The 72,089-nt window shown below is 46.3% G+C and overlaps 1 protein-coding gene across 3 annotated transcripts; it reads left to right on the top strand.

Moving 5' to 3' along the window:
- The first annotated feature begins 13,049 nt into the window (after window positions 1-13,049).
- On the top strand, window positions 13,050-70,393 carry LOC127577372 (microtubule-associated tyrosine carboxypeptidase-like). Of its 3 annotated transcripts, none has more exons than XM_052028527.1 (7): window positions 13,050-13,910; window positions 34,377-34,991; window positions 42,951-43,094; window positions 59,145-59,277; window positions 62,452-62,757; window positions 64,671-64,768; window positions 66,726-70,393. In XM_052028527.1, the coding sequence occupies exons 2-7, from the start codon at window positions 34,434-34,436 to the stop codon at window positions 66,888-66,890; spliced, it is 1,404 nt and encodes a 467-aa protein (XP_051884487.1). In that variant the 5' UTR covers window positions 13,050-13,910; window positions 34,377-34,433; the 3' UTR covers window positions 66,891-70,393. The 3 variants fall into 3 exon arrangements, with proteins under 3 accessions (XP_051884487.1, XP_051884489.1, XP_051884488.1); XM_052028529.1 differs by lacking the exon at window positions 13,050-13,910 and adding an exon at window positions 14,139-14,209; XM_052028528.1 differs by lacking the exon at window positions 13,050-13,910 and adding an exon at window positions 14,193-14,201.
- The last annotated feature ends 1,696 nt before the right edge of the window (window positions 70,394-72,089 follow it).

Raw genomic sequence — 72,089 nt, 5'->3', positions numbered from 1 at the left:
AAGCCTGCAAAAGAAGGCTACAAGAAATTGCAATGGTCATCGCAAGAAATATACTGAATATCTCTCCATCTCCCTTTTTGTTCCCCCACCCCCACCTACTCCACACATCCATGTCCTCCTCATCCTCTTAAAACATTATGCTGTATGTGCAACTACGATGTCCTAGTCCCCTTTTGGTTAAGGGTGCTTCCAAGTTGTAATCTTGTGCAAGATTACAGGTCTCAACTCACACTGCCTTGCACATCTCCTTATTATATTCTGATGCCCTTACTCCCAGAGTGCCCATCAATGCCCCGTGGGATGTGATGCACGACTGCTTGGGGGTTAACTGCCAAAGATTCAGCCAAATGCAGCTCCATGCCAGGAGCTGGCTGCTACCATGGATGAAGGTCCTGCCATGGCTTAGAGTAGGTGGCACTTCTGCCTCTGAAAATCATGGGTTCAAGCCCCACTCCAGCCTTGAGCCCACAACCTAGCCTGGAACTCCAATCCTACTTTGGCTTTTAGATGAGACATTGAACTGAGAACTTATCTCAGGTACCCCCCCCCCCACCAAAGATTGCACAGTGATGCGTAAAGAACAGCAGGTTGGTTGTCCTCAGTGGTCCGATCAATGTTAATCTTCCCTCTGCCGATAGCATTAAAACAGATTTTTTTGCCATTTTCACGTTGACCATGATGAGGCTGTTTCCATCAGTGGGAGAGTCTAGGATCCGAGGGCACATCCTCAGAATAAAGGGACATCCCTTTAGAACTGAGATGAGGAGGAATTTCTTCAGCCAGAGAGTGGTGAATCTGTGGAATTTGTTGTCCCAGAGGGCTGTAGAGGCCTAATCATTGGGTGTATTTAAGGCAGAGATTGATAGGTTCTTGATTGGTAAGGGGGTTAAAGGATGGGGGGGGGGGGGCGCGGGAAGGCAGAAGAAAGGGGTTGAAAAAATATTTAGCCGTAATTGAATGGTGGAGCAGATTGCTGAATGGCCTAATTCTACTCCTATATCTTATGGTCTTATGGGCTGAGCTGTGAACAAATTTGCCATGGTGTTCCTTACACTGTAACAGTGATCACCCTTCAAGATAAGATATTTTTATTAGTCACATGTACATCAAAACACACAGTGAAATGTATCTTTTGCATAGGGTGTTCTGGGGGCAGCCCACAAGTGTCGCCACACTTCCGGCGCCAACATAGCATGCCCACAACTTCCTAACCCATACGTCTTTGGAAGTGGGAGGAAACCGGAGCACCCAGAGGAAACCCATGCAAACACAGTACCCACTTAACCATAAAGTGCTTTTCTGATGACCCGAGGTCACATTAGAAACATGAGTATTAGGAGCCCATTACCTGGTGTGGTCTGGCCTTCGGTGCCATCCAAAAATAACAAGTATAGTTTCTTGGGGGATGCTTCCCTACCACATGTTAGTGGGTGAAGGGTGAGGAGTGCAGTGGTTCAAAAGTCTTCCAGTCGACATCAGTCCGAGAGGTAAACACAGGAGTTTGGTGCTAAAGGTTCATCTAAAAAGAAATCAATTTCAAATATTTATCTTTTAACCTTCGTAGCAGTTGACTTGATTCTCTTTAGAGCAGGACAAAATTGAACCTTGTTGTGACTTAACAGAGCTGTGCAAAATTAACATGTCTTTTCAAAGAATAAATAACAGGAAACACTTCACCTGCAAGAGGATCAGTAACCAGTGAAAACAAACCTACATTAATTAGCAAAACAAATGAGGGAAATAAGAGAACTACTGCCTACATGGTGCATGATAATGATCTGGAATGCTTGACATTTGGAGAGATAATGGAGAAAGATCAGGAGATGGGACTAAATGGATCAGTCTGTCAGAGAGAGGCAGTGCTATTGAATTCAGTCAAAGATCTGCAGGCTGTGCCCTGTTGGGAACGCACAGTTCCTCACATACCTGGAAGCAGCTGTTGTGACATTCTAAACAAACAGTGGATTAGAAACTCTATTGTATTATGCACCTTGGGGTGGTATAGTGGTGCAACTTGTGGAGGTACCACCCCGCAGCTCCAATGACCCTGGTTCGGTCATGATCTCCGGTGCTATCTTTGTGGAGTTCGCACGTTCTCCTAGTGAATGTGTGGGCTTCCCCCAGTGCTCCAGTTTCCTTCCACATCCCAACGATGTGCAGATTGGTTGATTAATAGGCAAGTTTCTGCCATATATCTAGTAGAGGGTTCTCATTTCAGCCATGGTGCTCCACTAAAGTCAAGTGCTGGCGGATATGAAAAATATCAATCAGGTTGCTTTGCATTGGATGGCGATGAGGTCCTGAGTGTTATTCAAGCTGCACCCATCCAGGAAAGTGGTGACTATTTCATCACACTGCTGACATATCCTGCAGATGTAGAAAGGAGGTGAATTACTGGCTGCAGGATATCAAGGATCTGACCTATTCCTTTGGCCACAGTGTTATGTGGTTATTCTAGTGGAGTTTCTGGTCAATACTGGCCCACAGAATATTGGTGATGGAGGATTTGCCAACAGTAGTGCCATTGAATGACAAAATTAGTTGGTAAGACTCTCATTCAAAATTGTCATTACCTGGCACTTCTGTGGCACAAGGTGTCACTTGGTACTTTCAGTCAACGCCTGTATCTGCAGCACCTGTGGGAGGAAAGGAATTGTTGGCATTTTGGGCCGAAACCCTGCATCAATCGTGGATATTTCCTTTCCTCCCACAGATGCTGTTTGACCCGCTGAGTTCTTCCAGATGATTGTTGGTTGCTCCAGATTCCAGCATCTGCAACCTCTTGTGTCTCCAATGGTTCAGATGTACATGGTTCAGATCTTGCCACACATCTCTGAGTTGCTTCATCATCTGAAGCGTTGCACAGGGAACTGAACATTGTGCAAACGTTGATAAGCAACAACATTTCAGACTCTATGGAGGAAGGAAAGTCATTGTTTAATGTAGGTTAAGATGGTTGGCTCTAGGATACTGCCCTGAGGATCTCCAGGAGACCCAGCCTACAGTTTCTCAACCTCCAGATAGCACCATCTTCCTTTGTGTAAGATATGGTTCTAGCCAGCTTCCCACTTGATTCCCATTGATTTCAATTTACTGGGGCTCTGTCATGCTATACTTAATATATTTACATAAAATGGAAGGATTTGGAGAGTGCTATGCTTCAAATTTGTTGTTCTTTCTGAAGTTCCCTTGCAGCTGTTTGTGTGCTTCATTTTGCATGGCAGATTACTGACATAGTTGATGAAAGCCTGTGAACGCTGCTGAACTCACATTCCTCGCACGATCCACTCCACTACACCTGCCGCTGAACACACAGCTGCAAGAGTGATGCCCAGCTCTTGCTTTCCCAGCTTCTAAAGCTTCACTCAGACTTACAGCAGGTCACTCACGTAACGCCGAGGCTTGCCCACGTCCAAGGCTACTGACGACCCCCTCAGCAAGCCAGTTTAAATGAAAACACAAATAAAACGGAACCCTTAACCAACAAAATTAGACAGTTCAAAATCAATTTTAAATAAAAATCTCACACTGTACTGCTGCCACAAAACAACAAATTTCACGTCATTTAAGTCAGTGATAATAATTCTGATTCTGACATTGTCTCTTCTCTGCAGCAATCTTCTGTCTGATCTATGCAACATAATCTTTTGTAGCTTTAAAACAATTTTATAATATTTTATTCACATGCTCTCTTCTTTCTCCTCTATAAAATCCTCCACATTGCAGTGGCTGTATTGTCGAGGATTAATCTGACATTTGGCCAGGGAGAAGCAAAAATTTCTCTGGTTAAACACCAGAAAGATTGAATTCATGATTTTCACGATGGTGGCATCTTGTTAAATTTCTAGTTGTGCTTTTGGCCACATATTCTTCCCATCATAGATAGCCACCTCTGACATGTTGACCACTCTGCCCAATTGTTGTTGAAATACTCATCCAGATTACTTTACCTTCAGATTCACCTGTTCCAGTGCTCTCTTGGCCATCATCTCATCCTCAGATCATCATCATCTCAGATGGCAATCAAGAGGCGATAATTCGGCTGGTTGAGTGGTGTCGCAACAACAACCTCACACTCAACATCAGCAAGACCAAGGAATTGATTGTGGACTTCAGGAAGGGGAAGTCGGGAGAACACACACCAGTCCTCATTGAGAGGTCAGCGGTGGAAAGGGTGAGCAGCTTCAAGTTCCTGGGTGCCAACATCTCAGAGGATCTATCTTGGGTCCAACACATTGATGCAATCATGAAGAAGGCATGCCAGCAGCTCTACTTCATTAGGAGTTTGAGGAGATTTAGTACGTCACCAAAGACTCTTGCAAATTTCTACAGGTGTATGATGGAGAGCACTCTGACTGGTTGCATCACCACCTGGTATGGAGGCTCCAATGCGCAGGATTGAAAGAAGCTGCAGAGGGTTGTAGACTCAGCCAGCTCCATCACGGACACAACCCTCCCCTCCTTTGAAGACATCTTCAAGGGGCGGTGCCTCAAGAAGGCGGCACCCATCATTAAGAACCCTCACCACCTGGGACATGCCCTCTTCACGTTACTACCATCAGGAAGGAAGTACAGGAGCCTGAAGACCCACACTCAATGATTCAGGAACATCTTCTTCCCCTCTGCCATCAGATTTTTGAATGGTCCATGAACACTACCTCGTTATTCCTCTTTTGCACTATTTATTCATTTTCGTAACTTATAGTAACTTTTATGTCTTTATGTCCTGCATTGTACTGTTGCCACAAAACAATAAATTTCATGACAACTGTCAGTGATAATAAACCTGATTCTGATTCTGATCCCCCATCCTCCTTTCTTTCTTCGGACCAGTCGGCAATAACATGTTTTTTTTTAAGGACTTGCCTAAGGTAGGACCTGGCCAACACAGACATGACAACAAAGGACCTGTCCTATATTGGATTGGGCCAACATAGGACCTGGCCAAATAGGGTCCGTCCAATAGAGATACTTCCTGATATAAGACTCACCTGATTTATGACCTGTCTGATATGGAAACTGCCTGTAGTAGGATATGCCGATATAGGACCAGCCCATTGTAGGACTCATCCAATGTAAAATGTGCCCAACATAGGACATGTCCAATGTAGGACCTGCCTAATTATAGGACCAAAATGATATAAGACTCACCTGAAGTAGGATGTGCCTGATGTAGGATTCAACGGATACAGGCCTTGCCTAATATAGAATTCACCCAATATAGGACCCACCTATCAAAGTATCTGCCTCATATAAGAGAGACACAAGAAATTCTACAGATGCTGGAATCTGGAGCAATACACAAAAAGTGCTGGTGGAACTCAGCAGGTCAGGCAGCATCCGTGGAGGGAAATAAATAGTCGATGTTTCGGGCTGAGACCCTTCATCGGCTCAAAAAGTCATCTGTTTATTTCCCTCCATGGATGCTGCCTCACCTGCTGAGTTCCTCCAGCACTTTTTGTGTACTTGCCTCATATAAACACATTTGATTTAAGTACAGCCCATCATAGGGTTCATCCAATATAGGACCTGCCTGATACTGGACCTATTCAATATAGAACCACCTAATGAAGTACCTCGTTAATATAGGACCTACTAATGTAGGACCCATCTGATAAGGGACCACCTCAGTATTGGACCCACCCAATTCAGGAGCTGCCTACAGTAAGACTGGCTGATAAGAGATGGGTACAGCATAGGTTGCACCTCAGCTGAGTTTTGCTAATGTGTTGTTTTCAAATTACCTTGGCAGGGAAATAGGAACTTGAGGGTGGAATTTGAAAGGAGGAAATCTAAACCATTAATAGAATATAGAGGTTCAGGTGGAAGGCAAAGAGAAAGGAAATAGTACAGTGTAACAACAGGGATAATGAAAACCAGGATCCATCAGGAAGGGGCAGAGGGTACAAGCATAAGAGTTCACCAACAAACAGAGTCAGAGTAAGGACAAATGAAAAGATAAAATTAGTCTCTTTATCTGAATGTATGCAATGTTCAAGAGAGATGGATTGATGCCACAAATAGACAAATAGGAATGATCTGAAAGCCATCATATAGACACAATTGCAAGGTGACCAGGGCTGACAACTGAATATTCAGGGTATTTGAAATTTCAAAAGGATTGGCAGAATGAAAAATGAGACAGGGTAGGCCCGTTAATAAATGATGAGATCATTGCAGTGGTGAGGAGTGATATTGGCACAGAAGCTCAAGATGTGGAATCAGTTTAGTTGGAAATAAGAGATAAGGTAAGAAGTCACTGGTGGAAGCAATATATAGGTCACCTGATAGGAGCTGTTGTAATTGTTGTCCTAATTGTAGGACAATAATAGGTGAATGTAAAAAAGGGATTTCAGTGATCACGGGTGATTGTAATTATCACATAGATTGGATAAATCAAATTAACAAAGGTAGCCTCTAAAACAAGTTCATAGAGTGTATTTAGTTCATAGAGTATTTAGTTCATAGAGTGGGCTGGGGGCAGGTAAATGGGACTAGCAGAAGCATGTTTCAGCACAGACTAGAAGGGCCAAATGGCCTGTTTGCTGTAGTTTTCTATCGTTCTATTTGGGATACTTTCTTAGAACAAAGCATTAGGGAACCAACCAGAGAAAAGACTATTTTAGATCCGGTATTATGTAATGTTAATGGTCTCATAGCAAAGGATCCTCCACAAAGAGTGATCATTGTAAGGTAGTATTTAACATAAAGTGAGAGTGAGAAACTCTGAAACTTGAATAAATGCAATTACAATGGTATGAGGACAGAGTTGGCCAAGTTGGACCAGGAAAAATAGATTAAAGGATGAAGCAATAAATCAGCAGTGGCAGATCTTTAGGAGATATTTCATAAATCTCAGCAAAGCTACATTCCTGTATGAAAGAAAGACTCTAGGGAAGGATGCACCACCCTTAGGTAACTAAGGAAGTTAAGGACAGTCTCAACATGAAAGAAAAGAAACGTAGTGTTGTCAAGATTAGTGGGAGGCCAGAGATTGGGAAATCTTTAGAAACCAGCAAAAGATCACATAAAAAGAAATATAAAAAGGGAGAAGACAGAGTACAAGAGTAAGCCAGCAAATAATATCAAAACCAATAGTAAGAGCCTCTGCAGATATATAAAAATGAGGAGAGAAGGACAAGTAAACATTACTCTCTTTGAGGATAAGACTGGGGAATTAGAGATGGGAAATAGACAACTGACAGTGATTCTAAATAATTATTGTAGATTGGCCTATACAGTAGAAGGCATCAAAACACCCCAATAATAATCGATAATCAAGGTACTAAAAGAAGTAAGTTAAAAACAAAACTCTATCCCTAGAGGAAAAGGTACTGGACAAACTATGGGGCTGAAGGCTGATACATCCCCTGGACAATGGCCTGTGTCTTTGGACTTTGGAAGGAACAGCTGCAGATGTAGTGACTGGTTGTAATTAGCCTAAATTCCCTGGATTATGAGAATCCCAGCGGATTGGAAAACCACAAATGTAACACCATCTATTCAAGAAAGGAGAGAGACACAAACACCAAAGGCCAGTTAACCTAACGTCTGTCATTGGGAAAATGCTGCAATCCATGACTAAGGAGGTACATAGCAGGACACTGAGGACATCATAAGACAATAAAGCAGAGTCAACATTGTTTTGTGAAATGAATTGAGTTTGACAAACTTCTTAAAGTTCTTTGAGGCTCCAAACAGGGTGGATAAAGGGGAATTAGTGGATGAAGTATTCTTGGCTTTACAGAAGGCATTCAATAAGATGCCACATAGGAGATTACTGCACGAGATAAGAACACACAGAGTTGGTTAATACGAATATACATGGAAAGGGTATTGTCTAAGTAATGGAAAATAGAGTGTCAGGACAATTGGGTCATTTTCAGATCAGCAATCAGTAGTTAATAAGGTGACAAAGAGTTTATTACTGGGGTTGCAGCTACTTGCAATCCATATTGATGACTTGGATGAAGGGACCGAATATATTCTAGCCAAGTCTGTTGATACAAAAATAGGTGGTATGTGAAGGAGGGCACAAAGAGCCTGCAAGGAATACAGATAGGGTAAGTGAACAGGCAGGAAGTTGGTACATGAAATATTATGTGGGAAATGGAGGTGATCCACTTGGAAGGAAGAATGAAAGAGCAAACTATTAATTAAATGGAGTGAGACTATGAAAATGAGAAAATGAAATGTTGCCTATAAAGGAATCTGGGAGTCCATGAACATGAAACACAAAAGGTTCACATGCAAGTACAGCAAGCAATTAGGAAGACTAATTAAGTGTTGGCCTTCATTGCCAGGGATATGGAGTAATGAGGTTTTAACGCAACTTTACAGAGTGTTAGTGAGACTGCATCCAGGGTTACTATATACAGTTTTGGTCTCCATACTTAAGAAATTATATCCTTGCATTGGAGGCAGTGCAGAGAAGGTATATAAGATTCATTTCTGGGATGAAGGAACTGACGTAAGTGGAAAGGTTGAGCAAGTTGGGCTCTACTGATCGGAGTTTAGAAGAATGAGAGGTGGTCTTATGGAAACATAGAAGGTTCTGTGAGACATTGGCAGGGCGTCTGCTGAGATGTTTCCATTAGTAGAGGGTATACAAAACTAGAGAACATAGTTTCAGAGTCACCCATTTAAGATGGAGATGAGGGAAATTCTCCTCTCAGAGAGTCATGAACCTTAGGCAGGTCTCCCTACCCCAGAAAGTATCCTCCAAGAATATGTTATTGAACATATTCTTGGAGGATACTAACAGATGTTTGATCTACAAGGGAGTCAAGGAGTATGCGTAGATAGTGGGAAAGTAGTGTTGAGACCAAGAGTGGAAGAGCAATGAGCTTATTGAATGGTGGAGTCGTCTCAAGGGCCCGATTGGCCGACTCCTGCTCCTGTTTCTTGCATTCTTATGTCCTTATAAGATCTGCCCCACATGCTCCATCTGATGAAGGACCTCTCCCAACCAATTTCCAGTATGGATCGGCTCGATATCTCAGAAATTCAGGCCACCCTGTAATCAACTGGGAAATCTGCAAACCTAGACATAACTGTTCTGCATCCCTTCTGGGCACCAGATCTCAACTCCTACCCTCCGCCACCAGCAGATCACAACCCTGATCCCCCAGAAGCGATTCACTCCCAAAACCCCGACCCATTCTCATGATTTCTTTCCTCCCTCCACCCACTATGATGTTGTCACCCTCCCCTGCCACAGCCCACCCCTCTCCCAAAAATGGGGCCTTTCTCCATCAACGGTCCTTCCCCACAACATGGGATCGGCAATCTAACTGAGTTCCTTCACTCATTCCTGCATTGCAGAAGTTCTTTGTGCACTTAGCATATGCAAGGCTTTAGGCATTGTGGGCAATAGAGCTTTGCAGCAATGTACCAAATCTAAAATACATGTTAGCCTGAGCATTTGTACTGGTATTGGTTTATTATTTTCACAGGCACTGAGATAGCTTTTGTTTACATGCCATCCAGACAGATCATCGAGGTAGCAAAAAGGAAAACAGAATGCAGATTTCTGCTTGCTGGATTAATGACGCTTTAATGTGAATTTTTAGGCACAGAAGAATTTCTGGGCCACTAGTTATTGCGTCAGTTGGAAAATGAATACCACCTACCAGTGGCATCAACACCAATTTCAAAGCTTACTATTAGAGCATCCTGAGTGCTCTGTTTATTTGGGCGGTGGGGGGTGATATTGGTTAGAGAAGAGCAGGAGGCCAGTGTTTGACTGAAAGCCATGACTGAAGTCAGCACTGAAGATTGTGGGTGCTCCCAGTCTCTTCTGACCAGGCCCTTTCTTTTCTAATCACCCTGTTCACAAGCTTCATTAAGGTATTCCTTAAAGCAGATAGTTCAGTGTGATGACAACAGGGTGTGTTTTGCTTGCAGGAAAATCTGAGGCTTTCCAACACATTGCAAGACTCTGCAGCTGCCGAAGAACATGTATCAAAATGAAGAGCTTCGCCTCCCTGCTATATCTCCCTTCCGGGTAATATTGTTGCCAAGTCAGCTAAATGCCTAGTAAATGCTTTAGTACTTGTTTGGTTTGCGCAGATTAATGCAGGGTCCCAAGAGTTGCTGGGAAACGCATTTTGTTATATATACAACTCAATAAAAAAAAACAGCCTACTTACAAATGACCATTAGCAGAATCATTTTTTGAACTGTTTATGCAGTACCAGACATTGCAGCTGAAGGACAGATTGAGTCTGGCTAAGTCTGCCTGGGGTAGGCCATGGGAACCATACCATTATCACTATGAACAGCAAATCCATCTCTTTCATTTCCTTCATGGTACTGGATTTTTAACATAGTTTGACACCTTCAGACAGACTCTTGAAATGTTTGTTTTTTAATATTCACTGATATTCATTCTTGGTACGTAGAATGTAGGAAAATAATGTAATGACATGCATGTGCTGTGCTTGAGAAAATGTCTGTTGATCAAAAATGATTGAACGAGATGTTCTTTCATTGCCCTGTGGTATTTGAATCCTCTTATTCTTTTCCATTTCTTCCTTTACTGCTTCCTTCTAAGATACATAAGAAATAAATCTACACAGCAACCTTTTCCCACTCTATCCCCCATCCCTATATCCCTTGACTCCAAAAATGTTGTTCTTTCAATCCATTGATCTCAAGTCTTCAATATACTCTTGATCTTGAGTATCATTCAACAGTTTGGAGAAGAGAATTCCAAAGGTTCATAACTCCCTGAGTGAAGAAATTTCTCCCCTCCCCATCCCAAATATTAATGGAGATGAACCTGAGTTTCGTGAGGAAGGTCTGATAGTTCAGTGATAGTGAGGGAAAGGCCAGAGAGGGTAAAAGGTAAGACTGGAAGATAAGATGGGATCAGAGGGAAGAGAGGAGAAGGAGGATCCGGAGATGCATTGGTGTGTGAGAGCTTGCAATCCTTGACTCCTGACAAGAAGGGGGAAAAAGGGTCTTACTATAATATTGGAGGAGGACTGGAAAGAATTGGGAATGTGGACAGGGACTGCCATGAGATGAAGTTTACCAGTTTTGCTGAGTAGGGAGGCTGAGAGCATGTGGTTGATGTTGAATGGGGATCCCTGAATGTGGACAGAACAATGATTCTAAGCCCACTGAATATCTTGGACATATTTATAGTGGATGAAGGATGGAATTTCTGTTTAATTTCACATGGAATATGTCAAACTTAGAGAGGTTGTTTAGGAAAAAAATTCCTTGAAATGTGTGACCATTTTACCTGGATCTCCATTCAGTGTAAAAGTTTGCCGAAAGCACAAACATAGATGGCTTTGGCATAATTCATCTTTAAATTTGCCTAGTTTTTAGTTCTGGTTTGGACATTACTGTGCAAATTGTACTGAGGTTATTGGTAAACAAGTAGAAACTCTACCCCATGGTAATTGTAACATCAAGCTCAGTTGGAACTGACGCTTTTCAGACAGCAGAGTGGATAAAAAATGCTGGAGGAACTCAGCAGGTCAGGCAGCATCTATGGAGGGAAATAAACAGCGTTGGAAGATTAACTATTCACAACAGTAAAACTTTTAAAGATCCAGAGGATGAAGTCTGACTGTTTGTAACAAGAGTGGGAAACTGGGGGAAACAGACAGTTCTCCGGCAATTCCTCTTGTCTTTAAAAGACAAAACAACTTTCATTTCTGTGGTGCCTCTCACAATCTGAAAATGTCCCAAAGTGTTTGACAGTCAATGGAGTAGTGTTGTCATGGCAGTTTTTGTGAGAGACATTTCTGAGGAAACAAATCCATAATGCCAAATAAAAACAAAAAATGCTGGGGTTAAAAAAAAACTCAGCAGGTCAGGCAGCATCTGTGGAAAGAGAAACAGAGTTAACATTTGTCTAGGGCCCTTCATCAGAACTATTTGGTCAAAGACTAGATGGGAAAGAGAAACCACTGAAGGTGAACAAGGCAAAAGGGAGAGGAGAGGAGAACATCTTCAAGGTTGGCATTCTGGAAGAGAAGTGGCAGTGAATTCAACAGTAAATCCATGCCATAGAATTTCATATCCATAGCATTACTCTACTTGATCTTATCCCTAGAGGTACAGTGTTGGAAAATAACAGTCAGCCTAGATTCAGCAACTCCCTCCACATTCTGCTTTCGTGGTATTAGCTGAGGCATGGTTATTGGCCCAGACACTGCAAACAGCTTCCCTACTCATCTTCAAATAGGGTCACTGAAATTTTAGGCTGCTCTCAGAGGGCAGACGAGACGTTAATTTAACCACTAATGCAAACGACTAGATTACATATGGAAATGTGCATTGGAAATCAAACCACTGGCACCATGTGAAGTTCCTGATGGGTTCTTAGGCTTTGGTTTCTGCTGAAAGACTGTTATGTTTCACTGCAACAGAATCTTTGGCATCTTCGAACAGTCCATTGTAAGCATCACCCTGGCTGCTGCTTCTGTCTTATATTTCACACCGTTTAATTCAGCGCAAAGCGTTTTCTTGGAATCAAACACACAGACCCTGAGCCAACTCACAAGTGGCAAAAGCAACAATAGAACACAGTCTCAGAAACCAGGGGATGGTACTGAGCCAGAGTTTGAGTGAAAAGGGCGTAAAATAAGGACAAAGGTTGCAGATAGTTATAGAGAGAAATGGTGGTCTAACACTTTGTATCAGCATGCAGTGCCAGCATCTGTTTTATACCTGGACTGATGTTACATACTACCATATAGTGTAGAGTGAGATTGGGCAGTGTTACCAAAAGCAGGATCTGAGACCAACCCAGTCTTCTCTGAATGGTTTTCCTATCTCTTGTCTTTAAATGCACAAATTAAATTGAACCAATCTTAGTATAGACTAGATTTCCAGAATCTACAATACTTGTAATCTGGTTCTTGAATGGACGCTGCTCTGTAGCTCAGAACTGCCCGATAAACTGGGACGGGCTCAGTTTAGTCCTACCCAAACTGACGGGACGAGAAGTCTCTTCGGTACTGGTTACAAGGTTCCTCTGAGGTGGATTGAGCTGTCACCGCACAGTTCCTCGCCGAGGCTGAGATAACAGCACATAACTGCCTCGAATTCGGAACTAATTGCCCAGTGTGGGGACTGGATCAGGCCATTGTGGTGTCGTCCTGATGAAGTTAAGGCATGTTATTGGTGTAGTGGGCCCTTAACTCTCATTGACCAGTGCCCTGCCATACTTTGCCAACGCTTGCCATCTTGGCCGAGGTTGCTTGCACTGGGAGCTCCGGGGTTGATGGCTGCGGAGAGATAAACGGTGGAGTGGCGCATATCGTTCAGAAACGCGAAGAGGAGCGGAACTCCGGGCGTTTCTCTGTCCCGGTTGCAATTTGAAAAAAAGAATCATTCAACAATGACGAGAGTGTTAATGCGTAATTGTTATCCCGGCGGTTTCTGGTCGCTGGGACTGAACGAATAGGCCGGACTGAAATTGAACGCACCGTGTCAGTTTCACTGCTGGGCGGGGAAGCCGCTTCATCCACCAGCAGTCGCTTCCAGCTCACGCCGCCACGGTCGGGGGCTGCACTCTCTCCCTGTCTCTCTCTCTCTGGAGGGGGGAAATCGACAATTTCAGCGCCCGTATTTCCTCTTTTAAGTTCCGCTACTTCGGAAAGAAGCGATCGCCTGAGTTAATAATAGCCAGAAGCTGCGGCTGTCAGTCAGGGCAGCCCGCTGCTCCCCCCTTCATATCTCCCAATCCCTTCCCCGTTCTGCCTTCGACCAGCGTCTCCGCCGCTTTCACCAGCCAGGTTTCACTTCCCAGAAAGCCGCCGGCATTTGGGGTCCTCCACAACCCTTGGAAGAAATTAAGGATCGCGACGGAGGGCGTTCAAACCAAGCCCACTCCCATTGTCTTTGTGTTTAGTCTTTTGAGAGCCCACTTTTGTAGCGACTGTCATGTAAGTTGGACGATTTTATTTCTCCCCTACTTAACTGTCATCTGACCAAGCAGGCTACCCTTGATCAGAAAACATTTTGTTCAGGCAAGCGTTTCACTATGTGTGTGTGTGTGTGTGTGTGTGTGTGTGTGTGTGTGTGTGTGTGTGTGTGTGTGTGTGTGTGTTAAGATATATCTTAGCGCGATTACTGCTGGTTGCATCCATACTCGGGGAATTTCTGTAGCGGAGAGGGACGCGGTTTCAAGCAAGAGTGTTAAAATGGACCGAAGGAGAGTCATCGCCAATATTCAAGTGTGTGGGTGTGTGTGAGAGAAAGAGAGAGAGATGGGGGGGGGGGGGGGAAGGGGTGACTGCTTATTGTGGGAGCCAGTCCCGTTCTGAGGTTTCTGGACTGGCTTTGTCTCAGGATTAATAACATCGGCAGATGGGATATTGCGAAGGAGGCGCGTTTTATGCAAAGTTTTTATGCACGTGTGTGTATTTTTGAGTGTTATTTTGCCTCCTGAGGTCGTTATGATCATTTTTATATTGGCGTTTGTTGAGTAAGTCTTCAGATCTGAAATGATCTGATAAAGAAATAGCGTCGGAAGTGTTTTTCTTTGTTTTACTCATGGTATATGTTGTGTGCCGTCCTGTCACCTTTCAAACACCCCCGCTACCTCCCTCTCCCCACCTATCCATGCGCTGCGAGTATCCTATTGTGTCTGGAAGCGACACACCCACTGTCGGGAATCCGATCGGACGGTCTCGGCGGCTGCAATGCTGAATCTTAGTCTAACGGCAGGCAAGGGATGTGGTGAAATGGTTGAGGTTTTTAGGAGGTAAAATATTGTACATGTGAAGCCCCGTTAACCAAACAACAGTCCCAAACCGCAGCATTATGTCGCCTACTCAGTTTCGATGCAGCCTATTATACACTGGTTTTGCAAATATCAAAGATTTTTTTAAAAATCTGAAGAACAACCAGCGATGTACAGCGGCTGAATGCTTAGTGTGTTTGAAACTAGCAGAAAAGTGCCTTCAGAAGAACAACAACAGTATTTAGCCCACGATTCAAGCTCTTTGCAATTTTAATCCAAGACTCAGTATGTTATACACGCCTTTGCATTTAGAACATTCAATAATTGACGTTTTGGTATTCATCAGAGTTTATTACAAAACAACGTGAATAGTAAGCGCTATTTCTATGTTAAATGAAATGGAGAAACAGGTCTTCAAATCCTTCACCTCCCGTGAGAGCCCAGAATGCATGATGGGTACATCACCGTCCCTCACCAAGTCACACACCATACGGAGGGTGGAAACCTATTGTCTCTTCACCTTCAAAATGCAGGGACTCCATAGAGCGAGAATTTCTGATTAACATTTCCCTAGGTTCTCCTCTCAGTCTCCTCCATTCCAAGAGAAACAAACCCGGCCTATCTGGTCTCTCTTCATAAAACAAGCACTCCATCTCGGGCAACAGACTGATGAATCTCCTCTGGACTCTCTCCGGTGCAATCGTATCCTTACTATAGTGTGGTGAGGAAACCCGCACACAGTACTCTCGCTGTAGCCGAGGTGAGTTTTATATAGTTGTCCCATAACCTCCCTGCTCTTGTATTCTATGTCCCGCCCAACAAAGGCATCCTGAATGCCTTCTTCACTACCTTATCTACCTGTGCTGCCACCTCCAGGGATCCGTGAACATACACCAGGGTCTCCCTGTACCTTAATGCCCCCTAGGGTCCTACCATTCAATGTGTATGATCTACCCTTACTAATGCTCCCAAAGTGCATCGCCTCACACTTAACCAAGACTAAATTCCATTTGCTATTGTCCTCCCTATGTTACCAACAGACCAGTATCATCCTGTAGCCTACAATTGCCCTACTCACTATTAACACTGTCAATTCTTACATCATCTGCAAACTTACTAATCAGACCTCTTCCATTCATATCCAAATTGTGAATGTATGTAACAAATGCTAGGGATCCCAGCACCGCTCCCTGAGCTACACCGCTACACTTCCAATCACAAAACAACCCTTCGCCGTCACCCTCTGCCTCCTATTACCAAGCCAATTTTGGATCCAACTTGCCAACTCAACTTTATCTCAGCAAAATAAACAGATGGTGTTGCATGAAAATTTCCTGGAAATCCCATGGGCTCTAACCTTTTGGACCAGTCTCCCACGTGGGATGTTGCCAAAAGCCCTACTGTAGTTCATGTAGACTTCGGTAACTGCACTGCCCTCATCAAAGCATTTTGTTACCTCTTCAAAAAATTCAGTCACATTTTTCAGGCAGGATCTCCTCCTAACAAAGCCATGCTGACTAACTTTGATTAGTAGCTACCTTTCCAAGAGTAGATTAATCCTGTCCCTTAGGGTTTCCCCTAATAACTTCCCTGCCACTGACAAAAAAATACTATAGAGTCCTTCTGTTGCTTCCCTCCCTTCCCAATATTTATCCCTCAACCAACATCTGAAACAGATTGCATTATCTCAGCAAAAGAACTGATCCTGTTACATGCAATTTGCCTGGCATGTCACCTTTGTTTTAACCATGGCTATGTTTCAGAAGTTGCCTATTGGCTGTGAAGCAGTTAGGGATGGCGTTAGATCTTTTTGTTTCTTGATTGTCAAGCAACATGTTAAATGGAATAAAAGATCTACCGAGTGAATCTCAGAAATATTACTGGGAGATAGCATGTGCATTTATGTAATATTCTTCATGACCTCAGGACATCCCAAAGCACTTTACAACCATTAAGGTACTTCTTTTGAAATATGTTTACTATAGGAAAATAAAAAAGGTTTTGATTTTCTTTATGAGGCTGTTTTTGGGAGTTGTGATGTAAACTATTTAATAATCCACTGGTTCTAAACATTTTTCTTGTATAGTAGAAGTAATATGCAAATGGTTTACCGGGTAAATGAGTCAAATACGAAAAAATTGTCTCAGATTTAATGGCAGATCCCAGCTCAGCTAGATCTAATACTTTGGACACTATAAGTACCCTTGGTTCTTCCACAAAAGACAAGGCTGAAGATGTCTGCTGCTGCCTTCAGCCATAAACACTGAGTAGATGATCCCTCTTGGTTGCCTCCTGTGTTCCCCTCCATTACACTTACCCGTCTAAACCCAATGTGATTCAATCTGTGTAATTTCTAGAAAAGCCTGATTTCATGGATACAGAAGATGCTATGGGACCAGACAACATCCCAGCTGTAGTGTCGTGAATCTGTGTTCCAATGCTAGCTGCACCTCTAGCCAAACTGTTGTAGCGACAACACTGGTGCCTATTGCACAAAGTGAAAAATTGGCCAAGTGTCCTACTGTTAAACCCCAACCATTAATGTCCTGGTTGTCACAGCTGGCGGTAAATTTAACTGAGCCAGCGGCATGGTAGTGTAGCAGTTAGCGTAACGCTATTACAGCGCCAGCGACACAGGTTCAATTCCTGCCGCTGCCTGTAAGGAGTTTGTACGTTCTCTCTGTGTGTCTGCGTGAGTTTCCTCCAGGTGCTCCGGTTTCCTCCCACATTTCAAAGACATACGGGTTAGGAGCTGTAGGCATGCTATGTTGGCGCCAGAAGTGTGGCGACACTTGCAGGCTGCCCCCAGCACATTCTCTGTAACACAAAAAGATGCATTTCACTGTGTGTTTCGAAGTACATGTGAGTAATAAATAAGTATCTTGTATCTTATAAATAGCTAATTTGGCTCTAAGAGTATGTTGGAAGCAAAACAATTATTAAATTGGGTTACTATTGTCACATGTCCCGAGGTACAATGAAAAACTTTGCTTTGCATGCCGTCCATACAGATCATTTCATCACATCAATACATCGAGATAGTACAAGAGAAAACAATACCAGAATACAGAATAAAGTGTTACAGTTACAGAGAAAGTGCAGTGCAGGCAGACAATAAGGTGCAAGGCCATAATGAGGTAGATTATGAGGTCAAGGGATGAGTGTGTGTGGCTCACCAAAGCCAGGAGTGTGATGGAAGGCTCTCTACTTGCTTGGATGAGTGCAAAGTTAATAACATTCAAGAAGCTCAACAATAAATCTGCTTGATTGGCATCACACCCTTCAACATAAAACATTTACTCCCTCCACCACTGACACAACGTCGCTCAGCATGTACCATCTGCAAGGTACATTTCAGTAACTCACTAAGGCTCTTCTGAAAGCATCTCCTGAACCTGCAACTTCTGCTGTGTGGCAGTACCAGGGGAGATCATTATATGGTTATGCACTCCTTCCATACTTGAAAATATATTGCCATTCCTTCATTGTCACTAGGTCGAAATTGTGAAATTCCTATTCCAGTAGTGGTACCTGGACAAGCACTTTAAGCTCACCACCATCTCAAGGGTAGTTAGGAAAGGCAACATGCTTCATTCATAAAGTTCACAGTTATAGAACGTGGAACATTGTATTGTCTTCATTCACTGTATCAGTCATATAATTCACCTATAATGTTTACATTTTGTCAACATGCCATCAATCTTTCAGTCCCAAACGTTCCACCAGTGAAACATTTGAGAGGTTATTGCACAGGACCCAGCCCCACAACAAGCAGTGGTGGGACGACCCCATCCTGTGGCTTCGCTGAGTTTCAGTGTGAACCTCAGCATGAGGTCCTACACCTTGGAATGTGGCCATTGGCAGCATTCGGTTGTGGACAGCTCCTTGCACTGGAAGACCTTGTCTATGTTCCTGGAAGCAGCCCAAGGGCACAAAGCCCTGACCTACATAGCTGTTTGGGGCAAATCTCAACAAAGACTGCTCCATCCCACTTTCCTGATAACTTGGCAACACACAGCCTACAAGGATATGGATCACCACTTTCTCCACACTGCAGCCACCACAAAGGCAGAGTGCAGAGACACTGATACTCCAGCTGTTCTTGAAGGATCTGATGAGGCAGACCTTTCTCACCACCAGCCAAGAGAGGTCTTGGCGCTTGTTGAAGAGTTCTAGTGATGATGCATTCATCATCACTGGTCAGTGGGTCAGTTGACGGCTCCAACTGTTGAAGGTGACAGCTCACCTTTACCAATAAGTTAGAAACCCTAGCCTCAGGGTGTAGTGCTCTTCAGACAGTGGGAGGTATCTGGGGAGATAAGCTGTCCTGCTAAGAGCACTTCTTCCCTCCTCCTCCTGGATTCTTTGCTAGGTCTCCTTGGCTTTGTGCCTTCTCTTCTTGCTGCTGGTTGTGCTCCTGCCCACCCCCCCTCCCACACCCCCTCCAGCTGGATCACCATTAAACTATTTACTGTTGTTAGGCAGAAAACAGACGGCTTCACCTCAGCAATGTTCTGAACACTCCCAAACATCCACAGTATTAAATATCCACCTGCCTGACTCCAACAAGCTCAGTTCTAAAGGCTGTTAATGACTGATTATTGCCTTAAACAGCATGGGTATGGGGTATGGTCCTACAATTAAGATCACACTATGTGCCAATGTAATACAATTTCCAATTGAGCAGTGAATAGTGTTGATATATGCTTTACTGTTTCAAGCACATGGAAGAGTCTAAACAAAGTTTCCATTCAGTGTGATTTCCATTTAACAACGCTGAAGGGCAATTATTGGTTGTAGAATGGATTTCTTATGCAGCACTTAAAAGAAGCAAGCATTGCCAAGTGTAACTTTATTCCATGGAAGATGTTCACTTGTAAAGCTGTCCCATGTGGTCACACACGCGCGCGACCACCACCCCCCCCCCCCACACAGTTTGTGTGTGTGTGTGTCTGTATGAATGAATGTGTGTGTATCTGCAAGCAAGCGAGTACCCACATGCTGGGTGGTACCGACTCATGTGTCCACCTTTATGTGTGAGTGTTAATATACATCTAGCAGAGCCTGCTTTCCGCTCATTTTAGACCCTTGGATTAAATTCCTCTCTCTGTGAAGCATGTGTGATGGGTGATGGGCAAATGCTGTCCCCCACATGAGTATCTTCCACCCCACAACATAAAGTTCAGGACCTGGAATATCAGGATCCTCACGAACAGTCTGAACAAACCCAATTGCCACATCATAGCTTGGGAACCGAATTGTAAAACCACGAAAGAATTGCCTTTTATGAATAATTAATATTCATTCCCTTCTTCTAAGCTATTGCCCTGACTCTAGCATGTGCCCGCATTAATAACCTGGTAAAATAGACAAGAGACATCTCAAACCACTGATGCTTCTCCTCTGAAAGTGGACACTTGGAAAAGGCTGGCTCACCGTTTCGAGGCTCCCAACTCTCTGACTCCCCCATTCAATGTGCCCTGGTTTCCTCTGGTGGTCATTGTGCTAATGAAAGGAAGACTTTGAGATGCAAACTCAACCGAGCAACTACTTCTTAAAAAATAAATGCAGCAGCTGATCAGGAAAGGCAGATGTTGACATGCAGTAGAGGAGATCACCCACGGGCATGGGCATTGTACCACAGACAGGAACCTCCTAATTTATCTTGAGGTTTCAGAACAGCAAAAAATAGGGGAAACATAATGGAAGCAAAGAGATAAAGAGCCCTTCCCATGAAGGTTAAAAATAGATGTCTGAGAAGAGATATTGGAAAAACTGAACATTATCCATGCTAGCAGCCCTGAGAAAAGATGCATAAGTCTGCATCAGTGGATGCAGTGAGGCTGTGACTGAATGTAATAACAAACAGATCAACCAAGCGAACAAAGGAGAAGGAATTTAAGAAACCTTGTTTCAGGTCTTGCTGGAGTGCAGCACCTCGTAGTGTTTAGAGTTGGAGGTTTTCATGCATTTATCAGGGCATGCATTGTTAATTTAGTGACCATAGAAATGTCTGATGCCACATAGGGAGCAGACAGGTGGGGTGGCAAGAACTAACCGTCAGTAACCTTCCCCCTTCAGAGCAAATGCTCATTGTCTGTTCCTTCTCCCACATCTGGTGGGCCAGCTCACTGGGCATCACAGCTATTATGGATGAGTTGGGCCGAAGGGCCTGTTTCTATGCTGTGTGACTCAATGACTCTGCATTCAGAGCTGCCCAGTTACTTTCAACCAAAGAACTAAGATGTCTACGTCCTGTTTACTTTTGCCTGATCTGTGTCATCTCTGTTACCTTCAACCACATTCCTGATCTGGAATTTTGTCTTTGAAGGGATAACTGACTGCTCCCACTAAGAGTTTCTTCCCTATTCACAAGGTTGCAGGTGAAAATATACTCTTTTAATATCTATTCTAAAGAAAAATCTAAACCCTTAAGTTCACCTAATGTTTAGTTAACAGCAATTAGACTTAATGGTCATAAGAGCAGCAGTTCCATTGTAGGAGCACAATAATATGTTCATACCAAAGTCCTTATAATGCAATTCATCACACCGTGAACTATATGCATGTGCCTACAATATATTGCCACTTCTGGATCTCTGTACTCTCTGAAATTGGCACAGCTATTTCCTTTTGTTTTTCTGTCATACTTGAACTCAGTTACTCATCTTATATGCCGTCTAAAAGTTTACAAAGTCCTTTCTGCTCCCAGCTCCACTGTATGTACAGTGCGCTACTACAATATGCACGAGATCTTCTAATGTCTCCAGGATGGGTTGGCCCATCGTGCTTTGTACAGGGCCTGAAAGCACATTCTATATGTTCCCATGTACACCTGAGTCAGGGCTCTCCGTATTCTCTGATGGATTCCCAATGCCACCTGAAATGCTTCCCCCCCACCCCCCAACTCTGAAGCACAGACCGTCAAAGTTTCTGCATTCACATCCTCCTGCATCCAACATTGTGAGTGCCTAATGTTTTGTACCCCTTCATTGGCCCTGGGAATCCATGCACTGACCTTTTTCCTCAAACTTCACCACATCCCACACCACACAGCCAGACTTTTCCATGTCCCGTCTCCAACAAGTGGTCCTGTGGTCAAGTGGTTTTAAACAGACGAGGCAGATAATCAGTTAAATATCATAACCATACTCTAGCTCTAGACTGCAGGAGGTCAACACATATATTTTGTGGGAAACTTCTGGCTTAAACAATTGAAGGAAAGTGCATGATATTCTTGGCTACATTACTTAAGAGAAGTCGGAGGGACAGAGGTAGCAGTATTGATCAATGTTCAGTGGCTCGAAGCCAGAATGTATATGAATGTATATGAACTAAGAAACAACAGAGGAGCTTATTATGATTTTTGGTACATAACTGGTAATTGGTAATTGGTTTATTATTGTCACATGTACCAAGATACAGTGAAAAGCTTTTGATTTCCATGCCATCCAGACAGATCATTCCATACATAAGTACATTGATGGTAATACCAAAGGAAAAACACTAACAGATTGCAGAATATAGTGTTACAGTTACAGAGAAAGTGCAGTGCAGGCAGAAAAATAAAGTGCAAGGGCCATGATGAGGTAGATTGAGAGATGAAGAGTTCATCTTTGTCGTACAAGAGGTCCATTCAGGTGTCTTATAACAGCGGGATAGAAGCTATTATAAGCTAGTGGTATGTGTTTTCAAGCTTTTGTATCTTCTGCCTGATGGGAGGTGGGAGAGGGGAGAGTGACCGGGGTGGGAGGGGTCCTTGATTATGTTGGCTGCTTTCCTGAGGCAGCAGGAAGTGTAGACAGGGTCAATGGAGGGGAGGCTGGTTTTTGTGATGGGACTGCGCTGTGTTCACAACTCTCTGCAATTTCTTGCGGTCTTGGGCAGAGCAGTTGCCATACCAAGCTGTGATGCATCCAGATAGGGTTCTTTCTATGGTGCATCTGTAAAAATTGGTGAGGGTCATCAGGTAATGCCAAGTGTCCTTAGCCTTATGAGGAGGTGCTGGTGAGCTTTCTTGGCCATTTAAATCCTCGAATAGTGGGAGAGTAACAAAGAGTAGGTTTCCAAGCAAGTTAAAGCCAGATGCAAGAACCTTAGAGAAGACTTAAATCATCCAAGTATAGACCTGGAAAAAAGCCAGGTCAAGAGTGAGTAGGAGTTCCTGAAATGTATAGAGGAAATCTTTCTTGGTCATTATGTTTTGTGCCAATGGGGATGCTGATGGCTTTGGATCTGGTTCTGGGAATGAATTGCAGCACATGAAGCTTCCATTGGAAAGCACGTGGGAACCAGTTATCATAATATTAGCCTTGGTGTGGGTTTGAAAAAGGTAAAGAAATCAAACACAAAAGCACTCCACTGGCATTGAGCTAATTTCAGTGAGTTCTGGAGGGATCTAATTGTGGTGAACTTTTTTTTTACAAACTAAACTTTATTCATAATAAAAGACAAACTATATACAATTACAAAACAGTGCAAGCCTTTACATTCTTGTACAGATCATTCATTAGTATTACCTTGTTATATAAAAAAACAGCACCGATGCCACACGTGTGACTCCCTGGAAACTACCCGGTCCCGTATTTACAATATTTAGGGGCTTTCTCCCTGACCCCACCCCTCCCTCTCCAGTGGCAGAAGAACCCTAAACTGTAGTCCTTCCCCACCGAACCTTTGCGTTGGCTGTGCCCAGCTTCAGTGCGTCCCTCAGCACGTATTCCTGCAGCCTGGAATGTGCCAGCCGGCAGCATTCCCCTACGGACATCTCGCAGTGCTGGAAGACCAACAAGTTTCAGGCAGACCAAAGAGCGCCTTTCACCGAGTTGATGACCTTCCAGCAGCAGTTGATGTCCGTCTCTGTGTGTGTCCCCGGGAACAGCCCGTAGATCAGAGAATCCTCTGTTACGCTGCTGCTGGGGATGAACCGTGACAAGGACCCTTGCATCTTTCGCCACACCCTTCTCGCAAACCTACAGCCCGCAAAGAGATGGGCGACCGTCTCGTTCCCAGCGCAGTCCTCCAGGGGGCAGCGCACGCTGGGAGTGAGGTTCCAACCATACAGGAAGGATCTGACTGGGAGGGCCCCTCTCACCGTCAGCCAAGCGAGGTCTTGGTGCTTGTTGGTGAGTTCTGGTGATGAGACGTTCTGCCAGATGGGCTGGACAGTCTGCTCAGGGAACCACCCCACAGTATCTATTGAGTCATTCTCCTGCAGTGCCTGCAGGATATTCCGTGCTGACCACTGCCTGATGGACTTGTGATCAAAGGTATTGGTCTGGAAGAACTTTTCCATGAAGGACAGGTAGCGTGGCAGCGTCCAGCTGACTGGGACACCGTGTGGCCATGCGGCCAGGCCTATCCTTCACAACAGCAAGGACGGGTAGAACCTCGGTACGTAGTGACACTTGGTGCCCACGTACTTGGGTTCCACGCACAGCCTGATGCAGCCACGTGGCTGATTGTGGTGAACTAGCTTTCAGGATAGCAGGGAGAAGAATGATAAAGCAAAGGGAGGTCTTGGAGGTAGAATATGCACAGTTCAGTAAGGGTGAAAGGAAGAGTATCCGATGACCAGAGGTAAACAAAACAGAAAAATAGAGATTTATGTGCCAGATTTATTATCCAGTCGAAATCTCAGTGAAAATAAATACAGAATGGCCAAAGGAATTAGGGGTTGGTGTATGCCTGGGTATAAAATTAAAACCTGAACTCTTTGGCCAGCCTGAACCAATCCCAGCCTGAGGATTTATAATTTCCTTTTAGATACCTGACCCAACCCAACCCAATGAACAGAGTGGGGTTGCGTCAGGCTTTAAGCTGTGGGGTCTCCATCTCCTGGATGGAACTCAAGGGTTGGGTCGATGGGTGGTGGAGTGAGGCCATGCATTGAGAATTAGTTGCTGCTTCCTGCGCTACTTGCACTGTCCTGAATGTGAAAGGGCAGCTGGTCACATCTTGTCCCACCGTACTGAATGATCTTGCTGAAGTGAACCAACCTGGTGCCTAAGGTTGATTCCTCTCAAGTTCAGGTCAAGCAGGCAGGATTTAATAGGAGGGACAAGAGAATATAAGAACTCCAGATCACATCAACAGAATCCAAGTGATTTCTTATAAATAAATGTAAATATTGGAAGGGTGAACAAAGGAAAGGTTAAGGCTGATCTGGGACCAAAAGAGAGATGTTTTTAAGGGCAGAGTGCATGGCAGTAACAATGCAGCCAGTATCACAGCACTTGTGGGCACAGCTGCTGCTGCAAGATCGTAGGTATTAAAACGATACCGCTGCTTTCAAATGGGGCTGGGATTCTGATAAACTGCTTTAGGTAAGTGTCCCTTCCCCTGATGTGAAAATGGTTCCAGCGCATTGTCAGGGAAAAGGATTTGGAAGTAACAAAAATTGAATAGAATAGTGTAGATAAAGAACTGGTACTTCAAAGCTTGGTGGCACTTAAAGTGATACAGCCACTCTGTCCAGGTGAATGCTTCATGTTGCTGAGGGAGGAACTTGAAGAGGCTCTGTCCACAACTTTCCTATCCTCATTGGATATGGAAGAGGTAGCAGAAGGCTGGTGTATTGCCATTGTTCTGACAGTGGGCTAGTAATAACACAAAAAACACAGGCTCGTCAGGCTAAACTTTTAGAGGTGATAATTCAAGACAAAAGGAATGGGGTCTTTTAAAAATGTGGATCAATATTTAGACTCTTCATGAATTTGTTAATGCAAAATTATGCTTAATTTAGTTTGGTTATATTTCATGGATGGTTGCTGTTTTGTAAATGGGCATAAGAAGTTTTGACAAATCACCACGTAGTTCAGTTGCTGGATATATCCTTGGCCATAGCTTAGGAACGCAAAATGTTGAGGGAGTACTATTGTTTTTCAGACTGGAAGGAAATGTGCACCGGTTTGTCTCAAGGATTGGTTTTGAGATTACCGTTCTTTTAAAACCCAAAAACATAAACAGCAAGTAGGATATAACTGGACTGATGAAACAGGCAGACACCCCTCTGATTACATTTATGCAGAATAGTGTGACGTGTTATATGCTGGAGGAAAGGCAGCATAAACTAAATGCTATAATTATAAGGGTTGTGGAAGAACAGAGAGAGCTGGTAGTACACATATGTACTTCTTTGCTGGTGGCAGGACATTTCTGCAGAGGCTGTTCAAACAAAAACAAACAGGATCCTTGGCTTTATAAATAGCAGCGGAGAATACAAAAGCAAGGAAGTTACGCTAAACTTTTAGAAAAGACTGGTTAGGCCACAGCTGGAACATTGTGGTTCTGTCTGAGCACGGCACTGCAAGAATGAGCTCAGTATCTTGGAGAGGAGGCAGAAAAGGTGAAAGGATGTTACGTAGCAATATTAGGGAAGCTGGATTGTTCATCTCAGAGCAAGGAAGTTTTAAGAGGAGATTTGATAGTGATCAAAATCGTGAAGATATTTAACAGAGTAGGGAAGAAGCTGGTTCTAGTGGGAAAGGGTTGATAATTAAAGGCATGAGGGTATGGTAATTGACAAAAGACAACGAGAAACTAATGAAGAAAGAAAATAAGATCCGGCCAGTTTCTGTGAAGAGGAATATAGTGCCTGAGAGGATGATAGAGCAGATTCTATGATAACTTTGAAAAGAGAATTGGATAAGCACTTGGGGGAAGATTTGCAGGGCTGTGGGGAAAGGGTAGAGGACTAATTGGATGGTTTCTTCAAAGGACGGACACAGACACAGCAGGCCAAGTTACTTTCCTTCTGCTGCTTCAGCAAGTAATCCCAGGAAATAGAAAGGCAGTAAAGGGCCAAGGAAGACAAAAGCGGATGCTAATAATAATAATGTGGCACAGGAGTGTGTTAAAGCAGAGTGAACAGCCTGCAGAGTGCAATGGTGAGAATTCAGAGAGCAAGGATACTGGGCTGGAGCTATTATTTGGTATTTAAAGCAGGATTAAATTAATAAGAAACTAACAATTATTCAATCAGTTAGAATAGCCTGGGATTATGTTGGTGTTGACTGCAGAACAGTGGACTCAGCCCAGTACACCATGGGCACATCCCTCCCCACCATCGGTAGTATCTACAGGAGGCGCTGCCTCAAGAAAGCAACATCCATCTTCAAAGATCCCCACCATCCGGGCCATGCCATCTTCTCACAGCTACCATCGGGCAGGAGGTACAGAAGCCTCAAGTCCCACACCACCAGGTTCAAGAACAGCTACTTCCCTTTAACCACTCGGTTCTTAAACCAACCGGCACAACCCTAATCACTGGAGTTTAGCAACACCATGACCACTTTGATCACTTTGCACTAAAATGAACTTTTCTTTTGTTCTAATTGTATTCTTTCTTGTAAAAATCGTGTATAATTTATGCTGAATTTATGTTTTTTTTCTGAATGCTGCTTTTCTGATGCTATGTGCCTGTGATGCTGCTGCAAGAAAGTTTTTCACTGCACCTGTGCACACAGGTACTCGTGCATGTGACAATAAACTCGACTTTGACTTTGACTGTGAGAGTTGTCATATTTTAATAATACGTCTAGTAAATAGAGGCATTGTTGGATTCTTCAGTCCCATTGAATGCACATCCTGTGTATACCATGTGGGAAATCTGTGCTGCTGTGGTGTCAATCTGATTCCAGTACGGTACCAGAAGTACTGTCCTGGAAGAGCTCACTGGCATCACCAGGCTGTGAGTTCCAGGAGGTGGTGACCCCCATAGCTTAACCATTGGTGGGTGGAGAGGGAGGACTGGGCAGGAGTTACCCGAGTGCATCACACTCTCTAACCTCTGAATACTGGAGAGGGTGATGGGTTCATCAAGGGTCTACACCCAGAGTCAAGTCCCTGGCGCTGAAATTGACTCCATTGTATGGACTGGGGGTAGAAAGGACAAGAGAGTTAAAGTAAGTGTCCTTAAAATTTGATTCCAGTATGATATGTTGCCTCCCAGGTGCCAGGTCAAGAGTTGCTTCTGACCATTCAGAGCAGGGTAGATGATGAGGCAAAAGTCATGGTCTACATCAGTACCACTGACGTAGATAGAAAGAAAGAGGTTCTGCAGCCACCTCGGGAGGAAGTTAAAGAGGAAGGACCCACAGGTGCAGTAATTTCTGGATTACTGCCACGTGCGAGTGAGTGGGGAAGCAGGAGGATGGTGCAGAAGAATGTGTGGCTGAGGGAATGGTGCAGAAGGAACGGCTTTAGATTCTCTGGGTGTGGTGACTGAGTGGAGGAGGCAGGTTCTGAATAAATGCATCTGTCTTCGTGAAAGAGGGAGTTGGTATTGTCACTGACATTATGAGGAAGAAGCTGAAGTTCTAGAAGAGATATGCATAGAGAGCAACATGCTTAAAAAGGACAAATAAGATAGAGGCAAGAAGGTTGTTTCCACTGGGAGGTGAGATTAGAACTAGGGGCACATAGCCTCAAGATTCAAGGGAATAGATTTAGGACGGTGATAAAGAGAAACTGCTTCTCCCAGAGAGTAGTGAATCTGTGGAATTCTCTGCCCAGGGAAGCAGTAGAGGCTACCTCATTAAATATATTTAAGACACAGTTAGATAGATTTTTTGCATAGTAGGGGAATTAAGGGCTATGGGGAAAAGGCAGGTAGGTGGATCTGAGTCCACGGCCAGATCAGCCACAACCTTAATGAATGGCGGAGCAGGCTCGACGGGCCAGATGGACTCCTCCTGCTCCTATTTCTTATGTTCTTATAAACGACTAGGCCTGGATAAAAAGTATTCCAGGCTCTTAAAAGAAGCAAGCAAAGAAAAAGCACAGATTGCAGGCTAACAAATGGCTCCCATTTTTTCAGACGTCCTTCAGTTAATTTTGTCTGTAAATTGGAAAATACAAAAAAAAATCACTTAATATGGTAGCCACACATCATCAAAACCACATAAGACCAATAAGAAAAAACAATTGCTAAGATTGGAGAGAGTGAGGAAACTAGTTCTGCTGTTCGTAGGAATGAACATGCGTATGTACGTCGGATTTTTGAATTGAGTAAAATTATGGGAGCTCATTCCAGTGTATAGATATCTGTAAGTTGGATATTTGTAATCCAGGGACAGCTTGTTTAATTTTTGAATGGTCTTCAGCCGTAGACCTGATGCTGTCGGACTGGAAGTTCGATGATGTGATTCGACTATTTTAAATGGAGTAATGGATGGAATGAGTAACTAAAGGCCACTCTGTCTGAGAAAATAGTTGGGAAAAATTCTGAAAAGTTGCCAAACTGTATTCAGAGACGCGCAGATTAATCAAGGGCAAAGAACGTGGATTTTTTAAAGGAAGCTCTTGTCTGACTAACATTATGGAATTCTTTTGAGGAAATAACAAGGAATGTCGAAGAGGGTAGTGTGTTTCCATGTGGTATACATGAATTTTAACAAGGCATTTGAGCACGTCCCATGTGACAGGTTGATTAATAAAGTAAAAGCCCAGAGATCCAAGTGGCAAATTGGATTAAAAGCTGGTTCCGTGGCAAAACAGCAAAGGATAATGGACAACAGGAATTTTAGTAACTGGAGGGAGTTATGCAGAAGGGTCCCACAGGGCTCATTTCTGGGTACCTGGGTTTTTGTGGGATATATACATTGTTTTGGACTTAAATATAGGGGTCACAGTTAAGACGGTTGCCAATGATAACTAAACCTGGCAGTGTGGTTGATGATGAGAGAGAAAGATCTGGGCTATAGGAATCTATCAGTGGATTGTGCCGAAGGGACTATTCCTGTGCTGTAATGTTCTATGTCCTATGATTGGTTAAGTGGGCACAAGATTGGCCAATTGAATTTACTCTGAAGAAATGTGAGATTTGGACGGGGCAAGCAGATCAGGGATATGCAGGTGAGATATTGAGAATACAGAGGAATAGAGCATTGTTGTGGTGCATGTCCACAAATCTGTGAAGGTAGCAGGACAAGTTGATAAGTTCCCATGGGGTCTGCTTAGCAGTCCGGATGAAGGATTTTGACCTGAAACGCTGACTGTCCATTTCCCTCCACAAATGCTGCCTGACCTGCTGAGTTCCTCCAGCAGTTTGTTCTTTGCCGCAGATAAATTGCCTTTATTGGGTGGGGTTTCGGAAACAAGAGCAGGGACAGCCAGCTGGAACTGTGTAAAACACCAGTTAGGCCACAGCAGAAGTAATGTGTACACTTCTGGTTACTAGAGTACTGGATAGCAGAGATGGGGTGCAGAGGATATTTATGAAGGGGTTGCTAGAGTTGGAGAATAATTGTCATGAGGAGGGTGTGTCTAAGCTGCGGTTATTTTCTTTGGAACAAAGGAGACAGAGGGGCAGAGTGAATGATGGTGTATAAAATTGTAGTTGGTCTGGACATTCCTTGGTGGAGAGGTAAGTAACTATGGATTTAAGATATCTTAAGATATTTATTTATTAGTCACATGTACATCGAAACACAGTGAAATGCATCTTTTTGCGTTACTGAGAATGTGCTGGGGGCAGCCCGCAAGTGTCGCTACACTTCTGGCGCCAACATAGCACGCCCACAACTTCCTAACCTGTACGTCTTTGGAATGTGGGAGGAAACCAGAGCACCCAGAGGAAACCCACGCAGTCACGAGGAGAACGTACACACTCCTTACAGACAGCGGCCAGAATCGAACCGGGGTCGCTGGCGCTGTAATAGCGTTATGCTAACTGCGACACTAATTGATAGAAAGTTAGAAGGGAGGTGAGAAAAATTACTTCAGTCAGAGTGTGGTGGGGGTCCAGTAGTCCCTGGCTAACAGGGAGATGGAGGTAGAAACCCTGTCCACATGTTACTCAGTAATATGAAGAGCACTTTGCAGAGCTGTGTATTACTGGGCTCTACACCAAGAACTGGGAAGTGGGCATCCATTTTAGGTTGGCATGGAAATGATGGGCCAAATGACCTTCTTGTGTGCTGTGAATTAATTTGTGAGCAGACACAGTGAAACACTAACAGAGTTGACCAGCCATCTATTTTTTAACACTGCCTAAATTTACACTCTGAGGTCAGTGGGAGCTGAGTTTTTCTCCCATTCCATCACGTGGGAACGTCAGCCTCTTCAGCACCAGATGTACGGCTCCTGTTTAAGCTCCCCGTGGACTCTTGGCCTTCATTCCTCGCTCACTGCGTTGTCTGTGGACCTGACAGATGGCCAAGTTGCAGATTACCAAACAGTTCCACTAGGATCTTCGACCTCTGACTGTTTCTGCATGAAAGCTGCCTTGACTCAGTTGACGCTGTGCCAAGAAGTGACGTGGGCGGGAGGCATGAACAGATGCTGCAGTTGAGAAAAGCCGGTGAGACCCCCCCCCCCCACCTCCATTCCACCGGCCCCCCCCCCCCATACACACACACACACACACACACACACAGATGCACAAGAATAGTAGATTTTAAAGTTAGACAACTCAGAAGGCAGTTTTCATCTCCATCCTGGTGTTGGAATGTGTATCCCAGTGCCCCAGTTTAATTCCCTCAACTATTTACCGTAAGCACCTCCCCACCTTTCTTAACTCTGCCTCTTTGACTGAGTTCTGGCCGCCTGCCTTTTAATATCTTCTCATTGGCTCGATGTCACGTTTTGTCTGATTGTGCTCATTTGAAGTGTTTTGGGCTGCTCTGCCAGGTTGCAGTTGCTATACTGATGCAAGCTGTTGTTAGAAAATGAAAAGGGAAGATGCATGTATACCGTGTCAGAGACTATAACAAGAGACTCCATCAGAAGACCACATGTGGTCTGCCTTTTGCTGACATTATGCTTGTGGAACAACGAGGTTCAGTAGTTGCAAGCGAAGAAGGAATTATCCTTTGGTTCTGTGCATATATGTACTTGTGCATGTGACAATTAACTCGACTTTGACAGATGGAAATTACAAAGGGTTAATCTTACAACACCTTTGCAAGCAAACAATCCATAGATTTCACACAACGTCCTTCCGCTGGTCAGGCAGAGATGGCCATGTGTTTGACTGTTGGCTCATCCAACCTCTCAAGCTTTTGTAGATGCCGGTGGGAAAGGACATGAGGGGCCATTTCCAGCCACTCTCACTGTTGCCGTGGGGCTCCCACTGGCCTGTGGCTGCAGTGTTGTGCGCCAGGTGGAAGTTCAGGGCCTGGCCCTTGAACACTAGGTGTCCATTACAATAAAGGGCCCACTTTGAGCTCTGATGGTGAATGAGTGCCGTTATCCACAACATGAAGATGGAGTCAGTGCAATAACAGGCTTTCTGTCTTTTTAAGGGTGTTCTTTGGAGATTGGTGTTGTCAGTGCAGAGGTGCATTGCCAAATGATCACCCTTCACCACTAATCCAGGGCATCCACAGCAACTGTGAATCATTGCAAATGGCAATTATCAGGGACTGAATCAGGGGTTGTCTGATTTGTGTGACTCAATAACACTGTGGGGTATCACTGGCAGAGTTGAGGCAGGGACTGGCTTTGTTCTTTGTTCCCCATCCCACCTGCCCCACCCCTAGTGACAATACTCCCATTGACAACAACTGATCACAAAATTGGATGGGTTCGAAACCAGACTTTAAAACGAGCAGCAGATTGGGCTATTGAGACAAGCCTTTTTCCATTTTTTAAAAACTATTTAAAATATAAATCTTGCCTTTCTATTGTCTGTCTCCTTAAGAATGACAATGGTTACAGAGACTGGATGACCCACCCACCAAATACAAGTACACCCACAGTAACCAATTTACAGTAACCAATTGACCAAAGAACCCATATGTCATTGGGGTGTGGGAGGGAACTGGAGCCTCCGGGAGAAACCCATGCAATCACAGGGAGAATGTGCAAACTCCACACAGACAGCACTAGAGGTCAGGATTGAACCTGCATTGTTAGAGCTGTGAAGTAGCAGCTCTAACTGCTGAGCCACTGAACTGATTTGATTTATGCAGAACTAAACTCAGCTTATAGTTTGGCTTCCCAGTGTTGGGGTGTGGCAGGAGAATCTTTGGTGAGTTGATGTGCGTGTGAGAGAGAGAATAGCTACAGGATTACTCTGTGAGCCAGCATTGACTCAAGCCACCAATTGGCCTCCTGTGTTGCAAGGGGATATGAATCAGAATCAGGTTTATTGTCACTGACCTATGTCATGAAATTTGTTGTTTGCGGCAGCAGTACAGTGCAAGACATAAAAATTACTATAAGTTACCAAGATATAAAATAAATAAATAGTGCAAAAGAGGAATAACAAGGTAGTGTTCATGGGTTCATGGACTGTTCAGAAATCTGATGGCGTAGGGAAAAAGCTGTTCCCGAATCATTGCGTGTGAGTCTTCAGGCTCCTGTACCTCCTCCCCGATAGTAGTAATGAGAAGAGGGCATGTCCCGGATGGTGAGAATCCTTAGTGATGGACGCCGCCTTCTTGAGGCACCGCCTCTTGAAGGTGTTCTCGATGGCGGGGAGGGTTGTGCCCATGATGGAGCCGGCTGAGTCTACAATCCTCTGCAGCCTCTTGCAATCCTGCACATTGGAGCCTCCGTACCAGGCGGCGATGCAACCAGTCAGAATGCTCTCCGCTGTATATCTATAGAAATTTGCAAGAGTCTTTGGTGACACACCAAATCTGCTCAAAGTCCTAATGAAGTAGAGCCACTGGCATGCCTCCTTCATGATTGCGTCAATGTGTTGGGCCCAGGATAGATCCTCTGAGATGCTGACACCCAGGAACTTGAAGCTGCTCACCCTTTCCACCGCTGACCCCTCAATGAGGACTGGTGTTTGTTCTCCCGACTTCCCCTTCCTGAAGTCCACAATCAATTCCTTGGTCTTGCTGATGTTAAGTGCGAGGTTGTTGTTGTGACACCACTCAACCAGCTGATCTATCTCACTCCTGTACGCCTCCTCGTCGCCGTCTGAGATTCTGCCGACAACAGTGGTGTCGTGAGCGAATTTATAGATGCCATTTGAGCTGTGCCTAGCCACACAGTCATGAGTGTAGAGAGAGTAGATCAGTGGACTCAGCACACATCCTTGAGGTGTGCCTATGTTGATTGTCAGCGAGGAGGGGATGTTATTACCGATCCGCACTGACTATGGTCTCCCGATAAGGAAGTCAAGGATCCAGTTACAGAGGGAGGTACAGAGGCCCAGATTTTGAAGATTGTTGATTAGTGCTGAGGGAATGATGGTGTTGAACTCCGAGCTGTAATTGATAAACAGCAGCCTGACGTATGCACCGCTGTTGTCTAGGTGCTCCAAAGCCGAGTGGAGAGCCAGTGAGATTACGTCCGCTGTAGACCTGTTGTGGAGTTCTGCAGAGGCAGTACAGTGTTTCAGCTGGTAGAACTACTGCCTCACAGCTCCAGTGATGTGGGTTCGATTCTGACCTCAGGTGTTGTCTGTGTGGAGTTTGCACGCTCTTCCTGTGACCACATGGGTTTCCCCCCGGGTGCTCCGGTTTCTTCTCACATCCCATAGATGTGCGGGTTGGTGGGTTAATTGTTCACTGTAAATTGCCCTGAGTGTGTAGGTGTGTGGTAGAATCTGGGGGTGAGGGAGCTGATGGGGTTAGGGTGGTATTAGTGTAAATACAGGTGCTTGATTACTGGGGCAGACCCGGTGAGTTGAAGGGTCTGTTTCCCTGCTGTATCTTTCTCCAACTTTGTATGACACGAATTCAGTGCTTTTTTTTCTCTTGCACAGATCGAAAACGTGAGGGTAAAGTTCAGCTTCCCGCAGCATTACTTCCTGGCTTCGGCGATGGTGCTCGATCCAGGAGCCCAGGCTTTGGCCAGGCCTCAGAACAGGAAGGACGCCAGTGCGAGCCGACCACTGAAGGAGGAGGCTGAGAGAAAGAGCAGCGAGAGGAACGGGATTCGGCCGCAGAGCAGCCCCTCCACCGCACAGCGGGAGGCCCCTTTGAGGACTATATCCCAGACCTCCGGGAAACTGGGTTGCAACCTGAAGAGCAACAGGTCCTCAGCAGCGGGGTCCGGCCTTGTCAGTAATGGACAGTGCAGCTGGATGAGGCGGAGTGAAAGCTCCTTCAGTGTGAACAGTGCTGGCTCTAGTCACTCCCGAGCCAGGATCAGGAACGCCACATCCCTCCCTCACATAGCCCGGCACATCCCACAGGAGCCGCCTCCCGTTAAAAGCCCGTGCCTCTTGGTGGCGCTGAGACCAATGAACGTTGACAAGGAGAAAGAGGCGTTTTTCAAATCCAACTACACCTACAACCCTCAGTTTGAGTATTCCGAACCTCTCAGCAGTAGCATAATGAGCAAGTACAGTGTGGCTTCTGATCGCTTCATCGAGCAGGTGAGGACTGTGTTTTAAGCATTGGTTTCTGGAGCTTCCACACTTGTGTGTCATCGAGGGTTAACAATTCCAACTCCTGAAGTACCACCACACTCCACAGGCCCATCCAAAGCTCTGCTGATTCTTTGTTAATCTACACCCAGATCCGTTCACCCCTCACCTCTAACCTCGTTTGCCCTGATGCAGCTCCCAATTTTAAGTTTCTCATGCTTTTGTTGAAACCCCCTGTGGCCCATGTTCTGTCACCTAAGGCCTTATTTGAGCCTTGGATGCAAACCCTGATTGCCACTGACCTACCATTGGCATTCAGCTGCCCACGGCCCTTACCGATGGAATTTTTTTCCCCAAAATCTGTCTCCCTCTCCGACCTTCGAGGTTTTCCTTATAACCTGGCTCTTTGGGCAGGCTTTGGTCACCCGCCCTCATATCTCTTGCAAATTTTGTTTGCTGACACTTTTGGGAAACCTTGAATCTGTTACTTTGCTAAAGGAACAAAGTAAATGTGTCTTTAATGTAGGACTGTGTGTGGTGGGAATGTTGTTCCAAGGCAGAGTGCTTGATAATTGGGTAATTCCCTTGTCAGTCAAACTAGGTGACTAAATCATCATAGTTGACTTGCTATTGTCATATATATAATCTGTATGAAATTATCCTCCATTCACTGATCCATTCTAGAGAAATTGCACTTTTATTAAGGGACATTCCTACACTTTCTGCCATGGATTTCCTTTGCTCTTTAAATCAACTCTTTTTCCTGAGTAAATTGACTGTTGTACAGTAGACTGTTTTCTGTGACCCCAGCTATGGACCCACCCCACCTTGAATTCACTGAGTGAACCAGTGTTGCCAGTAAATACTCCAGCCCAGAATCTGCCATCAATCACGACACAGTGATCATACTTACCTACTGCCAACACCCTCATGGGATCTTGCCATGCTCTGCAGCTCAGCTGGAACTGGGCGGCACAGTGGTGCTACAGGTAGTGCAGCTGCTTCACAGCTCTAGCGACCCAGGTTCCATCCTGCCTTCCGGTGCTGCCTGTGTGGAGTCTGTTTGTTCTCCCCGTAACCGTGTGGGTTTCCTCCTGGCGCTATGTTTACCTTCCATATCCCAAGTATGTGCTGTTTATACTTCAACTGGCTGCTGAGTGTCAGTGGGTGGCAGGGGAATTGGGGTGGGGGGGGGATTTGTGGGCATGTATGAGAGAATAGTATGAGGGGCCCACTGTTTCTACCCGCTCCTGCCCTACTGAACTCGCCTCCTCATACCACAACCCCCTAAGGTGAAGCCCGGCAAAACATATCGATAGAGCAGACAGTCAGAATCTTTCTCCCACCTGTAGAAATATCAGGTACTTGAGGACGTGCATTTAAGGTGAGACAGGGAAAGTTTAAAGGAGATGTGCGGGGCAAGTTTTTAACACAGAGAGTGGTGGGTGCCTGGGACGGGCTGCCAGGGGAAGTGGTGGAAGCAGATACGATAGAGACGTTTAAGAGGCCTTTGGATCAACACATTGGTGTGCAGGGAACGGAGGGATATTGTTCTTGTGCTGGCAGAAGGGATCAGTTTAATTTGGCATCATGCTCGGCACAGACATCGTGGGCGGAAGGGCCTGTTCCTCTGCTGTGCTGTTCTATGTTATAATAGGTTGCCGGCAAGCAAGTGGAGGGATGGGATTGCTCTGGGAGCCAGCATAGACTTGATTACCAGTATGGCCTTTTTCTACGCTAGAAGGAAATATGATATATAACAACTGCCAAAGCTGTCAAAACTTAAAACACTCCATTCGAGAACATCCGCTGTGCAGTGTGATCTTTATGCTTAGAATGCAGCTACATTTCTAAGAGAACTGTTCAAGAACAGCTATTTCCCTTCAACCACTTGGTTCTTGAACCAATCGGCTAAACCCTGATCATGACTACAGTTTAGCAACACTATGACCACTCTGATCACTTTGCACTAAAATGGACTTTGTTTTTTGTTGTTCTAATTGTGTTCTTCTTCCTGTAAAAATTGTGTATAATTTATGTTTAATTTATGTTTTTCTTGTGAATGCTGCTTATCTGATGCTCTGTGCCTGTGGTGATGCTGCTGCAAGTAAGTTTTTCATTGCACCTGTGCACACATGGACGTGCATGTGACAATAAACTCGACTTTGACTTTGACAATCACAGACTGTGAGATTTCCCTTGCACTTCCTCAATGTGTCTGATGGGCTAACGCACAGAGATACTTGTATGAGAACAATGGTATCCACTTGCCTACATCACACACCCAGACATGCCTTCGTGGATTCTCTTTCAAGCTTGTGTGGCCCATGGATAGTCTGGGTCCCTCATGTAGAAGCAAACCTTCACCACACATGTGAGACTGGGAGGTCTTCTGCTCCCACAGCTGGGCATTAATCCGCTATTGCATAGCATGTAGGATGACTGTTTCAGTCTTGGGCCTGTTGATTAAACAATTGGTGGTGCCCAAGGTCTTGGACCTCCAGAATGGCTTTTCCATGCACCCCGGGCACAGTGTGACAGTCTCCAGATATATCTATCCTATTCCAACCTGAAAGCTTTTCACCCTGCCACCCCTCCCACCCTACCCACCCCACCCACAGCAGCTGATTGTAGCTCCAACCACATATCTGTCAATCATAACGTCTCTAGTTGTGTGTAGGATTACATGTAGACCCTGGTGGGTGGGTTATGTGTAGACTCTGGCGGTGGGTTATGTGTAGATTCTGGGGGTGGGTTATGTGTAGATTCTGGGGGTGGGTTATTGTAGACTCTGGGGGTGGGTTATGTGTAGACTCTGGGTGTGGGTTATGTTTAGATTCTGGGGGTGGGTTATGTGTAGACTGGGGGTGGGTTATGTGTGGACTCTGGGGATGGGCTATGTGTAGACGCTGGGGGTGGGTTATGTGTAGATTCTGGGGGTGGGTTATGTGTGGACTCTGGGGGTGGGTTATGTGTAGATTCTGGGGGTGGGTTATGTGTAGACTCTGGGGGTGGGTTATGTGTAGATTCTGGGGGTGGGTTATGTGTAGACTCTGTGGGTGGGTTATGTGTAGACTCTGGGTGTGGGTTATGTTTAGATTCTGGGGGTGGGTTATTGTAGACTCTGGGGGTGGGTTATGTGTAGACTCTGAGTGTGGGTTATGTTTAGATTCTGGGGGTGGGTTATGTGTAGACTGGGGGTGGGTTATGTGTGGACTCTGGGGGTGGGTTATGTGTGGACTCTGGGGATGGGCTATGTGTAGACGCTGGGGGTGGGTTATGTGTAGACTCTGGGGGTGGGTTATGTGTAGACTGTGGTGGCTCTCCATGATGAGTAGACTGACAGTTAGATATGTGCAGTTTTTGGGCATGTTTAGTTCCTAGCAGAGTGGTAGTTAGTGCAACAACATAATTCTAATATTTTATAGCTCAGCTGATGCTTTCGACATGTTAATCTTCACAAAATGATCCACCATTTCACAGGTAATTCAATTTGAGGATTAATGTCAAACTGCAACATGCAGAAAACATTGTTCTGACGGGGAAGTTGGATTAAACACTTAAAATATATCAGTAGTCAGTGGTATTTAATGGAGTGTACTTTGATGACTTTAATTCCTTTTGATCTGCCCTGATTTCTGCCTGGGTTTGATCGTTGCTGGGCTGAGGTTTACAGAGCAACGAACAATCTGCCAGAAGAACTCAGTGGGTCGAGCAGCATCTGCGGAAGGGAAAGGAATTGTCGACGTTTCGGGTCAAGACCCTGCATCAGGACTGCCATTTGACCTGAAACGTCGACGATCCCTCCCCCCCCACCCCCCCCACAGATGCTGCTCGACCCACTGAGTTCCTCCAGCAGATTGTGTGTTGCTCCAGATTCCAGCATCTGCAGCCTCCCGTGTCTTGCGGAGGTTTACAGAGACTCATTCAGCCACTGGTCTTTTCCTTCAGGCACACAGGAACCCATGATGTCCTCCTTACCCCTGACCCCTGGTCCACCATCCAGTTTGGTCACGGCTGATCTGGGACCTATGTCCTCATAGCCACCTTTGCCCATATCCACATTTGAGAATTCTCCAGCTGTCCCAGAGTCTCTCTGGTAATTAATGAAAATTCCTGTTTCTCCAGGGCACGTGATTTCTGGCCTGTCAAGTTGCAGCTCAGTGATGTGTGTCAGGGGGCTGCTCAAATGCAGTTACCAAACCCTGCAGTCTGCAAAGATGCAGGGTCCGCTCCTTGGAAGATTCCCCAGTGCATCCACATCGCTTGATATCTATTGTTAAAAACAAATCTGTTGTTCTCGGGTTGACAGTTAATGATTGGCTTTACACTGAGTGTCATTTGCAAAAGTGAGATCCAAATTTGCATGTAGAAATGTCTCCGAATTTCTCTCCTAAGGACCTCGACTACAATTTTGGGACAAAGGCCTCTATTCCTGGACACTCCAACCAGTGGAAGTGGTTTCCCTCACTTAATATCAGTTTCCTTTACTATCTTGGAAACTTTGGTTAAATCATCCCTTAACCCCATAACTACAAGCCTCGGCTAAGTACTTCAAAATTTAATCCATGGCATTCAAGCAACGTTCCAGTAACTTCAACTTTTACTCCAATAAAGACAGGAAATGATACAATCACTCAGCAGGTCAGGCAGCATCTGTGTAGAGAGAAACAGAGTTAATGCTTTGGGTCGACAATCTTCCATCGGTGCTGACTCATTTTGAAGCTGAAAGGTTTATTCTGTTTCTCTCTCCACAGAAGCTCGTGCCCTGCTGAATGTTTCTCAGCATTCGTTGTCCCGTTGCAGCTTTCCAGCATCTGCAGTGTTTACCTCTTGGATTTCTCCCTCTACAGCCTGTGTCGCTTCACTGAAACCATTGCAATGTCAGTGGAGGAACTGCAATCGTTAAAAGTTGACAACTTTGGTTGGCACCTTTTGTCAATCCGAAACTGGACAGGCAGTAGACAAAGGCATACAAATTAAGAAAAGGGATTTCTAAACTATTATAGTGGAGAAAATGACTCAGGTTGTCTTTCCTCAGCACTGCATCTGTCTTACACACAGATTTCTCTGTCTATACCTTCACCTTTCTTTTACCACACCTGTTTACTGTCTGATTTCTTTCTCCACTTCTTGATCTCAACCTGTCTCACAGCCTCTCTGTAGCTCAGTGCGTGTGCGTGTGTGTGTGTGTGTGTGTGTGCGTGTGTCTTTATCGCTGATTCCCAGTCTACTTTTTGCCTATTTTGTAACCAAATACAGAGTTTTTCTGCAAACTTGCCTCGTGCTCTTTTATTAGTGATGTATTTATTTCTATAAAATTGTGCCCTGTTTTAATTTAGTTTGTTTGAAAGTGTTTAATGGCTTTCTTATCTAAACAGCATGGCGCCGGTCCTGAGGTCATGGCCTCTATTCCTGGACGGTCCAAGCAACAGAAGTAATTCCTTTTCATCTGTTCCATCATCTTCCCTTAATTTCTCATTTAATTGATTAAATTGCCCTTTCACCTCATGAGTTCCAAAAAACACAAACCACATTTAAGTAATTTCAAAATATAATTCTTTGATTTGATCTGTCTTTTCCTCTTTCTGTTCATAAACAAGGGAAGGGCTTGCACTTATAGAGCACTATTCACAGCCTTAGAACATCTGAAAATGCTTTATAGCCAATGAAGGAAGTCACACAGCGATGGTTGTATTCTTGGTAACATAACAGCCATTTCGGGTGAGGACCCTTCTTCAGTCCTGACCCGAAACGTTGACCGCCTGCTTTTCTCCACGGATGCTGCCTGGCCTGCTGAGTTCCTCCAGCATCATCGTGTTTTTGTTAATTTCAAAATTTGTTAATTTCAGCTAATTTGTTGAGAGCAAATATTAATGAGGGAATAACCAATCGTCCGTTTTTGTGATGTTGACTGCAGGGAAAGCACGGTTCAGGATACTGGAATAACGTTGTAAACACACAGTCTTTTTCCCAGGGAAGGGGAACCAAAAAGTAGAGGGCACAGGTTTAGGGTGAGGGGGGGAAAGATTTGAAAGGGGCCTGAGGGGCAACTTCTTCACACGGAGGGTGGTGCGTGTATTGGAATGAGCTGCCAGAGGAAGTAGTTGAGGCAGGGACGATAACATTTAAAAGGCATTTGGATAATTACATGGATGGGAGGGGATTAGAGGGATACGGGCCAAATGCAGGCAAATGGTACTAGCTTGCATAGTCGGCATGGATGAATTGGGCCTGTTTCTGTGCTGTGGTACTCGATGACTCTATAACATTCCTGCTTTTTTACCACTGCTGTCTTGAATCACTGTAGTCGACAGGACTGAGGGGAGTTAGGTGGGTCTTTGGTTTAAGATCTGCTCCATAAATTGAGCCAGTCAATTGTGCAGCACTGCCTCAGTCTTGTAAAGCAGTTTCCACCTTGGCTGTTGTACAGTCTCTGAACTGATGAGAGAACATCTGCCCAAACTCTGCAATGTTTGCACGTGCATACTGTCCAGCCATAGACCTATTGAGAGACACAGCATCCGGCCCACAGAGTCCATGCTGACCTTAAGCCATCCATTTACAATAATCCTACATTAATCTCACTTTTAATACCCCCTATACTCCCACCAACTCCTCCCCCCCCCCCCAGATTCTACCGCTCACGGACACACCAGTGGCTAATTAACCCAACCCTCACATCTTTGAACTATGGAAGGAAAGTGGGGTGCCCACACAGTTACAGGGAGAACGAGCAAACTCCACACAGGCAGCACCCGAGGTCAGGATCGAACCCAGGTCTCTGGGGCTGTGAGGCAGCGGCCCTACCAGCTGCGCCACTGTGCTGTCCAGTCATGATCAGCTGGAATCGGGAAGGAAAAACATGACTCATTCTGTTTGATGACTGGGAATTGGTTCATTATTGTCACATGTACTGGTATTGGTTTATTATTGTCACTTGTACTGAGGTACAGTCAAAAACTTGTCTTGCATACCGTTCGTACAGGTCAATTCATTACACAGCGCATTGAGGTAGTACAGGGTATGAACAATAACAGAATGCAGAGTAAAGTCTCACAGCTACAGGGAAGTGCATTGCAGGTCACCAGCCCTGTAAGAAGAGTTAAAAGAACATTATTAATAATACTTAGTGGCATAGAATTTAAATTTAAACAAGTGTAATGATTACAGTAAAAGTAATGAGTAGATCTGCAGAGAGCAGCTTGCAATGAGTCACCACACTCCGGCGCCACCTTGCTCTTGCAAGACGGACAGTGTCCCTCTCTGTCTTACATCCATACAGATCATTTCACCACATCAGTACATCGAGGTAGTACAGGTTTTCTTCAGCTCTTCATTGTTTGAGGGCACCAAGACCCTACTGGCATTCCTCACTGAACACCACACAAATCCACCTCTCCAAGGGCCTAAGACCCTGTGGTCTGCAAAGCTCAGCACCACAGCTGGTGTTGTACTGATTCACTGAGCTGGAGATAAACAAGGCAAGTATTTCACTCCTTAATAGATCCCCATTGTCAGAAGAACTCAAGAGTGCAAGGATTCTCCACAAGGTCACAACTCCTACCAGAACAGATAAGGAACCAAAAACAAAGGAAGAAATGTCTAATACAAGAGGGCATGCATTTAAAGCAAAAGGGAGTATGTTCAATGGAGATGTGCGGGGCAAGTTTATTCACACAGAGAATGGTGGGTGCTTGGAATGCGCTGTCTGGGGTGGTGGTGGCGGCAGATACAATAGAGGTGTTTGAAAGGCTGTTAAATAGGCACATGGATGTGCAGAAATAGAAGGATATCGACATTCTGGCGGCAGAAGGGATTAGCTTAGTGAGGCATTAGTTAATTTAGCACAACATGGTGGGCCGAAGGGCCTGTTCCTGTGCTGTACTGTTGTTCCATGTTCTAAGGGAAGTTCCTGAATGCGACACCACAGGGTAACCGCGGTTCCTTCCTCTCGTTGCCTTCCAGGCTGTGCGGATCATGAAGAGCGTGGTCAAGATGTACGGCAGCTATGAGAATTTTGAAGTGGCCACCGGGGGCGCCATGCTGTCAAAGAGCAAAATATGGACCTGCATCAGGAGCTACATGCGCAAGGAAGGTTGCTCTGGAGAGGTGGGATGGATACAACCCCGTGTCCACACAGACCCTGTGCCTTGGCTGTGTGTGTGTGTGCGCACGTTCTAATGTTTAACCCTCGGTTTGCCCTGTGAGCACAGATGAATCTGACTGGGTCTATATTGAGGTGCTGTCATGGAAACATATAACATTCTTATGAGACTTGACAGGATAGATATGGGGATGATTTTTCCCACTAGCTCCAAGGATCAGTTATAGAACAAGGGCTTGGTCATCCAGAACACAGAATTCCCACCTAAATCACTCACTGGCGTCCTGATGTAAACATAGACCCCCACTCCTTTGCAGTCACAGGGGCAAAGCCTTGGAACTCCCCACCAAACAGCTGTACCCTCACCAAACAGACTGCAGCAGTTCAAGAAGGTAGCCCCCAAGCACTGACTCCAGGGTAACTAGAGGCTGGCAAAAGGCATTGGCCATTCCAGAGGCACACACAGCCCAAGTATGAAACAAGAGGTGAGAGGTTTAAAAGGGACACCGGGGCAGCTTCTTCACGCAAAGGGTGGTGTATGTTTGGAGTGAGCCGCCAGAAATAGTGGCTGAGGCGGGCACATTGGCAACATTTAAAGGTCATCTAGACAAGTCCACGGGTAGGAGGGATTTAGACGGCTATGGGCCAAACACGGGCAGGTGGGACCGGCTCGCTGGACAACACAGTCGGCATGGGTGAGTTGGGCCGGAGGGCCTGTCTCCATGCTGTAAGACTCTATAACAGACAGAGAAGAAGAGAACTTGGTGAAGAGCAATAATCAGATTTACTGCAACTCACCAGTGGGGTTTGATGAAAGGAGGAGGAGGTGCTCATGCCTGCTCCGCCGTTCACTATGATCATGGGTGATCGCTTGGCTTGGTGCCAATTTCCTGCACTAACCCCTTATCCCTTAATTTCCTTAATACCTATTGACTTCTATACTGAATGCACTCAGCGACTGAGCCTCCACAGCCCTCTTGCGAAGAGAATTCCGAAGACACACTTCCCTCAGGATAAAGACATTTCTCATTGCTGTACTGAAAGGTTGATCCTTTATTTTGGACTGTGACCCCTGTTTCTGGACACCCCAATCAGGGGAAACATTAACTCTGCATCTACCCCATAAAGCTCCTTAAGAAATTTGTATATTTCAATGAGATGGCCTCTCATTCCTTTAAACTCCAGAGTGTAGGCCCAGTCTGCTTAATAACAAGGAACATAGAACAGTACAACACAGTACAGGGCCTTCAGCCCACAGTGTTGTGCTGACCTATATAAACCTCATCCACATTCAATCTATCCCCCTCTCTACTTCACCTCCCACACCCCTCTATTTTTCTTTCATCCATGTGTCTCTCTCATAGTCTCTTAAATGACCCTATTGTATCAGCCTCTACCACCATCCCCAGCAGTGCGTTCCAGGCACCCACCACTCTCTGTGTAAAAAAACCTACCTCTGACATCTCCCCTGAAATTTCCTCCATGCAACTTAAATAGGTGACCTCTAGCATTGGCCATTACTACCCTGGGGAAAGGATGCTGGCTGTCCACTCTGTCTATGCCTCTCATAATCTTATACACCTCTATCAAGTCTCCTCTCATCCTCCATCGCTCCAAAGAGAAAAGCCCAAACTCGCTCAACCTCTCCTAATAAGACGTGCTCTCCAACCCAGGTAGCATCCCTGTTAATCTCCTCTGCACCCTCTCCAAAGCTTCCACATTTTTCCTATAATGTGGTGACCAGAACTGAACACAATATTCCAAGTGTGGTCCAACCAGAGTCTTATAGAGCTGCAACATTACCTCTCAGCTCTTGAACTCAATCCCCCAGCTAATGAAGGCCAGCATACCATATGGCTTCTTAACCTCCCTATCCACTTGTGCGACAACTTTGAGGGATCTATGTATGTGGACCCCAAGGTCCACGATCCTCCACACTGCTAAGAATCCTGCCATTAACCATGTACTCTGCCTTCAAGTTCATTCTTCCAAAGTGTATCACTTCACACTTTTCCAGACTGAACTCCATCTGCCACTTCTCCGCCCAACTCTGCATCCTGTCTAAATCCCATTGCAACCTACGACAACCTTCTACACTATCCACAACACCACCAACCTTCGTGTCATCTGCAAACTTACCAACTGACCTTCCACTTCCTCATCCAAATCATTTATAAAAATGTCACAAAGAGCAGGGTCCCAGAACAGACCCCTGTGGAACACCACTAGTCACTGACCTCCCGGTCAAATACTTCCCTTCTACAACCACCCTCTGCCTTCTGTGGGCAAGCCAATTTCAAATCCACACAGCCAATTTTCCATGGATCCCATACCTTATGACTTCCTGAATGAGCCTACCGTGGGAACCTTGTCAAACACCTTGCTAAAATCCATATATACATCAACCACACCACCTTCATCAATTCGTCCTGTCACTTCCTCAAAAAACTCAATCAGGGTCATGAGACATGACCTGCCCCTCACAAAGCCATGTTGACTACCCTTAATAAGACTATGCTTCTCCAAATGCTCATAAATCCTGTCCCTAAGAATCCTCTCCAATAGTTTGCCCACCACTGATGTAAGACTCACTGGTCTATAACTCCTGGGATTATCCCTTTTACCTTTCTTGAACAATGGGACGTTTGCCATCCTCCAATCCTCCAGTACCACTCCTGTGGCCAGGGAGGACTCAAAGATCATTGTTAATGCTCCAGCAATCTCTTCCCTCGCTTCCCATAGTAACCTGGGGTATATCCTGTCCGACCCCGGGGACTTATCTATCCTGATGCTTTTTAGTAGCTCCAACACTTTCTTTCCTAACCTCAACATGCTCCAACACATTTGCCTGTTCTATGTTAACCTCACCAAATGTAACACATTCACCTCCACACGAAGCAATCTCAGGAAGGGTCAGTGGATGAAGTTCATCCATTGCAGGAATGTTGGTTCAGTTAACATCCCTTCCCTGGATCACCAAGGACTGTACAAGCACTATATCGGGCACTGAGCTGTCCCAGTCCCTGTGATCTGAGTGCAGGGAAATAACCAGGACAGATTATAAAGGAGGATTGGTGTTAATAGCCACTGGCAGTGATGTATGATCTCTTGCCAGAGTTTTTTCAGTGTAGCAAGTGCACCTATTTCACTGTCAGTTCCATCCTGCCATTAGTGCCTTAACAATGACCCCAGTGCTCCTCACCAATCAGCAGCCAGTGCCAGGGTTTGGGGGGTGGGGAAGGGAGATGAAATACCAGAAAGAAGATATTTGGTCAATTCAGGAGCAGAACATATTCCAGGAAGCTCCCCTCCAATGTGGAGACCATGATGATCAAAAGGTGTGTCACCAAACATCAGTATTTCAACCCAATCTATAGTAGGCGTTTATATCAACCTCCTGAGAATTTCAACCCATTCCCAGATGGGTCCCCAATCTAATATTGAGGGTTAAAGATGGTAGCTCAGTCTGTGTTAGTCCAGCACGGGTGTCAGCATCTCCTTGGAATCCCAGGGGATAATAAATCTTCAACCAACACTTAAAAAAAGATGCAGATTATTTGTCTATGACTAGATTGTAGTTTCCATAATCTTGCTATAGATAAATTCTGTGCCATGTTCCTTATTTTAAACACTGATTTAATTCCAAAAGAAATTTGTTGGCTGTAGTGTCATAAAGTTACTACAGCACGGAGACGGGCCCTTCGGCCCGCCAGGTACGTGCCACCCTTGTACAGTAACACACTATTTCTTGTACTAACACACTACATGTGCCAGGTCCGCCCTCTCTTCACCCCGCGGCCGATCGCTGTTGCAGATCGCTGGGTGAGTTGCCCCTTCGCGCTGTCCCGCTCCTGGTTCACCCTACACGGTCCGCTTGAGCTCCACCCTGCCGGGTCCGCACCGGGTTTGCCAGATCCTATTCACCCTGCCGCCCGCTACCTCTGTGCACTAAGTGCTTCGTTCCCGCTTCGCTCTGGCCTCAGTCTGTCCGTGCCTCCCCCTACCATGTGCGCTGGCTCGTCACCCTGCACCTCATCACCTTTCGTGGACAACTTCTAATCGCCCTGCCCTCGATGTTTCAGCAAACCCCCCCCCCCCCCCCCCCTCCCGGCCGATTAGTTGCCCATTCGCTGTGCCCTGCACCCTACACGGTCCGCTAGGCCATCACCCTTTCAGGTCCGCTTGAGCTCCCCCCCCCCCCCCCCCCCCCCCCCCCGCACCCTGCCGTGTTCCTTTCAGGTCCGCTGGAGCTCAACCCTGACGTCATCTTTCCGGATCTGCACTGGGTTTGCCAGATCCGCTACTCCCTGCCGCCCGCAACCTCTGTGTCCTAAGTGCTTCGTTCCCGCTTCGCTCTTGGCCTCTGTCTGTCCGTGCCTCCCCCTACCATGTGCGCTGGCTCGTCACCCTGCACCTTCTTCACATTTCGCGAACAATTTCCAACCACCCTGCTTTCCATGTTTCACTTGCACCTTCATCTGTCCCGCTCCTGGTTCACCCTACACGGTCGGCTTGGCTGTCACCCTATCACGTCCGCTTGAGCTCCACCCTGACGTCATCTGTACAGGTTCGCTTGAGCTCCACTCTGATGTCACCCTTTCAGGTCCGCTTGAACGCTACCCTGCCGTATTCCTTTCAGGTCCGCTGGACTTCAGCCCTGACGTCATCCTTTCAGGTCCCCCTGAGCTCCACCCTGTCGGGTCCGCACCTGTTTTGTCAGATCCGCCTCTCCCTGTCAATCGCTTCTTTGCCCTACGCGCTTCGTTCTCTTTTCCTCCCCCTACCTGGTGCGCTGACTCCTCATGTTTCGAGAACAATGTCCGATCACCCTGCTCTCCATGTTTCACGCCGCGGCCGATTACTGTTGCACATTCCAGGGTTTGTGGCACCTTCATCTGTCCCGCTCCTGGTTCACCCTACACGGTCGGCTTGGTTATCACCCTTTCAGGTCCGCTTGAGCTCCACCCTGACGTCATCTGCTTGAGGTCCATCTTTCCGTGTTCCTTTCAGGTCCGCTTGAGCTCCACCCTGCCGAGTTTCTTTCAGGTCCGCTTCAACACCCTGCCGGGTCAGCACCGGTTTCGCCAGATCCGCTTCTCCCTGCCGCTCGGTACCTCTGTGCCCTACGTGCTTCGTTCTCGCTTCGCTCTGGCGTCAGTCTGTCCGTGCCTCCCCCTACCATGTGCGCTGGCTCGTCACCCTGCACCTCATCACATTTCGTGGACAAATCACCCCGCCCTCGATGTTTCACCCCGCGACCAATTACTGTTGCGCTCTCCTGGGTGAATTGCCCCTTCGCTCCGTCCTGCTCCTGGTTCACCCTACACGGTCGACTTGGCCATCACCCTTTCCGGTCCGCTTCAGCTCCACCAGGGAGTTTTGGGAGACAACCTGAGGTCATGAAAGGGCCTATTCCTTCCCTTCTTCAAACTCTCTCTCAGCTTCTCAGTTCTTCCGTTTCCTCTGTGTGTCTACAGGTTTTCTAAACTCTGAATTTCATCTCTTGCTGATGTTTTTTATCCTTCCCTGTTCTCTCCTTCAGTGTGCCTTCTCTCTCTTTCTCACTTTCTATTTCTCTCTCTCCCTCACACTCTCTCCCTCCCTTCCTCTCTCCCTCCCATTATTCCGTGCCCCGACTTCAACATCTTTTTTGTCAGTCTTTTCTGAGTTTGCTTCCTTCTGTTCTCTTTCCCATTATTCCTCACCCCCTTTTCTGATAATTTTGTTTTCTATTGCACTTCTGATTTTTTTTCTAAGTTTCTTCTCATTTTGCAGCACTTCCCCCCCCCCCCCCCCCCCCCCCCCCCCACCCAAGATGATGCCTTTCAATGCACCCTCCCTGGGCTAAGTTACTGACACCAACTCAAGTCCAGCAGCTCCAGATGAAGCTGTCTGAAGGCTTGACAATACTCTTTGCTGTATAAATTGCTGTCTGTTATTGTTAAGTTACTGTGGCACGGGGGAGTATAACAGATGTCACTGGACTGTCTGGCTTCACAAGTAAACACTGCCGCTGTTCCAACAATAAATCTGGAAAGCTGACGTGAAGCCAAAACCCTGAGTTGTCTGTCACCCTGATTAAAACAAAGTCTGTCAATTACTCTTTCTCCCTTCAAAATCAGTCAGTGGTGAACACCTCAGGAGTGAAAGGACTTACCCACCTGAAGCCAGATGTGTACCCAGTGTGGAGAAGGGACTGTGTCTCCAAAAGGAACATGTGGCCTCACTACCTGCCTGATCCATGTCCGTTGGAACTTAGCCAGCTCGGTTCCGGTCTCCTGCAGTGATGGACTTTTGAAGTTTCCCACCCAGACAACATTCTGTGCCCTTACTACTAGCAGCATTTCTTCCAAATGTTGTTCAACATGGAGGGGCACCGATACATCAGCTGAGGGAGGACAGTAGGTGGTGATCAGGAGGAGATCTCCTGGCCCACGTTGAACCTGATGCCATGAAACTAACCTGGGGTCAGGCATCAGTGCTGAAGACCCCTTCCTGGGTCTGTCCTGTCGGTCAGGCGGGGATTGTGATGAGGGGACCCCGGCCCATTGTCTGGGGACACAATAGGGTGGGAGGAGTGGGGTGAAGGTGATGAGGGGGAGGGGTGCGGAGGGGATGAGGGGGGAGCGGGTGGGGTAGGGGATGAGGGGGGAGGGTTGGAGATGGATGAGGATGGAGGAGTGGGGAGGGATATGGGTGAGAGTGGTAGGAGTGGGGAGGAGTGAGGGTGGAGGGGTGGGGAGGGGATGAGGGTGGAGGGTAGAAGGGTGGGGAGGGGATGAGGGCGGAGGGGTGGGGAGGGGATGAGGGTGGAGGGGTGGGGAGGGGGTGAGGGTGGAGGAGTGGGGAAGGGATGAAGGTGGGGGGTGGGGAGGGGATGAGGGCGGAGGGTAGAAGGGTGGGGAGGGGATGAGGGTGGAGGGGTGGGGAGGGGGTGAGGGCGGAGGGGTGGGGAGGGGATGAGGGCGGAGGGGTGGGGAGGGGGTGAGGGCGGAGGGGTGGGGAGGGGATGAGGGTGGAGGGGTGGGGAGGGGGTGAGGGCGGAGGGGTGGGGAGGGGATGAGGGTAGGAGGGTGGGGAGGGGATGAGGGCAGAGGGATGGGGAGGGGATGAGGGCGGAGGGGTGGGGAGGGGGTGAGGGCGGAGGGGTGGGGAGGGGATGAGGGTAGAAGGGTGGGGAGGGGATGAGGGCGGAGGGGGTGGGGAGGGGGTGAGGGCGGAGGGGTGGGGAGGGGGTGAGGGTGGAGGGGTGGGGAGGGGGTGAGGGCGGAGGGGTGGGGAGGGGATGAGGGTAGGAGGGTGGGGAGGGGATGAGGGCAGAGGGATGGGGAGGGGTGAGGGCGGAGGGGTGGGGAGGGGGTGAGGGCGGAGGGGTGGGGAGGGGATGAGGGTAGAAGGGTGGGGAGGGGATGAGGGCGGAGGGATGGGGAGGGGATGAGGGCGGAGGGGTGGGGAGGGGGTGAGGGCGGAGGGGTGGGGAGGGGATGAGGGTAGAAGGGTGGGGAGGGGATGAGGGGTGGGGAGGGGATGAGGGTAGAAGGATGGGGAGGGGATGAGGGCGGAGGGGTGGGGAGGGGATGAGGGTAGGAGGGTGGGGAGGGGATGAGGGCGGAGGGATGGGGAGGGGATGAGGGCGGAGGGATGGGGAGGGGATGAGGACGGAGGGGTGGGGAGGGGGTGAGGGTAGAAGGGTGGGGAGGGGGTGAGGGTGGAGCAGTGGGGAGGGGATGAGGGTGCAGCGGTGGGGAGGGGATGAGAGTGGAGGGGTGGGGAGGGGATGAGGGCGGAGGGGTGGGAAGGGGATGAGGGGAGGAGAGTTGGGTGATGAGGGTGGAGGAGTGGGGAAAGTCTAAGGGTGGGGAGGGATGAGGGTGGTAGGAGTTGGGAGGGGATGAGGGCAGAGGAGTGAAGGTGGAGGGGTTGGGGATGAGGGTGGTAGGAGTGGGGAGGGGATAAGGGCATGAAAGGGAGGGGAGGGAGTGAGATACTCGGGACGTCGGCTGTGGGGCGGTGAAGGTGCAGCAAACGTCCCACCATCTGCACCGTGTCCTTGTGTGCGCCGCAGGGTAAGGAACGAGCTGCACCATTGCTGCTCCTGACACAAACTCTGGGCATTCCACATTACTTTCCGGTGATGTTTCTTTCAATAGAAGCTACAGTTGCAGCCAGCACACAGAGAGCGTGTTGCCCTCAGCAGTGTGCTCGTGGCTGGACGGACAGGTTTAATCCTGCTGGTCATGATAGTGGTCAAAATTAAACCCAAGCAAAGAAACAGAAATTTGCCTCAGCCACGTCCTCAGCCAGGACAACAGCCAGTCTCCGTGACGGCCTTTCATTCTTGGGCAGGCAATATGAAGATTAGTCACTTGGACAAGGTACTGCCAATCTAGTTGTGTGCATGTAACTTTATCCCAGCATGAGATCGTCCCACTGGAAAAAGAAAGGCGATTACCAGAGGGAAACAAAGCTAAAGTACTTCTGCTGAGGGAGCTGGTGCTAATTGATAAATAAACCGCACTGGCTGGCGTGAACTTAAGGCTGCTTGTGTTTACAGGGTGGTTGTGACTGGATGGGATGTACCTTCCCGTGGACTGGCGGGGAGGTGGTGGGGTGATAAGTTGCCGTAGACTGGACCCAGAGTGGCAGCTCCCCTTTAACCCGAGCCCTGCCGCTCAGCACTAGCACTGTTGCGGATCCCCAGCGCTCTGCTCCAGTTACAGTTCATGCCGAGGTCATTGCCGAGAGGAATGTGTTCTAATTGTGCTGGTGATGTGCTGACTTGCACTCAGCACACAGACAAGGACCCCCTGTTAAACACTGGCCCGCCCTTGAGGAAATCTTGGCTTGGAAATTTTCTGCTCCCTGTCGGAGAAACTATCACTCCACCAACATAAATCACTTTGTCGGGCAGCACTGAGCAATTCTGCACATTTCTGAGAGAGCTTATTTAAGATTTAAGACATCTTTATTAGTCACATGTACATCGAAACACACAGTGAAATGCATCTTTTTTGCGTAGAGTGTTCTGGGGGCAGCCCGCAAGTGTCGCCACGCTTCCGGCGCCAACATAGCATGCCCACAACTTCCTAACCCGTACGTCTTTGGGATGTGGGAGGAAACCGGAGCACCCGGAGGAAACCCACGCAGACACGGGGAGAACGTACAAACTCCTCACAGACAGTGGCCGGAATTGAACCCAGGTCGCTGATGCTGTAGAACATTACGCTGACCGCTACACTATTGTGTCTGCGGTCGTCGATATTGTATGGTCCTTGTAGTGGGAGGTTTTGCTGCAACTTTGTGCTGTTTTTCCAGCTTCCAATACACACAAACGATATCAACGGAGCACAAAGGTTTAAAGTCCAAGGTCTTTCACCGCCTGATCCAAGTCGCAACAACCACTCTTCTTTCACAGAAGCATCATATTTTACAAGCAGTGAAGGCATCACAGCTGAGTTACTTCACAGACTAGCTGCCCTTCTCCCATGTTCGTGGGCTGAGGGAGATCTATAGTGCTCTCTCAACCAAACCACAAGCAAACTGAAAATGCTGGAAACACTCAGCAGGCCAGGCGGCAGCTGTGGGGAGAGACACAGAGTTAATGCCTCAGCAACACTCCTGACGAAGAACCTTTCTGACCCACTGAGCGTTTCCAGCAGTTTCAGCTTTTGGTTCAGGTTTTCAGCATCTATGATTTTGTTCTGCTTCTCCAATAAATGAACCTTGGCTGACCCAGTCACCACAATGGCCGGTGGTTTCTGTCTGCTTCCCATCAAAACTTCGTGGCCAGGTATACCAGAGGAAATGCAGCAAAGAGTACAGCAGTTCCTCATTCATCCAATGAGAAAAGGGTAAAGATCAGAAGGCATCCATCAGAACGTGGAGCAGTACAGCACAGGAACAGGCCCTTCGGCCCACGATGTCTGTGCCGACCATTATTCCAACCTAAACCAATCCCATCTGCCTGCAGGTGGTCTCTATCCCTCCATTGCCTGCCTGTTTGTGTGCCTGTCTGAATGCCTCTTCAACATTGCTACAGTATCTGGCTCCACCACGTCCCCGGCAGCGCATTCCAGACGCCTAGTGCTCTCTTGTGTAAAAAAGAAATTGCCTTGTAAATCCCCTTTAAACTTATCCCCTGTCACCTTAAACCTGTGCCCTCTAGTATTTGACATTTCCGCCCTGGGAAACAAGACTCTCACTAACTACCCTATCTGTACTTCTCATAATTTTATAAACTATCAGGCAGATACATTAGGGATATTGAAGAGACTCGTAGATAGACACATGAATAATAGAGAAATGGGGGTGGGGTGGGGGCGATGTGGGAGGGAAGGGTTAGATAGATCTTAGAGCAGGATAAAATGTCGGCACAACATTGTGGGCCGAAGGGCCTGTACTGTGCTGTAATGTTCTATGTTCTACATTCTATAGGTCTCCCTGTAGCCCCCAATGCTCCAGAGAAAACAATCCAAGTTTGCCCACCCTCTCCTTGGACAAACTTGGATTGCAGAAGAGGTTTACCAGGATGCTGCCTGGATTAGAGAGCTAATACTCGCTAATCCAGGCTGCATCCTGGTGAACCTCTTCTGCACCCTCTCCAAAGCCCCCACATCCCTCCTGTAATAAAGCACACAGCATTCCAAATATGGCCTAATCAAGGTTTTATACAGCTGCAACATGGCTTCCCAACTGTTATACTCAACACCCCGTCCGATGAAGGCAACTATGCTGTACACCATCCTTACCACCCTACCTACCTGTGTTGCCACTCTCAGGGAGCTCCGGACTTGGACCCCAAGATCCCTCTGTACAGCTGAGGATCTCGAGGTGGGAGCCAACACCTTGTCAATTCTGCACTCTCTCGTGCTTAGAAGAATGAGAGGTGATCACATTGAAGCACACAAAATTCCTGGGTAGCGAGATGAAGGGATGATGTTTCCTCAGGCTGGGCTGTCAGGCGACAGGGTCACAGACTCAAAGGGTCAGCCATTCAGACCAAGAACCTTCAACAAGAGGGGAGTGTATCTTTAGAATTCTCTACCCAAGAGGGCTGTGGGGGGCTCAGAGTATATTCAAGGCAGGGGTGGTAGGGTTTTGAATATTGAAGGAATCAAGGGAATCAGTCATGTGATAGGATGAAATATTTGCAATTCTTCATTGTTTATCTTATTGAATGATGGGGCAGGGGTGAGGGACGTAAATGACGTACTCCTGCTTTTAGTTCTTGTGTCCTGTTCACCCGCACTTCGACATTTCCTGCAGGAGTAAGATACGATAAGATCAGATTTCTTTATTAGTCACATGTACATCAAAACACACAGTGAAAAGCATCTTCTGCGTAGAGTGTTCTGGGGGCAGCCCGCAAGTGTCACCATGCTTCTGGCACCAAACATAGCACGCCCGCAACTTCCTAACTTTGGAATGTGGGAGGAAACCGGAGCACCTGGAGGAAACCCACGCAGACACGGGGAGAACGTACCCTCCACAGGGCAGATTTGGGTGCCTGGACTGATCCCAAGGTCACCCTCTCTCACAGAAGCCCAGGCTCCATGCTGTCTCTGCTGATGTGAGCTGCGTGTGGCCCCCTTCTCGCTGGCTGATGCTCACAGGAGACAGAATGGACGGCGCGGTGGCTCAGCGGGTAGAGCCACTTCCCCGCAGCTCCAGGTTCAATCCCGGCCTCGGGCGCTGTCTGTGTGGAGTTTGCACGTTCTCCCTGTCACCGTGTGGGGGTCTCTTCCAATTCCGGTTTCCTCCCACATCCTAAATATGTCCGGGCTGGTAGGTTAATTGGCCCCTAGTGCGTAGGTGCGGGGTAGAATCTGGGGTGGAGTTGATGGGAATGAAACTTGGTGTCGTGTAAATGGGTCATTGATAAGTCAGTTTGGACTCTGGGCCGAATGGCCTGTGTCTGTGCTGCCTGACTCACAAACTGGTCACTGAGTTGTTCATCCAGAGTTAAGACATGGAATATGGGGGGGGGGGGGGGTTAGGGTTAGGGCTGTGTGGAGCAGATAGGAGAGATGGGGACTATTTTAAATGAGGCAGCAGAGAGGAAGAGATTTAAAACATGGGAACCAGTTAAAGTTTGTAGCCAGGGAACGGAAAATTTGCACCAACCATATTTTACAGCAGCAGAAATTTATGAAAATGAGATTTGGAAGGAAAAGACTGCAAGCTGCACAAGGAAAAATTCTTGTGGAAGCACTTGGCTAGCCTTGGCGTAAAGCTGACAGGACGAGATATTTGCAATTCTTCCTTGGTTAGATAATCTCAGGAGAAGTGTCATTTTTGAGCAGTGACTCTGTACGATAAATAACATCAGCAGGAAGCATTCCTGGACCAAGATGTTGGTCACGTGACCCCCACCAGAGAGGAACGACACTGGCCCAGGAATTGTTGAGAACTCTCTGGCCGAGCTCCACTGCTGGTGTCCTGTCTGTGCACTGCTGCTGAGCTCCACACAGGCAACACATGGAGTGCAGCTCTGGAGCACAAAGCTGCCGGGAACTGTCAGCATTTACCCTGGGAATCTGCTTGTGGATCCTGCAATGGATTAATCCTGGACCCACAAAACCATTCGCTTGAATAGAGATTTTAAGGGTCTGTGGTAGAGAGGTGAGGATAACGTAAGTTACACGATTAAAGATTTTATATCTTTATTAATCACATGGACATCGAAACATACAGTGAAATACATCTTTTTGCGTAGAGTGTTCTGGGGGCAGCCCGCAAGTGTTGCCACGCTTCCGGCGCCAACATAGCACGCCCACAACTTCCTAACCCGTACACCTTTGGAATGTGGGAGGAAACCGGAGCACCCGGAGGGAACCCACGCAGACACACGGGGAGAACGTACAAACTCCTTACAGACAGTGGCCGGAATTGAACCCGGGTTGCTGGTGCTGTAATAGCCTTACGCTAACCACTACACTACCATTTGTTGTTAATCACTTAACTTTATTTTAATCTGTTTTAGGTGATTTATTTTAGTTTTTCTAAATTACGGACTTAAGTTTTTTGAACTGTTTATTTGATTTGGATTAGTTTTTGAGTGCTTACGAACATCAGGGACATCAAGAGGCATTAAAGATGTTTGTCTCCTCTGGTAGAAGGTAAAACTGGGGCTGGACTTTGCTATTTACCATAGATGTGTGGCAGCCCCCCTGTCCCTCACCTGGTGTCACACAGAGGCTCATCAAACAGCATGTGGTCTCCGCCTCAACCATCCTGTTGGGCCTTATAGATACAGACGGAGTTGGGGCAGAAGCAGTGAGCCAGTGCCTGGTCACAGATGTTTCAGATGGGCAAAAGGGTCAGCATGGGTGTGTTGGACTGAAGAGCCTGACTCTGTGCTGTGCAGTTCGATTGCTCTGTAATCCTTCAGTGTTATGATTGTACAATATGTAAAAACAATGCACTCCCTGAAATCCTGGCCACAGAATCATTGAAAGGATAACTGCGATTTTAAAAAAACTGCAGATGCTGGAAATTCAAAATAAAATCAGAAAATACCGGAAGCACTCACCAGATCTGAGAATTAATTTCATTTCTGATGAAGGGTCTTTGACGCGAAAGGTTAATTCTGTTTCTCTTCCCACAGATGCAGCCTGAACTGCTGAGAGTTTCCAGCATTTTCTGTTTTTAGTCTCTAAAAGCTAATGCTCCTCAAAGACCCATAAGGTGGAGCTGAGTGACCCCTGAGGGCATCTGTGGAAGGATGCCCTCCCACAGATGCTGCCTGACCCGCTGGGTTACTCCGGCATCTTGCGTGTCGCTCCAGATTCTGGCGTCTGCTGTCGCTTGTGTCTCCCTGAGTGCCCCTGTCCATTTGTTTCCGTGAGAGCTCCCTCAGAACAGGGGTCATCCACCATTCTGTCTGCACCTTTCTGCATTCGACTCTCACAAACTCTCCCGGATGGTTTGAACACTCTGCACCACTCAAGTACAGTGAAAGCCTGTGCACTGGTCTTTCAATAACTGGCACACTTCAGTGACTGGCACTTCATAGCTGGCACCAGGGGAGCAGTGAGGGAGTGGACATCAGGACCACTCTGAAGGAGTGCCCAGGCTAACATTGGGACCGCACTCAGGGAGACACGGGGATAACAACAACTGGACCGTGCTGAGGACAACACTGTCCAACAATAGGACTGCACTGAGCGGACGCCCGGATTGACAAGATGTTAACCTGCGTAATTGATTAGCCGGCAACTGTCAAGCTTAACAAATGCTGGATAACCAAGCTTTTACTGTCATATATCAATTGATCCAAACCGAATCTGTCCAGTGGGACAGGGTGTATCGAATGCTCCACAACAATCAATTAAACCCTTAAATAGCTAAGTAACTAGACAGCTGTAAAAAGGAGTTTGAAAGGTAGAACTCTGTAAATTTATAAGAACGTTAATAATAGTAGAGCATGTGAAACAGAAGTCAGACTGGTTTATTCAGCCCCTCCTGCCTGCTCTGCCAGTCAATAAGATCAAGGGTATCATTTACCTCAGCGCCACTTTCCTGCACTAACCTCACATCCCTTTTCCCTCAAGCATCTATCAACCTCTTTCTCGAACATGCTCAGCAGCCGAACCTCCACGGCCCTCTTGGACAGAGATTCACTACTGTCTGGGTGAAGAACTTCCTTCTCATATCTACCCTGAAAAGCCGATCCCTTATTCTGAGACTGTGAACCCCTGCTTTTGGACACCCTAGTCAGGGGAAACGTCAACTTTGTATCTACAACATCAAGCCCCTTAAGAATTCTGAGCAAATTTCAATGAGGTCATATTCTTCTAAACTCCAGAGAATACAGGCCTTGTCTGCTCAATCTCTCCACAAATGACAAACCTGCCCACCCAGGAATCAAGCTGGTGAAACTTTGCAGCATCCGTCTATTCGCAGATGTTTTTTTCCTCAGACAGGATGACCAGATCTGTGCACAGACCTATAATAACAAAGTCAAAGTCAAGTTTATTGTCACATGCACAGGTGCACTGAAAAACTTACTTGCAGCAGCATCACAGGCACATAGCATCAGGGACACAATATTCACAAGAAAAACATAAACTAAACATAAATTATACACAATTTTTACAAGAAAGAACACAATCAGAACAAAAAAAGTCTATTTTAGTGCAAAGTGATCAAAGTGTTGCTATACTGAGGTAGTGATTAGGGTTGTGTAGGTTGGTTCAAGAACCGAATGGTTGAAGGGAAGTAGCTGTTCCTGAACCTGGTGGTGTGGGACTTCAGGCTTCTGTACCTCGTGCCCGATGGTAGCTGCGAGAAGACGGCACGGCCCGGATGGTGGAGATCTTGGATGATGGATGTTGCCTTCTTGAGGGAGCGCCTCCTGTCGATACTACCGATGGTGGGGAGGGATGTGCCCGTGATGTATTGGGCTGAGTCCCACTATTCTCTGAAGCTTCTTACGTTCCTGCGCATTCAATTGCCGTACCAGACCACGATGCAACCAGTCAGGAAACCTTCAAGAGTACATCTTTAAAGTTTGTCAGAGTGTTCAGTGACAATCCGAACCTCCTTAACCTCCTAAGAAAGTAAAGGCATTGGTGCACCTTCCTTGTGATTGCATTTGTGTGCTGGGCACATATAAATTCACATATATGTTTTTTCATATAATTCTGCAGTAAAATATCCCATCACATTAATCCTAGCATTTTCCTGGTGCCGCAGTCAATATTTATCACTTAAATTTAAAACCATTCAACTGCACAAATATCTCACTGCTGTTTTTGGGACCTGCTGGACAAAATCTAGTTGCTGCATTTCCTTTTATTAGGAAAACAATACTAATCGGCTGCAGCACAGGAGAGGAGGCTCTGAAGGTGTAAACAGGGTCTCACAAAGGCAAAGTCACCCTTCCCAGGCTTGGTTCAGGGATAAAACCAAGTGGAGAGTGAAGGGAGGGGCTGAGGTGCAGAGTTGGTAGGGAGTTGGGTTTAGAGTCAGAAGGGGAGACCCGATGGGTTTTGCCTGACGTCCGTGCTTAGCGTCCAGCCGCCTGACCGGTCCGTGTTCTCTCCCTGTTGCAGGTGGTGGTGCGGCTGAGTGACGACCTACTGTCTCAGGCGGTGATGATGGTGGAGAACTGTCGGCCCACGCTCACCATTAACCTGGCGGGGGCGCGCCAGCACTGGCTGGAGGGAATGCTGCGGCACGAAATAGGTCTGCGTCAGAGACAGTCCGCGTGGGATCGGATGGCGTTTCCTCCCTTCTCGTCTTTGTTTCCCTCCCCACAGTTTCCTTCTGTGTTCTCCCTGTTGGCTTTGACTCCGGTTCCCGTGGGTGCCGTCTGTTGTTTGTTAATGTGCCAGTTTCATGAAACCGCGGTGGTTGTGGTGGTTGACCCTGTGCTGGGTGGAGCCTCCAACAGAGGCACCTGTAATGGGGTCACCGGAACAGGGAAAGGAGCAAGAGCCTTGGCTGCTGTTTGTGCCTGAAGACACCAGTGCTGACTTAGTTCAAGCAGAGTCACAGAACTTCACAATGGTTGCAGCACTGAATGAGGCCATTTGGCCCAACAAGTTCATACTGGCTCTGTATAACGGCATTTCAGATATTGCATCCCCCCCCCCCCCCACCCCAACCTCTCTCCGCAACCCTGGGAATCCTTTCCTCTCAGATACTTAACGTAGAACACTACAGCACAGTACAGGCCCTTCGGCCCATGATGTTGTGCCGACATTTTATCCTGCTCTAAGATCGATCTAACCCTTCCCTCCCGCATAGCCCCCTATTTTTCTATCATTCATGTGTCTATCTAAGAGTCTCTTAAATGTCCCCAATGTATCTGCCCCCACCACCTCTGCCGGCAGTGCGTTCCACGCACCCAGCACTCTCTGTGTAAAAAACTTATCCCTGACATCCACCCTATACCTTCCTCCAGTCACCTTAAAATTATGCCCCTTCGTGTGAGCCATTTTCGCCCTGGGAAAAAGTCTCTGACTGTCCACTCGATCTATGCCTCTTATCACCTTGTACACCTCTATCAAGTCACCTCTCATCCTCTTCGCTCCAGAGAGAAAAGCCCCAGCTCACTCAACCTATCCAGCTCCCTTTCCAACACCACAATGAATCTGCCTGCACTACTCCCCCAACATTGCATTCAAGGCTGTGACCACTTACTGTGTAAGAAAAGAGTGTTCTCCTCCTGACCCTGTTGTTCACTTTCCAGTCTCCCTCATTTTGCAACTGTTCCACCAATGGAAAGAGTTTCTCTCTCCAACTATTCTGTCTGTGTTAAATAGTTCTGTCAGATCCTCTCACTGCCTTCTCTGTTCCAAGGAGAAGAGCCCCAGCTTCTCCATTCTATCCACAGAACTGAAGTCCTTCATCATTGGAGTCATTTTGGTCAATCTCTTCGGGAGGTAAAGGAGGCGCATGGCGTGCTTGCCTTTATTAGTCGAGGCACTGAGTTTAAGAGTCAGGAAGTTATGATACAGCTTTATAAAACTTTAGTTCGGCTGCATCTGGAGTATTGCATTCAGCTCTGGTCGCCCCATTATAGAAAGGATGTGGTGGCTTTGGGGAGGGTGCAGAAGAGGTTTACCAGGATGTTGCGTGGATTAGAGGGCAAGTGCTATGAGAAGAGGTTGGATAAACTTGGGTAGTTTTCTCTGGAGCGGCAGAGGCTGAGGGGAGACCTGATAGAAGCTTATAAGATTATGAGAGGCATAGATAGAGTAGACAGCCAATATCTTTTTCCCAGGGTCGAAATGTCTAATACTAGAGGGCATGCATTTAAGATGAAGGGGGTAAGTTAAAAGGAGACATACGGGGCAAGTTTTTTACACAAAGAGTGGTGGGTGTCTGGAAAGTGCTGCAGAAAGTGGTGGTGGAGGCAGGTACGATAGGTGTGTTCAAGAGGGTCTAAGATAGCCACATGAGTGGGATATAGACATTGTGTAGGCAGAAGGGATTAGTTTAGTTAGCCATTTAATTTCTAGTTTAATTAGTTCAGTACAACATCATGGGCTGAAGGGCCTGTTCCTGTGCTGTACTGTTCTTTGTTCTATCCTCTCTAAAGCCTTCACACCTTTCCTAGAGAGAGTGCAGCCAGAACTGGGCAACTCCAGCTGTGGTTGTACCAGTGTTTTAGAAGGGGTCATCATGACGTCCTTGCTCTTGTGCACTCTGCCACCATTTATAAACCCCGGGATCCTGTGTGCTCTTGTAACCACTTTCTCTGCCTGCCTGCCACATACAATGAACAATGCACAGATAACCCCAGACCTTCCTGTTCCTGTGCCCCTTTTAGAATTGTTCCCTCCAGTTTATGTTGCCTCTTCTCACTCTCCTTACCAAAATGTAACACTTCACATTGCTTAGCATTAACTTTCTGCCAAGCATATGCCTGTTTCACCAGCCTGTCTATACCTTCTTGAAGTCTGTTAGTATTTACCTCACTGTTCACTACATGTCCAAATTTCAGGTCAAATGCAACACAAAGGGTCAGACTTCTCTCTCTTCTCTTGGGTCATTCTCTCCTCTCCCCTCTCCCATCAGGCAGAAGATACAGGAGCCTGAGGGCACATACCAACAGGCTCAAGGACAGCTTCTATTCCACTGTGATAAGACTATTGAATGGTTCCCTTATACGATGAGATGGACTCTTGACCTCATGATCTACCTTGTTATGACCTTGCACCTTATTGTCTACCTGCACTGCACCTCCCTGTAGCTGTGGCACTTTACTCTGTATTCTGTTATTGTTTTTACCCTTTACTACCTCAATGCACTGTGTAATCAATTGATCCGTACGAATGATACGGAAGACAAGTTTTTCACTGTACCTTGGTACAAGTGTCAATAATAAACCAATACCAATACCTGGCCACTTCCAGATCTGATTGGCATAATTTCTTGTACTGTGCCATCTGACAAAATGCATTTTTTACATCCCAGTGTTAAAATTTTCATGAGTTCACAACCCCTGTCCTCTAGATCTTGCTGAAAGCTACAGAGTGCACTTGTTAAGGCCTTCATGACAAACCTTTGTTCACTTGATATATTTCTCTGATTTCTATATAAGTATGTCAAGCTGTGTTATCACTTTGCAAACACAGCGACTATCCCTCCCATTTCTTTAAGGTGGGGTGGGAAGTGGCTGTCCCTTTAAATTTCTCTCTCTATCACAGGCAGTTCCACGGTTCTCAGAACCTGCCTGTGCTGGAGTGGATGCAACTCTATACCATCCAGCTTTTCATAAAATTCTGCCAGTTTTGACTGAAATTGAGTCAAACTTTTCTCCTGACGTTGATACTGGCGATGGAGCTGTCCTTGTGGTGTGTTGAGGCTTTCTCTCTCCAGTTGCTTATTTGAAATATGTATTGATATCAGGGACGCACTACATTCGAGGAGTCAACAACAGCCACCAGCCCTGGCACAGTGCGGCGGGCAGGAAGCAGTATGGCCTGAAGCCAGCTAACCCAACAGAAGAAGGCCTGGCCAGCTTGAACAGTGTTCTGTACCGCAAGTACCCATTCCTGTGGCGAGCAGCTCTGCTCTACTACACCGTCTTCCAGGCCAGTCGGATGGCCTTTAGCCAGCTCTTTGAAGACATTGCTAAGTTTGTGGAGGACCCGAACACTCGATGGGAGTACTGCGTACGAGCCAAGAGAGGGCAAACAGATACTTCTCAACCAGGTCACTTTCACTGATATTTATACTTTCTTTCTACAATGTGATAGCCACTATTTGTCATGTTTTAAAGAACTTTTGTGTTTGTTACAAAGTCATTAACTGATATTTCTCTACGTTGGAGATGCCTTGGTGATGTGGAACAGAGTCATTTGATGTCCGAAGCTCTATCCCCTTCACCTCAACCAATGGGTCTCCACTTCATTAAAGCAGTCCTTACTGTACTAATGGAGTGCTTGATAAAGTTGTCTGAAATGTTTCAAGGTTGTAAATAGCAGGATAGATAAGGGCGAACCAGTAGAAGTGGTACATTTGGATTTTCAGAAGGTTTCGATAAGGTGCCACATGAGATTATTAAACAAGACTAGACTTCACGGCATGGAAGGAGGAAAGGACAGAAAACAGGGAATGGGAATAAATGGGCATAAATGGGCCATTTTTGTGCTGGGAGGATGTGAACAGTGGGGTGTTGCAGGGCTTGTGCTGGGATTCCAACTTTTCACAATCTGTACCCCCGAACTGGATGAAGAGATCCATAAAATATCCATTGTTACTGATGATATAAAGCTGGGTGACAGTGTTGGCTGTGAGGAGGATGCAGAGGGGCTTCAGGGGGATATAGACAAGCTAAGTGAATAGGCAAAGACGTGGCAGCTGGACTACAATGTAGGAAAATGTAAGGCATCTTTATTGTTAGAAAAAGTGGAAAGGCAGAGCATTCTTTAAAAGGTATGGGATTGGAAGGTATTAGAGGGACCTCGGTGTCCTTGTACATGACCCACTGAAGGTTAACATACAGATTCAGCAAGCATCTGGAAGGTGAGCAGTAAGTTGGCCTTTGTTGTAAGAGGATTTGAGTATAAGAGTAAAGAAGTCTTGCTCAGTCACATATTGGCCTGATGAGGCTGCATCTGGAGCTTTTTCAGAACTCTAGTCTCCCTATTTAAGACTAAGGATGTAGTAATTTATTTCAGCTGCTTGCCTAGTTTAGCACTTAATTAAATTGGTAAATTGGTTTATTATTGTCACATGTACCGAGGTACAGTGAGAAACTTTGTTTTGCATGCCGTCCATACAGATCATTTCATCACATCAGTACATTGAGGTAGTACAAGGGAAAAGCAATAACAGAATGCAGAATAAAGTGTTGCAGTTACAGAGAAAGTGCAGTGCAGGCAGACAATAAGGTACAAGGCCATAATGAGGTAGACTGCGAGGTCAAGAGTCCATCTTATTGTACTAGGGAACTGTTCAATTTTCTTATAACAGTGGGATAGAAGCTGTCCTTGAGCATGGTGGTATGTGCTTTCAGACTTTTGTATCTCCTGCCTGATGGGAGAGGGGAGAAGAGAGAATGTCCAGGGTGGGTGGGGTCTCTGATCATGCTGGCTGCTTTACTGAGGCAGTGAGAAGTGTAGACAGGATCCATATATGGAGACCATAATGTCCCAGGAGCAGCCAGCCACAGGCATTCCCGGGACAACATGGACCAAGCCCCCTCCTGCAAGACTTCACACAGGAATGAAGTCATTTCATACAGCACTACTGTGGAAACTCATATTGTGGTCAGCAGAAAGAGGCTGGTCAAAGTTTTCAAGTGAAATCAAATGAAGAGAAAATGGCTGTAATTATGCTTCCCTCCAACAAAAAAAATAAATTTCCAATTGCATAAAGCTCAGAAAGTTATGTGACTGCATTTCTAGATAATGATACCTCTGATTTCATACATACCACATCCCAAACTGTAATCTTAAAACCAGATGTCTAATTGGCATGGGAATGCGTCAAGACTAATTGCCTCCACTATCTCCCTAACCTGTTATTCGAGCTTTTTGTGACGTTTGTGATGTCCATGCTCCCTGTTTTGGGATGTTCTCTGAGCCCCGCCTCACTCACAAGTGGCTCTCTTTTGTTTGCAGGTTGTTTCAGTAAGGACCAGGTGTATTTGGATGGTGTGCTAATGCTTCTTCGATACCGGAAAACCATCGACTTCAAGATGCTGGCAGCGCTGGGAAAGGTAACTGTGTCTACTCTGCTCCAAGGCTCTTGCACACTCAGTTCGGCATCAGTGGGGGTGGTATGAGAGGTTTGCAACACATGTCAAAGACTAATTCAACACAGAAGAGGGGTGTACTGTACAACAGGGTGGACAACAACTGATGCTGGAGGTCGCCAGTCCACCTGAGTCTTTTTGATATCCTGTCAATACAATATTGCACCTGAATTTAAAGGTCCATTGCTTCTTTAAATTAAAGTATTTTCTCTCAATAATGGTGTGTAAACCCTGAGGGCCTTGCATTCTGCTCTCCTATTCCCTTCACAAAATAGTATGGAATATCAATGTGTCAATGGAAGTTTTATTCACAGACCAGTGACACTAGTGGCAATATATTGTCGGATGTTTCCTGAAGTATGTACTATAAAGTTGAAAGTCATCCTGTTGGAGTTTTGTACACGACCTGCCACACTGATTGTAATAAAAATGAGCATTTGGAGATTTGCATTTGAATGCAGGGCTCTTGCAAGTGGATCTGCCTGCTTTATGTTGCTGGGTTGGGATGATGCGCCACCTTCAGGCTCCACATGCCCTTAAAGCAAACTGCCCTCCGCAGTTGCCATGCTGTGTAGTGGAGTGCAGGCATAAGACTGCCTTCCTCCTCCCATCTCGCTTGTGGCGCACAGCGTCGAGGGGCTGAGGGATTCCCACTTGGGATCCCCGCTGGGAGAGAAAGCCGTCGCTCCTCCTCGGACGAGTCCTCTCCTGATGCATGAGTGAAGGACAGGAAGAAATCTTAGCCACCTCCAGGTCAAGCAGTGAACAATCTCTGCCCCACATCAAAAGAGTGCTCACTTGAATGACCAGCCCCTCCTTCCGCTGTATGATGTCACTTATTTCTCCCAACACCCCTTCTATGCTGCCTCTGAATGTCCCATTGCCAACTAATCCTTGATATAGGGGACTTTTCACCTTGAGCTACTTGTCCTACAGCCTCCTGCACTCAAGGAGGTTACACAGTGGTTAAACACGGGGCTTTTACTCTGGCAGTTAGGTTCATATCTCATTTAACTGAGCATGAGAAGAGAGTTGTCCGATCATTAACAATGTTACTGTCAACAACTTCGATTTTTGTTTACCCATTCAGCTGTCTTCGCCCAAGCTCTTGAATTTCCACTATTAACCTCTGAGTCTGTTAACGATTAACCTGTCTGTCTCTCTACCTCGGCTTTCAGTCCCCTCTGTATCAGCATCTCACTCTGTGCGGCCCACCAGAGAGCCTCAGTAAGCACCGGACACTCTCCCTCCCATCCTTCCCAAGACTGGCCCCTGATCAGTGCCAACCCTTCCCCCCCTCAAAATACTTTGACAGCCCATCAAGCCCCACACCGAAACTTGCCAGTTATCTCTGACATATTCAAACATTTAAAAATATCCAAAAACTAGTCCAGTGTAGTCATACTATTAAAATATTAATAGTTTTATTTACAGTTAAGTTAAAATACCCAAAAAGCAATTAAATACATTTCAATACATTTGATAACTCAACTAATGCAAGAGAAAACCTGGCCCCTTACCTTTCTCCCTCAGAACAGTTTATCTCCAGGGAACTGAATCGAGTTGCAGAGCCATTGGCAGGCATGGGTTCAGTGCTGGATCCTCCAGTGTAATTGCTGGGAAGCTGTGGGAAGCTGGTGATCTGTGAGGACCTGTCAGGAAGTCCAGGATTTCTGTGTTCCCACGAATGGCCCTCAGATGCGATTCAGATCGACAGTCTCTTCCACCCCCCTGGAGAGTTGCGTACCTCTGCTGTGGATGTGATTTGGTGCCGACTTTAACTGGCAGTGCACCTGTGAAGCCTTCTGGGACCTTGCCCTACATTATTGGCAAAGTAATGCAGGAATTTCTTTATCTTGCCTATTTCTTGTATCTTTGGTGAGTCAACAATATCTTTCTCCCTCTTTCTGCTGTATCCCAGGTTTCATTCGAGGATGTGGAGCACCTGAAGAAATGCGCCATCCTGCAGAACACGCGGATCCCGCACTTCATGCGAGACCAGGCCCGCTACCTGGAGCAGTTACACCACATCACTGCAGTCAACGGCCTGACGGACGAGGAGCTGCTGAGGCTAATCCCCAAGTAGACTGTGCCAGCAGTGGAAGTGTCTGGGGTGGAAGGGGGGAGGGCCTCTTGAGGTCTTCCCATCCAGCTTTGTTGTTAAATGCACTATTTCACTGCAGCGTGTGCATGCACAAACACACGCACACACATAAACAGACACATGCACACACACACGTATACACATACACACATACAGATAGACACACACATACACACACACACAAACAGACACATGCACACACACACGTATACACATACACACATACAGATAGACACACACACACATGCACACACACATGTATACACATACACACACATACAGATAAACATACACATACACATAAACACACACACACACACACGTATATACAGACACACACACATACACATAAACAGAAACACACACACACGTATACACAGATACACACACATACACATAAGCAGACAGACACACATACACGTATATACAGACACACACACATAAACAGAAATACACACATACACGTACACAAATGCAGACACATGCATACATATATAACACACACACATACAGACACACACACATGCACAGACACACATAACCATACTCATAAACAGACACATATCTGCACATATGGGGACATACACGCATACACAAACACACAGACAGACCACCAACACAAAGGCACAGAGGCCTTAGTTTTTTTTTGTGGCGATGCATTTGAGCATCTACAAAGATTTGTATGAGAAAAAATTTGGGATTTGTACCTCCTGAAGCCAAAGCCTGGAGCTGCAGCTTCACCCTCTGACTTCCATCCTGTGTGCCATGTTTTTCCTATTTAAAAGTATTTATTGTTTGCAAAGGTGCTGCTTTTTAAAGAAAATTATTTTAACGACTTGCTGGAGAGAGGAAACAAAAGAAAAAATGTGGAAAGAGAACAACACAGTCACACTGGCATCACCGTTGTTCAATGTGCAGTACATTTGTGATTAGGACTTTTTACACGCACAAGACTTTCTCCAGCCCAGGCAGGGGGACATCGCTGGCTGAACTCTCCATTTCTGCCAGAGGAATCTCCCGTTTAAACTGGTTCCCTGTTTGTGTTTCGAAAGCATGAAAGGCTTAAATAAGAATTAGAAATGAAACCAGAAAATGCTGAAAAACAGCTGGGAGGTCAGGCAGCAATTGTGGAGAGAGAAACATAGGTGACACTTTAGGGTTGATGACTTTTCATTCGACGTGGAAGATAAAGATCAATAACTTTGTGGAAGATACAGCGTCAGGGAAACGAAGGTTGGCAGTTGAAGAGGAGGAGAGGTCTGTGGTATTTGGAAGGCAGGGTAATTAAACGGCAGATGGAAAAATGGAGCCAAGGACGGTAGCAATAGGTAGGTCGAGAGGAAATGGAATAGTGAATGGTGGAATTTTTACAGGATGGGAAGCATAGAAAATCTGGAAAAGAGGGAAAAGAGGTGCAGATTGACCAATAGGGTGTGGACTACTGCAGGAGCAATGTACCATTCAGAAATCCTATCAAATTAGCTGGGTTGCTGGCTTTTGATTTGTAATACTGACTTGTACTGAGGATAAAAGGCATAATTTCAAAGCTTGACAATGACATGAAACTCGGAAGTGTAGTCAGGAACTTCAAGAGCTCATGGACCGTGAAATCAGCAGACAGGATTTAATGCAGACAAGTGTGAAGTGAAGGGCTGTGTTATGAGGACACAGGAGAGGCAATATGAATTAAATGGGAATATGTTAAGGGTGCTTCAGGAGCAGATTCAGTGAGCCTGCACACTGATCTACGAATGTGGCAGATCAGGTTGTGATGGTTGCTCTAAGAGCACATAGAATTTAAGGTGTTAATCATAAGAAGTTATGTTAAAACTTTATAAAACCGTGTTCTGTTCCGGACACCACAATTTAGAAAGGATGTAAAGGGGAGGGTAGAGAGGAGGTCTACTGGAGAGACAAAAGAGGAACTTTAGTTGCCTTGGGAGATTTTTCTTCATGGAGCAGGGGAAGTTCTGTGATTTGATGGAGGTGTTTGATATAATATCCAATCATGATAAGTTAATTAGGGAGACAGGTCTGGTGGGTACGGAGATCCACACTGTTGTCAGAGGATACAAATTCAAGTCCACTACAAAACGCACCAGGACGAGATTATGAAACAAACTCAGCAGATTGTTCTGCTCTAGACTCAGGTAGCAGATGGAAGCCGAATGAATACTGAATTTCAAAGGAAAATCAGATAATGCTTGAAGGGGAAAACCCACCGGGCTATGGAGAAAGAGCAGGGTAGCGTGACTCTCAGAGCAGGGCCTACATGACGGGTTAATGGTCCTCCCTCTGCGAGCATCCTTCTGTAACTCTGCGATGTTTGACAGACCCTGAACCAGACTAAGGTTAGGACCACAGTCAGTCTTCTGATATCTGCTGATGGAAACAAACTGCAGACACAGGGAACCTTGTAATGAAAGCCACCATTTCATAACACGCAGAAATAACTGTGGATAAAAAAAATGATCCGCTGTTCATAGCTGGGAACTCTGGTGTCTGGTTTCAGTTAGAAATTTCCGGATGTAGCAGTGAGTCTAGAGCTCGATGAGTGACAGCTCCAAAAGCAGCTGTGCTGGTAATATTAACTCCCTTTACTGGATGTGATAACGGTAGACCTTTGAGATGGGGTAACAATGAGTCTCTGGGTTATTCAGGCGTATATCCCCACCAACTGTTCTGCATCTGTTGGGCTTTTCTCCCTGATAGTCATGGATGGAGTTTGCCCTGTCTGCCCTCCCCCCTCCCTAAACATTTAATGGGGTTGGTTCAGGTTTGGGCAGCCCCATCGTGACCTCTGACATCACTGATGCCAGGAGGATCCTCACAGATCATGCAGTCATTAAGCGACTGGACTGACCAGTGACATTAGTCGTTGGCCACTCTCAAGGCGACCACCTACTTGCACACCTGCAGCACTGGCCCTGCTCAAAATGGACGTTGGGTATTGCGAATAATCAATGCACCTCTTAGGGTGACATGAAACCTTTAATGACTGGGATCAGCAGCCAATGGGAACTGAAGATTAATCTCTAGGAAACTAATGTGGGAATCTTTGTGAGAAAAATCACAGTCATTCAAGGAGGGTGGGTTTTTGTTTTCTTTTTTGAGAACTTATTTATTGGGTTGTTGAGGTTTTGCTGATTTGGGGAAATAAAAAGCTGTTTACATAGGGCGGGGGATAAATGGAGATAATGAATCTTCCAGAAGCTTATCCAGCTGGTGTTGGCAACCCAGGGTTCACACAGAGGGTGAAACCCTGCTCTTTCTGGAGGGATTTCCGGACAGCTGGACAGGAAAAAAGTGCTGAGTGTGTTTTTAAAACAGATTTTTTTAAATGTCATTATTTAAAGGAGTACTCTGGAAGTTTAATGTCATCTTTAACTAAAATATGGAAACAAATGAAAGAGACTGTTTCTTTTTTTTTAATCCCGAACAGGGTTATGTACTGTGTCGTGTTCAATAAATTTGAATTGATGGAAAGGCCATATCACTTTATTTCAGTTATTCAAGATATCGGACGTGGCCCCAAAGGCTAGGTAATAAAACTACAGCCATTTGCAAAGGGACGCAACTTTATTTTTTTTATCATTGGGGATGCAAGTTATATTAAATGTAAAATAACTGTTGGGAGGCAATCCTTCAGAAAAATCATGTTGTTATCTCTCACGTCAGGGATCTGCGTTTGCTCAGGTGGGCTTCACAGCGATAGGTTTGCAATGGGCACTGCCCAGTGCAAACCCGGCCAGAAATTGCCAGCCACTCAGACAGCAGGCCACAAGGATAAACATTGGACATATCACAGTGCAGTTCTGAGGCCAGGATCCAGCCCTGGAGCTAAGTGAAATGGGAATTTACTGCTTTTAGGCCTAAATTGGGGTGATTTCTTAATGAACGTAACAGGCTTTGCACAGGTCCTTAACACTGATACAATACACCAATAACCAGCGGGATGAACCCAGGTAAGAGATAACATTTGCTCACATCACTGCACTGACATTCCCTGATGTGATTAGTTAAATGAATTGTTTCACATCTGTGTAGTTCCTGACAAGTGGCCCCTTGCTTAGTAACAATTGGCCTCTGCGCAAAGTCCACTTTCCTCAGATCAGTTCTGCTCTGCAAACACAGTCGAGGTTTCGAACCCTTTGGACTACGTTCAGCATTGATTTTGCTAGTCCGTGTACTAACCAATGTGAAGCAACACACAAAATGTTGGAGGAACTCAGCGGGGTCAGGCAGCATCTACAGAGGGAAATGGACAGTCAACGTTTCAGATGAAGGGCCTCGACCCAAAACCTCGACTGTCCACTTCCCCCCATGGATGCTGCCTGACCCGCTGAGTTCCTCCAGCTTCTTGTGTGTTGCTCTAAATTCCAGAATCTGCAGTCTCGTGTCTCCTATTAACCAATGCAGTTGAGAGTAATTCACGCATCAATGTATTTATCACAGTAGTATGCAATGGGTAGGGAGTTACACTGAGGGGCTAACATTTCTTGCCCATCAATTCATTCAGTGACACAAAATCCCTCATGGAATTCCAAGTGAGGTTCAGTTTAAATTATTTGAGCTGTGATTTATGCCTAGTTATCCTCTCCTCAATCATGTATGATGATTGTTCTTTCACCTACCTCCCACGGAGAAACAGGGCTCCTAGACGACAGGCGATGGAGAACAGATGTTTACATCTCACCACGTAACCTTGCTGGTATTACTCAGCCTTTCCTAGGATCGCCTTCCTCAGGGTTGCCATGATAAGTATTGTAAGAGCAGGGGGAAAGAATCATGAGGGTAGGTATCATCAATGTCACCTTGGACACCACTGGCAATCATGGCCAGAATATGATGACGGCTTTAGTGCCAGTCTAATTATTTCATAGACAGGGCTTCCCTTTGTGGAGAGAAAGAACATGTGAAGGGCAAGAAGTTCTGAGAGGGTGACCAGGTGGGATTCTGGAACTAGTGAAGGACACTAATGGCATCATTCCCCGTGCAAGGCTCATTTAGGTCATTGCAGGGAGGATCAGTCCTTGTGTATCCGAAGCTTCCCTGTCACAAAACACTCTCGGCCCATAGAGGTTGTCACTGTGCTGCTTGGAATAAATGAGTTCTTTTCAGACTGTAAGGTGGTACAAGTGGAGTACCAGAGGGATCAGTTCTTGGCCTGTAATTGGTCAC

This window comes from Pristis pectinata, chromosome 13 (genome assembly GCF_009764475.1).
Source record: "Pristis pectinata isolate sPriPec2 chromosome 13, sPriPec2.1.pri, whole genome shotgun sequence".
NCBI classification, from domain to species: domain Eukaryota; kingdom Metazoa; phylum Chordata; class Chondrichthyes; order Rhinopristiformes; family Pristidae; genus Pristis; species Pristis pectinata.
The sequence above is the reverse complement of the archived record's forward strand: the minus strand, read 5'-3'. Positions and strand labels throughout refer to the sequence as shown.

Excerpts from the sequence above, each read along its gene's own strand:
- LOC127577372 (XM_052028527.1), top strand. The coding sequence starts at position 34,434 with ATGGTGCTCGATCCAGGAGCCCAGGCTTTGGCCAGGCCTCAGAACAGG. Across the intron at positions 34,992-42,950 it reads CTGATCGCTTCATCGAGCAG|GCTGTGCGGATCATGAAGAG; the intron begins GTGAGGACTGTG and ends GTTGCCTTCCAG. Across the intron at positions 64,769-66,725 it reads TGCTGGCAGCGCTGGGAAAG|GTTTCATTCGAGGATGTGGA; the intron begins GTAACTGTGTCT and ends GCTGTATCCCAG.